This window comes from Centruroides sculpturatus, unplaced genomic scaffold (genome assembly GCF_000671375.1).
Source record: "Centruroides sculpturatus isolate CEXI.00-Female unplaced genomic scaffold, Cexi_2.0 scaffold1428, whole genome shotgun sequence".
NCBI lineage: Eukaryota > Metazoa > Arthropoda > Arachnida > Scorpiones > Buthidae > Centruroides > Centruroides sculpturatus.
In genome coordinates, this window is record NW_019385664.1 from 59338 (window position 1) to 126273 (window position 66936).

General features: G+C 31.7%; 1 protein-coding gene and 1 long non-coding RNA gene across 2 annotated transcripts; both read left to right on the forward strand.

The window, feature by feature from the left end:
* Positions 1-411: 411 nt before the first annotated feature.
* Positions 412-5300, forward strand: LOC111641011 (patched domain-containing protein 3-like). Its single transcript, XM_023387119.1, has 4 exons — positions 412-1093; positions 1166-1480; positions 3833-4089; positions 4293-5300. The coding sequence occupies exons 1-4, from the start codon at positions 412-414 to the stop codon at positions 5298-5300; spliced, it is 2262 nt and encodes a 753-aa protein (XP_023242887.1).
* An 18499-nt stretch (positions 5301-23799) lies between these two features.
* Positions 23800-28940, forward strand: LOC111641012. The gene is made up of 5 exons (XR_002759342.1): positions 23800-23855; positions 27745-27813; positions 27902-27991; positions 28139-28206; positions 28854-28940. It is a non-coding gene; the product is annotated as an uncharacterized LOC111641012 (long non-coding RNA).
* Positions 28941-66936: the final 37996 nt, after the last annotated feature.

A 66936-nucleotide genomic window follows, 5' to 3' on the forward strand; every position in this document is an offset into this window, starting at 1 on the left:
TAGAATTCCAGTTCGATTAAGAATTTTACACCCAAACCAATGGTATACCGACTTTTCCTAAATGAATTACAAATGAAATTTTTAATTACAGATCATTGAATAATGGAGCCAGACATTGGGAGAAAAAAATTATCAACAATTTTTAAACGTTTAGGAACGGCGATTGGGAGACATCCGTATATTTTTATAATCATTCCCGTATTATTATCAATTGTTTCTATAACTGGAATATTTAAACTTAATTACAAGAGAAATCTAATTGACAGTTTCAAAGCCGATAGCGGGAAATTTTTTTCTATACAACGATTTATTGAAAAAACATGGAAATCCGCATCAGCTTCCGACGAAATTAGATTTTCTGATCATCCAGATGGAAATCTATTATTATTTATTAGAAAAAACGAAGGAAATATGTTAGAAATAAAAATTTTTCAAGAATTAAAAGTAGCTGATTCCATAGTTAAAAATACCACCATCCAAATGTTCAATCGAACAATTCGATACGCTGATATTTGCGTTAAAGTGCGTAACAAATGCTTCGAAAACACATTTTTTGAAATAATCTCCGATGCGGAAAACGTGTTAAATAGTAGAAGAAGGTTCAAATATCCCGTAGACATAGACAACTTGACCTATTCTTATCGCTCATACGTCATGAATTTGGGAGGTGTTACAACCGACGAAAACGATTACGTCAAAACTGTCGAAGCCGTCCGATTGTTCTACTTAGTTGACAGAACTGACGAAGAAAAGGCTCCATTCATTGATAATTGGATAGCCGAAGTATATCGACGAATACGAAATTATAAGTTCCAGAATATCAAACCATTAATAAATTCACTTTGGTCCATAGAAGAAGATACTAAATTATTTCTGTACAATTTAAGATATATGATAGGAGCCTTAGTATCGTTTATTTGTATTTTTTCGACGACGACACTCATGAGTCACAATTTGATAAGAAGCAAACCTTGGATGGGAGTAGCCAGTGTTTTGTCTGCAGGAATGGCAATCGTCACTTCGTTCGGATTAATGGGATATTGCGGAGTAGAAAACACTTACTGTAATATTTGTATACCGTTCTTAGTGCTAGGTATGATTTTTTTAAATTAAAATTATATTATAATAAACAAATGTATGATAAGATTGCTTTATTACGTTGCAGTTACCGAAGTGGACGACAGTTTCGTGCTGATTGCGAATTGGAGGATTACCGATCCCGAAAAACCTGTAGAAAATCGAATGGCAGACACATTTGCCGCAGCCGGGGTTTCAATCACCTTAACGTCAGTCACTAATTTGTTTTCGTATTGCATCGGAATGTCTACATCAATTGTTGTTGTGAAGATCTTTTGCATTTACTGTGCAACCTGCATATTCTTCACTTACGTTTTTCAAATAACGTTCTTTGCTGGATGTATGGCGTTAAGCGGGTACAGAGAAGAAAAAGGTCTTCATCCAATCACATTCAAGCCATATGGTAATTTTAAATGGTTTTATTATTTTATCGTACAATTCCGTGTCCCGAAATAAATATTTGTTTATTCGAAATTTGACAAGTAATAACACTAGCAAATGCTAAAGCTAGTGTAATTACTTGTCATTATTATTTCTAACTTGCATTTTGCCTGAATATAATGATTCGGTTTTTGTCCAATTTTTCTATGAAGCGCATTTACTTACATTAATAAATCTGTTAAGACACATTTTTTTCGAATTTATTAAGGTCTTTTTCTAAGAAAAATTGTTCAGGTTTTTGTTTATAAATAAACATAATGCAATTAAAACTAAGTTGTCCTTTGTAATTTATGAGGACAACGAATTTGTAGCTATTGTATTTAATTTTAAAATGTTCTTGTATTAACATTCAATGAATTTAAGTGAAAACTTAAACGCTTTACTTTTAAGTGAAAGTATTTGCATATAACTTTTATGTTACTCAATGTTACGTGAATTTTAGAGACAAGCGAATAATGGTCTTAAATTGAAGTTTAGGACCAGAGCTGAATGAATACAATTAACGTACATTGTACACGGCTGTTTATAAGCTTATTGACGTACGTTCAGTTTTTTAAAGCATGGATGGGCACCCTTTTTCGATGTAACAGCTGCATTTTGAAACTTTTGAAATGGCGCGGGCCGCATTACAGAGAAAAGAGAAGAAAAATGCCAATAAATCACAATTATTTATTTGTATACAATTATAAATTAGTACAGTATAGGTATACTTAATTTAACTTCTGGAACTGTAAACGTAATACAGTGGAACCTCGGTATACGACCTTAATCCGTTCTCGATGTTTGGACTTATACCGAATTGGACGTATACCAAACCAACCTTTCCCATAAGAAGTAATGTAAAAATGATTAATCCGTTCACGTGTAAAAAAAAATGGCTGGCTTTAAACACCTCGCTTTCCTGGCTAGTTCCTGCTTGATTTTTCGTGAGATCAGCGTGTCTTTTTAGCTTTCTCGCAAATAATTGCTTCCGATACGCTGTCGCCAGGAACTGTTTTTCAGTTATTCAAAGCAAAAGCAATTTCTCGACATGACTAATGCAGTGTTTTTCAACCTTCTTGAATATGCGACCCCTTTACAAGTTAAAAAATTCTGGCGTCCCCCCTAGGGCCATATTAAACCTATATCAGTGATTTTAAAAACCATGTATTTAATTTTCTTTCTGTTGAGACAAATTATTGTTGATTAAAATGAAAATTTCAGAAGAATCGACAATAATTTAACACAAAAAGTATGAAACTTCCTTTAATTATAACATTAGGCACAGGGAACTGTTGACTTTTTTTTATATCTGAATTTTCAGCTTTTACTTTTCTACTTTTTATTTCCTTTTGCAAATCAGCTCAACACTTTTTCCGCTATCATTTTCTGGGGTGGGCCGTAATTCTCGCTGAAATTGTAGTTTTTTTAATGTAGTGTAGGACCTACAAACACTTGTCTTTTTCTTNAGATTTAATAATGTCTTTATTTTTCGCGATTGTCCATATCGTCGTTCTCGGAATACGGTAGGCAACAGTTAAAATCTCGAACACGCGTGCCACCTTCGTATTTCTCAACAATCTCTTTTATCAGTTCCATTGTAATTATAGTCATGTTTTTAGTTTTCTGTCGCTTTTCATTTGCCTTGTTGCGATTCGTGATTAATAAAAATAATAAAATTTTATTTACGAATTAAAATCAGAAGAAATTTAACAAAGTTATAAACCATTGCACCACGAACGTCTAGTCTGGTCTAGTACACCGATAGTGCTACTTGTTCATTGATGGCGCGTATAATTGAATTATGTCGTATACCGAACAAAAGTCGTATACCGAGCAAAATTTGTTTCGTCCAAACAGGACGTATTTTGAATTGGACGTATTCTAAAGCAGACGTATACCGAGGTACCACTGTATATCGGAAATTATTTGGTTAAATATTAGTCACCGCTAGTTTCAAATTAGTTTCGAAGTGTCTGTTAGCCCGTTTCTTGTTGTAATTTTTAGTAAATTCATTGCGAGAAAAATTATTCACATACATAAGTTGTAAGAAATAACGTTTGAATTTTTGCTGCATACTTCATTAAGCAGGGGAATCGATATATTTATTCATATTCAATGCGACGAAAGCCGCAAGTTGCCTGTTTTAAAGCTAAGAAATAAATAAAAGAATCATTTCTATTATTAAATTTTTAAAGATTTTTATGAAAATGTCATTATAAAATATTCGAACTTGAAAACAATAGCAAAATATATGTCATAATCTTATTTAGTTAAACTTATGTATAATAATTATAAAATAAATGAAATTTTTAAAAAATTAATTAATTTACAGCACAGAAAAGAGAAGATTGTCAAATCAACCCAGAAAACGAACACGTCTTCATGAGAATAACGAGGGATAAATTCGGTGAATTTATTTACCGTACACCAACAAAAGCAGTTGTATTGATTCTGTATATAATCAACTTAGGGTATGGAAGTTACGGAGTGTATTTTCTGAAGCAAGGATTAGATTTTCAAAATATGTATCCCTCCGATTCACAAATATACGAAAGCGCTTGGGTATATTACAAATACTTTACTGAATATTCATTTCCTATTCATATTATCATTGGCAATCGTCACTTCATTCGGATTAATGGGATATTGCGGAGTAGAAAACACTTACTGTAATATTTGTATACCGTTCTTAGTGCTAGGTATGATTTTTTTTATTATTAAATATTATATTATAATAAACAAATGTATGATAAGATTGCTTTATTACGTTTCAGTTACCGAAGTGGACGACNTCATTTCCTATTCATATTATCATTAACAAGACACTCGATTATTCGGACGAAAAGGTTCAGGAATCGGTGGAAGATCTCCTCAGAAGATTCGAGTCTCATCCTCACGTTGCCGATTCACGTTTGACCGTTTCCTGGCTGAAATATTACAAAGAATTTCAAAAAAATCCAATTGCTAAATATGCCTTAAGAGGATACAACGTGTCGAACAAAAACGATTTCGTTGAAGGACTTCGAGAAGTTTTCCTACGATTTAAAGCAGCCGAGCAATTTTCAAACGATTTGGTATTCAGCCCAAATGGCTCGGAAATTACTTGCAGCCGATTCTTTGTTGTGGCCAAAAGAATATCTAACAGAAAAACTGAGATTGCGACTATGAATGAATTTTTGAAAATTACGGATGAAGCACCTTTCCCTGTTCTTATTCATCACGTATTGGTAAATATGATAGAACAGGGAGTAATCATCGATGGCATCGCTAAACAACTGTTTTGGATCACTGGTTTATTGATCGCGATTGTATTTTTCAGTGTAATACCTAATATATTGTGTTCACTCGTTGTGGCAGTTTGTGTTGTGTCTACCACGATAGAAACATTGGGTTTCATGAGCGTGTGGGGAGTTAACTTAGATATAATATCTTTGATCAGTTTGATTCTGTGCGTCGGATTCTGCGTTAATTATCCGGCTCATATGGTATACGCCTTTGTGACATCAACATGTAAAACGCCGAGAGGAAAGATGAAGGATTCGTTGTATCACGTTGGCTTTCCTATAATTCAAGGAACTTTATCTACTATTTTGGGAATACTTTTTATATATAAAGAAGCGTACGCACTACTTACGTTTCTGAAAGTTGTTTGTTTAATTACAATGGAAACCGCCTTTCACGCTTTGTTTTTTACTCCAATCGTTCTTTCTTTGTTATTTTCCTGCCCGTGTTTGCGAGATAAAACAAGTACTAGAGGCGTAACGATGAAATTAATTGAATTAAAAGTGGATCAACAATAATTGTTAATAGACTTCTACAAATATTATCGCATATGTTATAATTTTAACGTTCGTAATATTCGGATACAACTAATATCGTTATTTTTTAATTGCTAGTGTTTTTGTATTGTTTTGTTTCTTAAGAGGAAACAATTTTATTATGATGTCATGCATTATATACACATTGATCTGTATTTCATAACTGTGGTAGCTCTTGTGACATATTTTCGATAAGTATACTGCATTGAAAATGTTTCAGAGCTGCTTCTTGTCTTATTGTTGAAATTATCTGTATTATGGTATTGGGCAATAAAATATAATTAGAGATGTTCTGCTGTCGCTGACAACTTGCTAAAGTCAATTTCCAGATTTTAATAAATAATGTTCAGAAAAATTCTATTATTAATTAATCGAGAGATCGAGTAATTTAAGTGTTTAAGACTATTAACTTTGATTGAAAATAGTTCTGTTACTGTGAAAACCGATATTTGGCAAATGTCGAGATTATCCGGTGAATGTCAGCATTCACACAGTCGTTTCGTGTATGTACGAAATATTTGCCAAATATCATTATTTCTCACTTACACCGTAAAATGTCCACATTCAGCATGCACTGATGGTGAATGTTAAATAAAAATATTTTTTTTTTACCTTAAGTCAAAAATGCAACTTTTTAATATGTCAAAATAGGAGAAAACTTAAGTAACAGCACATGTATATAAATTGTTGAACTTAAAACGAACAGTAAATTCTTAATCAGAAAAGAAAAATAATAAGCAATAGTAAACTTACACATATATTATGTGATTAACGTTATACAATATTATTTATTGCAACAACTTAAACTGTTATGACTCTGAATTTAACAATAGTCGCTTATTTTTACAACTGTATTTATTCGCAGAACACTTCTTTTTGCAATGACAGCGTGTATAGTCTTGCCCTTCACTTTCCAAATTATCTGCAAACTTTTTTCTCGGCGATATTTCTTGAGAAGAAATCTCATCTATGGAATATAACTTTTCTTTACAAATTACGAACTGATTACGGGTATAAAGCTGCTTGAGGGTATTTTTTTTGTTTGCTAATTTATAAAAGTCGGAGTCTTCTATTCCAACAACAATCGATAATACACTTCGGGCATCTGTACGGCCGCGGTAGACATCGGGCAGTTGTATTCGTGCGGTATCACGAATTTCAGCAGAAGGAAACGGCGAAGAATTTGGAGACAAGGTTTTCTAAAAGATTAATGTTTGTTGCATTAGTAATGAAGGACATAGAGCATAGTATAAAAATATTTAATGTATAAAAGCATTTTATATATACAGTAAAAGCTGGCGGAATCACGTTGAAAAGTCATTCTCGGGAAAAACATCTAAATAAAGGAAACTTTTGAAAGTTCTGGTATAAGTATTCTGTAACCAAATTTGAAAGTAGATTAACGTGTGAATAAAGTGCACATTACACATACTACAACTATTATATAGGAAGTTTTGAATGAAGCAATGTTACCATGATCAGCAAAATAGGCGTCGTCACGGAAAGGTTTATATTTTTATTTATAAGAATTAAAATTGCATATGGCGCCATCTCTTATGCGATTATGTTATAAAAATTTTATATTCTTAATTACTATAAAATGACAAAAAGCTTAATTTTGAGGGTAGTGATGAGTTTTATATAAAAGAATTGTAAATGCTAATAACGAATAAAAACTTCATTAAGTTTAATCACAATCAAGATGTAACATATGACACCCCTTCATCTCCTCATCCTTTGACTAGCTGAAATTTAATAGTGTGCTAACCGAGGAGGCTGAAGCGGCGAGCTTCTCCCCACTTACCGGCTTGGCTGTCAGGAAATGGCTATAGGAGGGCAAAAGGAGTGGGAGGCGTAACAATCAGGTGTCCAAAAGACTACACGGGTTTAAATTAACGAACACATTTAATAAACAACTAAGAAAATTTACATAAAGATATTAAATACAACACACGCGTATAAAGATATAAATAGGTATTCTAAAATCTATTCTAACCTAACGCTAAAATCCGAGAGAGAGCTCACGTTAGAGAGAGATAAATAATAATGGCAAGGGTTTACCTCGTAGGATATGCTCGTATAGAGCGTTGATGAAACGCACTGTGATCGTCGTCTTCTAAATTCGAGGTGTCCTTTTTAAGGCTATGTAGAGCGATGTCCTTATCAGGCCGTGCGGCTATGCCCGGTTACGGTGTATGCTCCGTCGCTCCCAATCTGTAGAGTTCTCCCTTGGCGAAGTTCTTCGGAGGTTTCTTCGGATAACCTCTCCGAGGAGTAATTTCGTCGTATATGGAGAGAATAGAAAATATTCAGTTTTTCTACCTTTCGTGGAGCGGCGATTATGAGCTGCTTAGATCCTGAGAGAGCTGGAAGATCCTGCGTCGATGTTTCTTCCCCGACGATCGCTCCTGAGGTGTCAGATCGTTTCCCTTTTATACCCTTTAGCGTGGGAAAAACCTGGAAATCTGTTGACGTCTTTTGACATCTCTCCCTGATATATTACCGTTTCTCGCAACTTATCTCCTTATATAGTCATTCTTTTCGTCCGGTCGCTCGGACGTATGGGGGTCACGTGACATCGTGGTCCCTCGTCAATGACCTTCGGACAATGAAAGTCACCCTCGCTAATTACGCAGTTAGTGTGAAAATAAAAATAGCTTCCGTATTCTCACAATAGCATCAATGACCCTATACCCAAGCTACCATGCTAAATTTTCTTTCTTACTCTTTACCCCACCATGTATTTTTCCGTACTAGAATGATCCAGCTGTTTTCCAATTTTTCTTTACTAAAGACCCTTACTAAAAATTTCTTGGGTATTTTTAATAAATAAACCTAATACAATTAAAACTACGTTCTACCTTGTAATTTGTAATTACAACTTAATGTATACAGTATAAGGGTCCCTGGAATTTATTTTTGCGACAAGCTTCGTGTTTAATTTTAAAATTGTTCATATATTTACATAGTGACATATTCAAGAAATTATAGCCCCTTTGCTTTACGTTTAAGTAAAAGTATTTGCATATAGGCCCAAGTTTCATGTAAACAACCATGTACGTTTCCTAATTAGAATGTTAGTGTAAATATGACTTTATGGAATACACCTTACAAACGATATTACTAAATATAATTCTTATTTATTGAAATACTTNAGACCAAGAAGTTTTATAGAAAAATCCCGCGAGGAGGTGAGGAAAAAAAGCAGCGGGCACTAGTTGTTTTTTACAAGACGAAGGAGAAAGATGGCTGCCTAATCGTTGTACATGATTAATGTCAACGATTAATGTACATGATAATTATTTGAAACAATTGTGTACTCCATAAGTACGAGTCGTACAAGAATTGGCGCAGTCGACATTAGCTGATGTCCTCTATCACCCAATGGAATACACCTTACAAACGATATTACTAAATATAATTCTTATTTATTGAAATACTTAAGTTTTCTTTGAGCTCAATGTTACTCGAATGTTCGAGATAGGCGAATGATTATTCTAAATTGAGATTTCATTGTATATACTCTCGACACATCTACCTGCAATAGGCCTATAATTTAATCGTAAACATCTATAAAAACATTCCAGTGACGTCCATTGTGTACTCATGCAAGATTCGTCATATCTTCATTTACAAAAAATGAATGTATATATCGGTTAATAATAAATAAAATATTTTAGATTCAAAATTTCCTTATCAAATTTATTTTAATATTTCATCTAAACGTAAAATTTTAATAATTTTGATAATTGTTCCGCATGTGTAAATCCGTCTCTCACATACCACCCGCAAAGACCTCAAAAATTAAAACTATAAAACAATACTGTCTGCGATACACTGTTTTGCAGCTATGTTTAAACCAATGTGATTACATAATGAAATCTTGAACATGGATTCACTTAAAACTTTTAACTTGTAACATTACACTTTTATCCACTGAAGTGTTCAATTAATTTGAACAGTTTCTTAGGATTTTTAGTGTAAATCCCAAGGAATTTCAGTGTAATTTTCCTTAGGAAGATTAGTATGTAAAAACTAGGATTAAAAGATTTAACGTTTTAACCAGAATTAAACTGTAACAGGATTGATGACGAGCCGTCAAATTCTTTTATAAAGTTTTAAAATAAAATATTATAACAGATGGAGCACACCAGTTTTAAATGTTTCCGGGAAAGGTAAGCAACCGCCTGCTTGAATTGTTTAAATACAAATAAGATATGTGTTCAGATAAATAAATCTGAATTTTTTTCTTTGTATAGAACAGCGGTCCCCAACCTTTTTATCGCCGCGGACCAGTCAACGTTTGATAATTATACCTCGGCCCACTGAGGGGGGACGTTGATTGTTTATATTTTAGATTGATTTAATTTAATAATTTTAATTTAATTGTATTTAAAAATGCCTTCAAAATAAAATACAGTTACACGAAAAAATGAATATAATGTGATTTAACATTCTAACTCACTAGAACGCTAAATTAATGAAAACCCCGAGCTTGTTTCTTTGCAACGAGACAGTTTCATCTGAGAATAATAGGAGACAATGACAACCGAAGTGTGTTTCTTATGTCCAGTTTATTCCGTTGTTCCGTCGTCCATTAATTAAAAGTATCACAAACCCCCGAGGAAATACACCATAGTAAATAAAATGGAAATAATTTAATGTTCCTTGGGCGGCCCGGTACCATTTGATCCACGGACCGGTACCGGTCAGCTGCCCAGGGGTTGGGGATCACTGGTATAGAAGACAGAATTATTTGGTAAGTCTTACGGGCGAATGATTTTTTGTACCACTAATTCAAAGTGTTATTATGGTTATTACATAAAAGCCACATGTCACTATAATATTAATTTCTGTGATATTTAATTAAATGGGTTTGAAAAAAATCATAAAATGAGTGTTGCTATAATTCATACGTGTAGACTATCATATTGCATCATATTTAGTTTCCAAAATGAAATACAATAGGCGAAGTCTTTTTAATGTATTTATAACATATAAAATACAAAAGTTACGCTGATGCGCTGTTTAATTTTTGTATCAGTGTAAAACGCGAGAAATTGCTCTAAAAATCGGAGTAAACAGCAACTTAAATTACACTAATTACAACGTGAATAATAAATTGTATTATTTGTACTCAGTTTGGACCGTAGATACGATGCATAAGATATACAAATAATATAATATCTTCTACCAGTATAAAAAAATTCATTTACAATCCACAATTAATACACAAAGCAGTAAGTGCAGCGGTGTACAATGAAGCAACTATTTATCTACCGTACAGCGTGAGCATAGAAATAAACTTACATAAAATAAAATTCAGTAAACTACAGAACACTGTGTGTATTTATGCTCTTTATTACACGAATAGCAAAGAAAGAAAAAAATAGAGAAATTGTGTTGTATTTTCGTACACAGAATTCCCTTTTTGTTTATTCATTAAATGTTACTTTCACAAATTAATTATTACTAATTACACACGTAACTTAAGTGAGCTGTAAGAAGTATTTATGAATTGATTGCGAACGTTTGAATAAATACGCGTTCCATAAATCACAAATTCTCGAATCAAAACCTTGTGAAAAAACAATAAAATAACGCAAGAAATTTGTAAAGATTCGTAGAACAATTAAATGCAATTTGATCAGGAAATTTTGTCAAGCATTCAGTTTTATTATTAACATCGACACGCCGGTGTTACAGAAATACAAAACTCGTTTTTCCTTACAATACAATCGAGGTGACAAATGCTACGTATTTCCCTTGGTATGCATTTTTCTGGTTTTCCCCCTCCGTCGTAACCGATGCAAGTTGTGTAATAAATCCTACCACTTGAGAATGCCCTGCATAATACTGGAAAATAAAGTACACTAGTATTTTTTTCTGTATTTACGTATACAAATAAAACACAAGAAAATAACTTACCGTTGGCACAAAGTAGGAAAATAAAAAGCAGCGCCTTCATTGTTCCAAAATATTTTCCACACTCTTGCGATATTAAGGGTTTATATACAAAACGATGAGGTCAAAGTAAGCGAGATACAGTTTATTATTTAATAAAATTATGTTATTTTTGATTTTAAATATTTATTTCTATTAAATGTAACATTAGAAGTCAAGGATTTTTCCTATGAAATGAATATCATCCCTAAAGGCGATTTATTGGACATTTTTATTATTAAAGTGCACGCTTTTAAAAGATTGTTAATGGCATTCGCTCGTTGTAATAGTAATAGACATCAGCAACGATTTACTGTGACGTAATCACAACGCCGAAATACAATTTATTATGATACTTTTCATTTATTTAATTTAACATATATACTCTCCACTTCAAATTAGTAGTCGCTTGACCCTTACGTCATATTTTTCAACAAAAGAGTCGCGTACGTCATCTATATGACACCTTTCAGTAAAAAAGTTTGAATAGAAATAACGTGACTTCCGGTTTAAACTGTTGTCTTCCTGTCTGTCTATTTGTCTGTCTTTCCTTAATTAATTAATCTCGAGAAAGGGTCAGACAGAAGAAATTCCAGACCAAGAAGTTTTATAGAAAAATCCCGCGAGGAGGTGAGGAAAAAAAGCAGCGGGCACTAGTTGTTTTTTACAAGACGAAGGAGAAAGATGGCTGCCTAATCGTTGTACATGATTAATGTCAACGATTAATGTACATGATAATTATTTGAAACAATTGTGTACTCCATAAGTACGAGTCGTACAAGAATTGGCGCAGTCGACATTAGCTGATGTCCTCTACCAACCAGGTCTACGAGAAACGAGACGAAACAAGTAAAACGCACTGACGAAGGTAGGAAGTTTCGCAGTTTAAGATTGAAGTTAAAAGTGTACAATTTTGGTCGTAACCGAATCGAAGTTTTGTACCCATTGTAGCCATTGTTTTTCCCGTAACATTTTTTTCATGATTATGTTTTAAATTTCTGTTTTCTATAAAAGTGTTTAATTTTCTCTCTTTTAAAACAAATAAACAACTAAACTTTTAGTTAAAGTTTAGTTGTTTATCTGTTTTGATAAAACAATGCAATTTAACTAAATATGTAAAAAGTTAATTAACTTTTATTGATTTTTTAAATTGCGTGCATGTTTCTTTAATCGAATGCTTTTCATGTTATTGAAAACATTTATTTCGATAATTAAAATAGTCTTTCAAATTTTCCGTCGTGTTCTAAAATAATCGATGAAACAAATAATTTTTCGTGTTTCACTGAGCGACTGCTTGATAAACAGCGCCTTACATTTTTAATTAGCAACGTTGGACATTTTTATGGCTATTAATTCACATGCAGAATACTTTCTACATTTTTAAGACTCCGAGATAACGAAAATCTCTACACTATTACATATATAACCGTGACGTTTGCATGTTTACTACATTAAAATGAATGAGATTTGCAAAATTACTGTTAACCCCGTATCGTCTCAAGTGTCTACCGATGAAGGATATCAAGATTCTTGGAAAATGTTACTAATCTCTATGAAATACACTGGTTTAAACTGTAAGTCTAGCAAACCAACTTTATTCGATATAATCATGATTATTGCAACTATTGTCTGTCAGATTTCTATAACTTATTGCGTTTATATATTAATGAGAGAGGCATCGCTTGTAATAATGCTGTTAACAATTGTATTTCTCGAATATCAGATATTAAGCTGTTTGATATCGAAAGTATACTTTCTCGTCAAGAAAAGTAAAGTGGCGCAACTGATCACTTCACTATATTCTATCGAAAACTTTGATCAAGCGTGTCGAGGAAATCGAAAAAGTTTAAAATTTAAAGTGACATTCGCTTGGCTATGCTTAATTATGTACTGCATTTTGTCAGTTATATCAACAACTCCACAACTAACAACGATTTTATGTTTTGGCTATAAAATTGGAAAACCAGCAGAAATATTTATAACCGTTATGGATGCCGGATTTAGATATATTTTGTTTATAATGCCGATGATATTGTCATTTCTGTACTTTGTTACAATTTGTGAGAAATTACAAAGTGCTTTCGACGCTTTGCTAAAAGATATAGAAACTGGGCAACATATTTATTCACGATTATTGTCTATAATCAAACGTTATAATTCGCTCATGGAAATTTCAAATAAACTGGATAATATTTATTCGCCTATGTTATTTCTATGGAGCTTGTATACCGTTGGATTTTCAATAGTTAATCTCCATTCTTCAGTAATCTTTCCCAAGTCTATGATTTTTATAGTGATAAATAATTTCATTATGCTTTCAGTAATTCCTTTTATCTATTTTGCTGATGTATGCGTGTCAACTGCCAGATTAGTAAAAGCTGCAAAAGCGGTAAGTAAAACTGTGTACACAGCTTCTCTGTCTGCCGGAAATAATACGATTCACTCCTCTGAATATTTTCTTCAAGTCAAATGTCTAGAAGAGTTACCTCAATTTACGGCTTGTGAAATGTTTTCCATCAACAATGGTTTGATTCTGACGATTCTAAGTGTATTTCTAACCTACTTTGTTATAGTAAGCCAGATGTAAATATAATCATTTTGATACAGAAACTGTAAACACGTTTCTGGAAGCTTTTTCAAACACATTACTTAATAGAGCAATTATTGCTACTATCTTTTTCAGCCGATGTGTTAAGAATGTGGGTTAATGTGCATGTTATATCACGTATAAGAATTACAAAACTACAACACAAGTAAGCGTTAATTAATAATAAAAACATAATTGCAATTTACGTCCATATATTTGCGATACATAAATATAAGTGTATGTATTTTTCGACGCAACATTTTGAAAACTCATGAGGAATATATCAATTTTCAGCAGTTTTTGACATTTTGTTGTGAGTGCAAATGCAAGAACGTTTATTACAATTGCTGGTTGACTTTCCGCTAATTTTCCATTTCATATTTTCTATGATGGAAAAAATAACTTATGGATATAACGATTGAAATCAGCAAGTACCAACTTAAAAACGGTAAAGTGTTAACATATCTGCGTATGGTTCAATTACGAGGCGATGTGTATAGTAAGAAAACTGCATTATTTATCAACTGAAAAATTTGAAAATTCATTTACCATTCATTCTGTGTTGGTAATACTTAAATGTTATAAGAGGGTGTTGGAGTAGTGGAATGACGGTTGATTAGTTACTAGGTTGGTCCGTGTTGGTTAAATTGAATCAAATAAAAAAGCGATTAAAGGAATAATGGAATGAATAGTGGTAGAGAATAATAACCTGAAGTGTAGTTACAAAGTGTATGATTAATAGAAGAAGACAGTTGTAAAAAAGTTATTTTACGACTGGTCATTTACCTGTTGCGAAGTTTAATAGTTGAATAGACATCGGCTACTATGTGAGAAGTCTGTGGTTGGTGGTGTTTTAACCAAATGTTTAATTGATTACTTAAAAGATAACAAACAGTTCGTGGCTGTAACCCAAGATTTATTATTTACAACATATATGTATATACATATTTTGAACCTTATATTACTCTTCTCTCGCACATGTTTTCACAAAATTTATCACTTTACTTTTTGAAATGCAAAAAAAATATCTCACATGCTGTAAGTACAAAAGATTTCTGCCCAGTCGATTCTGAACGGAGAAGAGGGATGATAGGAACTCGTGGAGGCATTGTTTGTCACGGTGAATCAATCCCAATGATTCCCAAAGTTAAACCATTGATTTATTCAATTATTTTCAGGTAAATCTAGAAAGCGAAATGAAACGAGGGGCGGCAGGCAACACTGGAAGCAGGATCCTGACTGAAAAATGATATAAAAGAGGGTTCGGTTCGCAGAAAATGTTTCCCTTTTTTCCGATAAATCGCCTAAAAAGAAACATTGCATTTAATAGTTGTCGGATATTAAGTACCAGCTATGATAAAGCCACAAAGTGCGGGGCTCGTATTCTTTTATAGTATTTAATTAAATATGCTCAGATTAAAATTGCTTTCAGAAAAAATTGATCAAAAATTTAATATATTCAAGCAATTACGCTGAAAATACATTTAATATAATTTTGCTTTATTCTATAAGTTACAAATTATAAACGGTATACTATTATTAAAATTATTTAATTATAATTTTCGTTATTTTGCTGCAAATGGCACTGTAAGTAGAATATTTAAAAAGTGTTATAAAATGTAATAATGTATATTTATGCAAATAAAACTAGATTTAATACAGGCTAAAATGATTTATTTGATTTAACTTAAGGTGCAATTCACGGGCAAGTACGACTGAGCGAGTTAAAAATTTCTTATTATCCTCGTTTTTCATTATATCAAAATTTTATCGATATACTTTCCAATTTGCTGTAAAAGAAGAGAATATGAAATGTACTAGTTTTTTTTTTCATTTGAAGTACGCACAGAGTCTTCTGTTGAACGTGTAGAATCTTGTCAAATCAGACTGAGAAAGTATAGAAGAGTAAACTCGCCGAACATTTAAGATTATGTATTAAATTAATTGCGTTCACACATCCGTAAAGCTTCGATAGTCAGCAGAAAGTTAATAGATGTTCGTGTCATTTTTGTTTTTTACTCGATAATGCCGGGGTGAATTACGAAGTTACTTCAAAAACGGCAATATCTTACAAATCTCAGTTTCTTGGTCTTTCTTACCGTGGCTGAGAGAACGGTTACATCGTCTTTTACATTTCATAGATGTTTTTGTATGGCATTATCGTACGATGTTGCTTTTATTTAATGTGTATGCATATGTCCGCTCTAAAAATTGTGATTTTCTTTGTACTGCGAAAGTGTTTTGATTAACTAATGTTTTTAGGAAGAGATTTACTATTATTGGTAGCATTCTGAAACTTAATTATCACTTTACATCGAAAGTAATTATTTGTAAGTACATCTGTGTGCTCAAGAGTCTTACTGTACTTCGGGATAACGGTAAAAAGACTTGAATTTGCATAAAAAATTTCTTAGATCTGGTTTCAGTGCGGCACGTAAAACGAAATTCTTCCACCGAAACACGTTTAGTTAAAGAGAAATCAACTGTATAAAAGTAGAAGCCAAAAACAATACATGTGTACAGTATATTTATATTTAAATATGTATTTTTATAATATAAATAATCAGAATTTTTCAATAGCTTTATTAGTTTCAAGTATTGACAAGCATATTCTTTTTAATTTACATCTTCAAGTTACAAAAAAGGATTTTCACATACGTTACTAATAACTTGCATACAGTAAACTTGACAAATTTAATTAATTAACTTGCATGAAATTTATTATTTCCAGGTGTTTTCTTCGAGAAAAAATTGCCCATTAAGTAACAGAAGGGATAAAGCGACGCAACACACGTTAGCCAGCATCAATAATTTCAACGGCGTGTGAGATATTTCGAAAATATAATTAAAAATTACATAAATTCTATATGCCAAAATACTGTATTAATTAATTCTATTTATTCACTTCTGTTTATTCTGTATACTGTTTATTTAGATTTCCTTTTATATCTGTTCAGCAGTTTTACATTTTAAGAGAATAAATGCTATAATGGCGACTCTTATAATAAAAAGCGTACTTTGTTTTCTTAACGTATTGTCTAAGAGTTAGTAAATTAATCGAGAGATCGAGTGATTTGAAAGTGTTTTAAGAGGATTAAACTTGATTGAGAATAGTTACATTCAATATATTATAAACGGAAGTTATGTACTGTATCTTTCCTAGTTTATCTCGGTTAATCGACTTTTGGGTTGCCTTCATTTTAATGTCTGTAACAATGAAATTACTATATGTTTGTTTGCCGGACCGAATGTGAAAACTGAATTCGTTTCTTTGAGAAAAGAACAAAAAGTGTAAAAAATAGAATATATTTTACAATATTTCATTGCAATGGTACTGGAGGTATGTTAAAATTTTAATAGTTAAAAACATGAATGAATGGATATGTTATGTTACAAAATCGAATTTTAAAGTGAATTCATATACAAGATTTTATTACGTTCTTTTGTTGGTTTAAAAATTTTGACAAATATCAATAGCTTAATGTGATCAATCAATTATGGGTTTTCGATTTTCTGAACAACATGGAGACGTTAACGCAACGATTAACACTTAGAATTAACACAACGATTGCTCGTTATAATGGGCTGTCTATAAATTACGTCCGAATTTTTTTCAAATATTTTACTCCTGTGACAATGCCGAAGGGCACCCTTTGCTTCGGCATCGCAGGACCGAACGGTCGACATCGAGTCGGCGAAGATCGCGTTGACGAACTTCTGTCATAATTGCTAACCCACTGCGTCATTGCGGATAGATACAGAAAATGTTTCGTTTTCTTGTGTGAGCCGCCGCGTACAACTTAGCCAACAAACCCTATGGCGGATTTTATGGGAGGATATTATACGTGCAGGGCAGGATACATAGAATGAAAACAGTCTTCACATTACTTATGAATTTATACCTGATATACATCAATTTTATAATGTAAGATATTATTCTCCAAATTACTATGTGACTCAAATGCTCACCGATCACGAAAAATATGCATGCTATCTTGCCACGTTTACTAGTAGGACTTCGAATGAATGTCCTACATGCCATATTATTGATGGATCGAAACATTATTTGTTCGACTGCGTTATGTTTGAAAGAGTGAGGATACAATTAAGATTAACAATAGAGGAGATTGGTGTAGATTGGCCATGCCGATTATCTGACATTATGAGAGACAAGAATGTTTATAATGTATTCTTATGATTTACTAAACAAATTATCATTGTTACAAACCAACTTATTTATAATTAGATTAATTGTATTTATTGCGTCTATTTTGATTATGCGCTGTATCTAAAGGTGTGATTTTGAATTCGAAAGTTGATTCGGAAGGTTAGCAATTATGACTTTGTTTATTTCTTGATATATTTTATTACATTACTATTCACCTCTGATTTATCTTCTTCTTGTCATCACTTTTATCATTTGTTTGTGGTGGCTACCTATATATACGTGGGATGTTAATTGCTTTTCATGCTTGAGCCTGGAACTATTTCTGATTTACTTAACTGCTGGGAAGTGTCTATCACTGATTGATTAGTTGTGATGTACTTATAAAGGATGTGAGTAGCCAAGGACGTAGATCTTAGTCTACGCCGCTTACGGGCACGCGGTCGTGAGATCGGTTTTCTTACTTTTATAGGAGGGCGAGGAAAATGTTTAAAAACGATCTAGAGGGTGAATTCTAGATCTTGTCAGGTCCCGACACCAGTTTGTCAATTATTCGACCCGCGGACAAACACGGGTGTGATTACTTTATAGATCTGATTCAAGGGTTGAATGAGAGACATTCTTTAACAAATAAACAAAAGTAAATTTAATTAAACATAAACCAATAACAATAGTACAAATATATGGTAGTAAGGGACAATGAATACAAATTACAACTTATAAGTCGAGAGAGATATGGACTTATACTTAACTTTTACGAGATCGAGAGAGAGAGCTTACAATATCGTTATTAAACATACAACCTGGTTTAGTTGTCTTTCGTCTTCTTCATCGGTTGGCAAAGGCACTTTCTTTATAAAGTTCTCAAACTTCTTTCCATAGGAGGTCGAAATGTGCACAAAATCAAAGTATCTCTTTTAAGCGATAACTGGATTTATTCTACGTGACTCGTCTAAGGGCGTTGGCCATCAGGAAAAATATGTGTGGAGTCCTGACTCTTCCAGGTCTGTCGATGAACTCCCCGAATTCTGATAAATTTTCGCTATATCTGACGATTGGCGACCAATCATCATGCAAAGATTCTTCCGTGGGAACGGACGAAAGGGGAATATGTGAGGGGTAAACATTTCCCATCAAAGCGAGATTTTTCGCAGATAAAGGGAAAACAGAGGATGTTCTAACTTCCCTAGAAGGAAGTAGCATCTGTTATCTATTTTTTCCACTCTAAAACGTTATTTTTTCTCATCCAAACGAAAGAATATTTTATAACAAAATATTAACATTATTAATAAAATTACTATTTTAGACCCGGGGGCCTTTCAGATCTCACAGGGGCTACAACTGAATGTAGACCGAGTTATCCATTGCCTTTGTGACTGTTTTGAAATCCTATATTTTGTTGACTTGTGCATTATGACATTTAACCCCTATTGAAAATACCAATGCCTGTATTTCAACTTTGGGCATTATGACATTTAATCCATTATGAGAAATAACTATGTTTAAGTTCTGGCAGTGTGTCTTCAACAGTTTGCTTATCAAGGAAGGGCCCAACATTATCAGTGATAATGTTGACCTTCTTCGATGTGAGACCTTGACGGAGTTGAGCTCTACAGTCTCTGCCCACTAAAGCGGATTTATATGGGATATAAGTTTGTAGTGGTGATTCTGCTGTGCTGCTTATAATAATTTCAATATGCCTCTTCAATAGACTTGTTCTCAGCTTTCTTGAACTAAATTCATTGTGCTTTAACTGTCTCTTGTGTCGAGCATACTTCAGAGAATTTCAATGTATAGAATGTAATCAGCATACTTCTATGGGCATTTAAGTGCTTCAAGGTCCTTCGTAGGAGCTTCAATTTGTTTCAATGTTTTTTAATGCTTCAATGTGTTTAAAGTGTTTTGTAGTGCTTAAATGTGCATTGCTAAATGTTAATTGCTAATGCATCAAAGTGCTTTCCGTCAATAGTGTGTCACAATGTTTCAACCACGCAGTGTTTTAAAAGTGTTTCAGCATGCTTTTATGTGCTTCTGGTGCTCTTGTGATGTATGGTGTTATTAGTGTTTTATGGTGCTACAAGTACAACTTGCTTCGTGTGTTTTGGTGCTTTAATATACAACGTGCTTAATGTTTTATTGTTTTATATGTTTTATAGTGCTTCTAGTTTTCTGTGGTGTCTCTTGTGTTTTATGGTGCTTCTAATGCTTTATAGTGATTCAATGTGCAAAGATTTTCAGTGCAACGTGATTAAGTGTGTTATATGCTTTAATATGTTGTGTGGTGCTATTAGTAAAATATGCTACAACGAGTACTACAATGTGTTATATGGTGCTCCAAAGTTCAATGTGCAACGTGTAAGTTTTCATGGTGCTTCAAAGTGCAAACATACAACGTGTAAAGTGCTTTATAACACTTTAAAATGCATTGTGAAATGTGCTTTATGTACAGTACCTAAGAGCTCTAATCCGTTCAATTACCTAAGTTCATGAGAAATAGTTTAATCGCCGATTTAATCAATAATGTTTTTCAAAAATTATCCGGATTTGAACAACAAAATATTATAATAATTTTTTCAAGAATCCTTCTTTTACTGATAAATTTTCATTTAATTTTGGCTTTCACACTCCCCTACACCCATTGTCCCAGATTGTCGAAATTTCGTAACCTCCTTTTTCGAACAGAACTTATCATTCTGAATATCTGTATCACTATGAATAATAAAACTCGCTCCATTGAAGTTTAAATTACAGTAAAAATCTTCTAATAATACTGTATTTTCAAGTCATTCTCACACAAGGAAAAATGTGTTAGGAGGTGTTGAGGTACGAATAGGGAATTGAGTATAACTTTATGAGAACCGAAAGTTTCGAAATCACTGCTAAACACTCATTTAATTCGGTAAAGAATAATAATTACTGTACTCAATTATCTCGTTGATAATTATAAATAATTTCGAGAGAACGTCGTCTATTGAAAATAATTTTCTTGTATTAAATTTCTTAAATTTAAAATCGTCTCGTAATAAAGAAATCGCGAAGATATATTATGAACTAAATTAACAGACATTCTATATCATATGAGAATTTTTATGACTAAATCAACGTTGTTGCGGGATAGACGAGAAGGATAAGAGTGACTTTAACCTAAAGTATGCTGGGAGATCCTGGATTGCAGACACAATTATATTCGTTTTTTGCTGTTTCTGACAAGTAAAAATTCAAAGCTTATTATTCAGTCTATTACCAGTTCGACTGGGCTTAGAATGGGCAACGGATGAGAAGGGATTGGTGTTGATATATTCGCCTGGTCCCCCTAAAAACTTTTTATTTAATATATAACTAAAATTAAATAGTATTTTAATTGACAATAAATGGAAAACAAATGAGATTAATAAAATTCGTAATGCCATATAGCCTACTTTCGGAGTATTTGTTCACTGTACATTATCTCTCATTTCGTTTAGAACTTACTTTAAAACAGACAGATAGCTGATATTATACAAAAAATTTTTAAAAGTACTTTTATCGAAGTATTCCATTAAACACGAGTAAAATTTTGATATATTAATTTTACATGCTTAGTTCCCTATAAAATATTTGCTTTATTACTTTCTGTTAATATTATGGAAAAATTCCACATTAACTTATAAACCATTAGCTTCAAATCGATTGGTATAATGTTGGAATAAGAAATTATAATGACAATAATGCATTAATGGAAGGAGGTTTTGAAATTATTTCTTAATGGATATATATCGATCGTTTTGGAAAGACTAATGCGATATTTCAATACATTTATCGTTGCTGAGTGAAAGTTCTAGAGCATACACGAAGAAAAATAGACGAACGGTCTTGATAACTTTTACAGTATGAATAACAATAGAATAGATCCAGATATTGTATTTTCACAAACTTTTATCCTATTCAAAATACTTGCAATCGATATTTCTAACAGCAACGAAAATTGGCGATCATTTAAGAAATTCTACAGAGTGTGTCTTAAGACATTCTTCTTTCTTCAGACAGTCAAATATGTAATTATATTATTGACAAAAGATGAAGAATTAGCATTGAATCTATGTGACATCTGCAAAGCGTATGGAAAAAACGTGTTTCTTCTGAGAGTAATGATCCTACTATTGACACTATTTATGATAAAAACGTTGATAACTTGGAACTCACAAAAATATATTTTGCTCTACCTGAAAACTCGAAAATTGTGGATAGAAATTATGAACGAATCAACGTTTGTCGTTTTTCATCTAAAAAAGTTCATAAAACTTCAGGATATGTTAACATGTATTTGGATTACTATAAGTGCGTCAATCGGATTGAATATGAATGCGATATATCGTTACGTATTTTTGCCTTACATCAGTTATAAATGGTCTATAACATTTGCCATTTGTATGATATCAAGTACAATATTCCATTCGTTAATGGGATTGTATAACTTGGCTCAGATAATTTTTCTGATTCTCTTATGTGAATTACAAAAGATGCAATTATCTACAATAATTTACTTGATAGAAAAAAAAAATGAAATTTCCTTAAAAATCATTTGGCAATGTTTGCAGAATAGCAAAGACAGTTTCAAATTTTGTAATGATATTCAAAATGACTACTCCATTTCTTTAGCTCTGATAGTAATTTTTGCTGAATTTTCATTGGGAAATCTTGTGATTAATTCTGATGAAGTATTTGTAAAATATACTTTAGGAATATTGTTACTATCAATAACAATCGGAGTTCTACTATATTTGTATTATTTATCCAGCATTTCGACATACGTAAGTATTTAATTTTAATTTAATTTTAATTTACATTAAAGGTAACAATTTCAGAAATTAATTGAATTGTTTATAGAATATTTGTGTTTAATTAACTGTATTAGTGTAATTGTAAAAATAAACGTCAAGTCCAAAATACACATTATATATATAATAGAGATGGGTTGATAATAATAATAATCAAGTACCAAATATAGTACACCAAGAGCTTGCAAAGTAACACAAACTGGTAGACATCCACGAACCATACTACAAGTATATTCCACAGACAGAAAACAACACGCACAAAAGGTACTAAGACAGAGCCTTAATCACAGATAAAACAATTTACTATAACAGACCAGACATCACACTCATTGACAAACACAATAAAATAACATACGTTATAGACATAGCCATTTCAAACACTCACAATGTACGAAACACATGCACTGAAAAAATTAGCAAGTACACAGAACTCGCCCAGGAAATAAGGCATCTGTGGAGGATGGATAAATTGCTTATTGTACCTGTCGTTCTCTCCTGTACAGGTGTGATACCATACGCACTACACAAAAGCCTGGGAACATTAGAATTGAATAGAAATACATACATAACACTACAGAAGGCCAATATATTGAATACATGCCACATTGTTAGGAAATTCCTGAATACAGACACTGACACACTTATTTAATTTTAGTTTTGTTTTTGGTTGCTATGCCTTAACTCTGGTCCGGCATAGTGCACAGCAACCGGTGTGAACCGAGTATAATTCACTAAACATAATAATAATAATAATAATAATCAGCGCAAAGCCCAAAGGGTTAGGAGTTGAAAGTTGAAATTTAATACACTGTTAGGGTACTTCACGAGAACGCAAACTAAGAAAAAATTTTGGAAATTCTCGCCCGGGGGAGAGGGACAGCATGAAGGCTTCGACAATGGAAGTGTTACGTAACAATAAAAATGTTAACAATGAAAGTATCAACAATGGAAGTGTTAAGAATGGAAGTGTTATGAGAAAGGTTATGATTTACAGGTGCAGATGCAGTTTTTTGCGTTTTGATTTGGTAAGTCACGAGAATATACACTAAAAAAATTTTTTTCGAAATTCCACTAGAGGGGGTGATGTTGTTAACACTTTTCCCCGCTGGAAAGTGTTAAGATAAAGTGACGGGCAAGATTTACAGGGCAAATGCAGTTTATTTTCGTTTTTGCAAGAAATTGAACATTTTTAACTCATCTAAAAATTTTCTAATTAGTCTGGAAACAGAAGGCCTAACTCTTGCATTCTTTGAAAACGGGTAAGATTGACTATAACATAATAATCTTAATCTTCGCTATCGTTAGTTTTTGGCCTATCTGCTAGTTCATATATACAATTCACATATAAGTTACAGTCTTATTCTGTCATGTTCATTACTCGAAATATTTCTTGTATTCGAATCACATCCGTTTATATTAGCTCGGTTATGAGAAAGTCTACTGTACTTAATTTTGTTTACAATAATATCTACAAACATTTTATAAGTAAAATTTTTATCTCACTCTACTCAAACTACTACTTTTCATTAACTTCGTTACGTTTAAAATACATTTCCCAATTTTCATTTCTAGTATTTACCATATTACTAGTGAAAATGGATAATATATGCTGTAATAGATTGATAATAACATACTGTACAGTAGAGCGTCGTTTATCCGAATCAATTGAGGACTGGGGTTGTTCAGATAAGTTATTTTTCAGATAACCGATTATGTACGAACAAATATATTAAACTATCCCGTGTTGAAATTTTTCTCCGTTGCGTGTCGATTCGCGTTGAATTTTCGTCGATGTTAACCCTAACGTAAACTTTTTAAAATAATAATCGTTGCTATTGTAACGTTAAACATTATTTATTTATTTTTTACAAACAAAATAAATATATTGAAAAATATAAAAACAAAAAAAATTATACTTTAGAAGTTAATCTAGTATTAAAAACGTTCTATTCAGCATGACACAGAGTCCTGAGAAAAACACCACACAAAAGTGCCAGTGCTGCCAACTAAAACACGCACATCAACAAAAAAATATTAGAGTAGCCCAAGATATAGCCAAAGACTGCAGCGCCACAGCACTAGCGAAAACTTAAATTTGCCGACTGGACTTCTTTCGGATAACCGAAGTTTCGGATAACGAACTTTCGGATAAAGGACGCTCTACTGTATATACATTTTTATATATCTATGTAAAACGTCTCTGTAATCCAAAAAATTATGGTAGACGAACTCACAGCAAATTTTCGGTTAGGAACTATGATTTTATTCTTAAATTAAATTACATATGCATTTCAGGTTGGTACAATATATCTTAACCCCTCCTCAGTGTCTTAAGCATATAAAATTGTGCAAGAGAGAACAACACATCCGTAATACCAACACGTGTTATATATCAATCAGCCTCTAAAGCACTCAGTAAGTACAGTAGACCCCCCTATAACACGTAGATACGTTCCACGTTATACGAATTTCGCGTAGTAGGAATCCTTAAATACATGAGCCAATCACAGCCCGACACGTGTGAAGTTTACGGACTACGGCTGTTTGAAAGGTTTTTTTCCATAAAATTAACAATTCTAGACTAACTCAACTCAACATTTCAAAAACACGTATAATTTTTTGGGAATAATCCGTATAAACTATTCTACAAACAAAAATTTGTAGGATTACTTACCGACTGTGCACCGTTCTACGTCGCCATTGCCTAAGCTTGTTTTCGTCGCGGAGCAGCGCACCGAACGGCGGGCGCGATTTCCGATAAGTTATTTTACTGCGTAAAATTCGTTGAACTTTGGAGACATCATTAATATAAATAATTTTTATGGCCGTTGAATAAGAAATGTTTTTTTCACAACAAATGTAGAAAATTACAGTGCTGTATTAGACTTACGGTACCTAATTTACATACTNTTGCGTGTCGATTCGCGTTGAATTTTCGTCGATGTTAACCCTAACGTAAACTTTTTAAAATAATAATCGTTGCTATTGTAACGTTAAACATTATTTATTTATTTTTTACAAACAAAATAAATATATTGAAAAATATAAAAACAAAAAAAATTATACTTTAGAAGTTAATCTAGTATTAAAAACGTTCTATTCAGCATGACACAGAGTCCTGAGAAAAACACCACACAAAAGTGCCAGTGCTGCCAACTAAAACACGCACATCAACAAAAAAATATTAGAGTAGCCCAAGATATAGCCAAAGACTGCAGCGCCACAGCACTAGCGAAAACTTAAATTTGCCGACTGGACTTCTTTCGGATAACCGAAGTTTCGGATAACGAACTTTCGGATAAAGGACGCTCTACTGTATATACATTTTTATATATCTATGTAAAACGTCTCTGTAATCCAAAAAATTATGGTAGACGAACTCACAGCAAATTTTCGGTTAGGAACTATGATTTTATTCTTAAATTAAATTACATATGCATTTCAGGTTGGTACAATATATCTTAACCCCTCCTCAGTGTCTTAAGCATATAAAATTGTGCAAGAGAGAACAACACATCCGTAATACCAACACGTGTTATATATCAATCAGCCTCTAAAGCACTCAGTAAGTACAGTAGACCCCCCTATAACACGTAGATACGTTCCACGTTATACGAATTTCGCGTAGTAGGAATCCTTAAATACATGAGCCAATCACAGCCCGACACGTGTGAAGTTTACGGACTACGGCTGTTTGAAAGGTTTTTTTCCATAAAATTAACAATTCTAGACTAACTCAACTCAACATTTCAAAAACACGTATAATTTTTTGGGAATAATCCGTATAAACTATTCTACAAACAAAAATTTGTAGGATTACTTACCGACTGTGCACCGTTCTACGTCGCCATTGCCTAAGCTTGTTTTCGTCGCGGAGCAGCGCACCGAACGGCGGGCGCGATTTCTGATAAGTTATTTTACTGCGTAAAATTCGTTGAACTTTGGAGACATCATTAATATAAATAATTTTTATGGCCGTTGAATAAGAAATGTTTTTTTCACAACAAATGTATAAAATTACAGTGCTGTATTAGACTTACGGTACCTAATTTACATACTGTAGAGACGATAGTGAACTCAACTTACTTGCCTAAACTCTCCGTAGTGTGACGCTGGACGGCGGAAATAATATATATATAATTATAATAAAGTTAAAATAAATTAAGTTAATATATAATTATATATACAGTACCTTATTTATATATAATACTGTACAGACGACAGTAAAGTCAACTTACTCGCCTAAACTCTCTGTAGCGTGTAAGTAGTTCGGCTGCTCGTCTACTATTGGTCCAGATTCGACCAATCCTGTCGCGACACAAGTCGGGGACGACGTTTTACGAGTCCCTTTTAGCGTCTTTATACAAATACTGCCGCAATTTTTTCGCTACGTTATTGGAATCTCCATTATAGGAACCTGCGTTATAGGGGAGTCTACTGTATATTGTACATGCTCGAAGAGCTATTAAAGAGTCTAATACCACAGGATTACATTATCATGTTAAAATATATGGTGGCATACATAAATTATAATCTATAATTCACAGAAAAAAACCACGTAAAAAACATCATGTAAACATGTTGACGATAGACAGATTCACAGCAAATTTATGTTGTGAGTCCGTCTACCATAATATTTTGAATTACAGAGAGGTTTTAGGTAAATATCTATTATACAGCAATCCAATTTATATTGTACATTTTTATACATAACACATATTTTCATGAAAGTCGAAGCCACGTCATTAAATTTCTGTTTTCTTTTTAAACCGAAATAAAGAATTGTTGCTACTGACTTCAGTTTCCTTTTTTTTTTTTACAAAATTTATATTATAAAATACTTACCTTATAAATTTTATTTTGACTTGAAAAATTCATACATTTTTATGAAATTTATATATTTTCTATACCTAGATGCATAACCTATATTCGAAAATCTACAGCCATTGCATACATTATAAACGATCAGAAGAAGCGTATCTGGTAATTTAAACAGATTTATCACAATTTAAAAAATTTTAATTAAATATATAATTTTATTCTAATTACTAATACATAATTATGTATTAAGGCGAACAGCGCATTGATTCATTGTAATGAAACCGAACTAACGTTGTCATTTTTTGGATGTTATCCTGTAACAAAACTAAATATCTTAAAGGTGGGTTTGGGGAATTTAATGAAACACGTGTAATATTTTATTTCCATTTATACATTTTCTTAAAATTTTTATGAAACTTTACGATAATTAGTTAAGTCGACTACTGTTAAGAAGAAAAAGTGGTAAAAATTAATTTTTATTTTGTAGATGTGCAGCTTTTTCCTTACTCAATTACTTGTGGTCTTACAACTTTTATTTACAAATCAATTATAAAGGTGAGTTTTGCTATAGTTTCGAGACATTTAATTAATATAACTTGATATATGACGAGTGATGACGATAAATTATATACGAAATAAGTGTGCTAATCACTTTTTTTTATAAAAATAATTGGAAACAGCACAAATTACTGGCATGTTTAATAAGTTGCTGTTACTATTTAATTCGTTGAAAATGCGAATAATTAATTTTTTTTTGAGATGTGACTCACAGTTCATCTGTATTTCATTCTGCGGAGTGTAAAAATTCTCACTGAGTAATATATCGAAAGAGTTTTCTATACAATATAAGAGGAATATTCGAGGAATTACTAATGAATGTCATAAAAATATTCATGGTGTAAAAGCATTTGATATATATTTTAATGAATGTTTTTTTTTTTTTCGATTTATCACATAAACGAAATAAATGAAAATAAAAGCTTAGAAGTACTACAAACAATATAAAATGCAGATGGGAAAATCTACCAATGAGTTGCGTAACTTTCCCGGCTATCGTGAGATTTTATTTAATAAATAACTTTTATATTATTAATCTAAATAAATATATAAAATTATATGATAAGTCCTTTGTTACAAGATTTTGTTATAAAACTTTCTATGTTTTTAATTATTATAAACTGAATAAATTCTTTATTTTTCAGGCTACAGATGAGTTTCATAAACACTGAAAATGCTAACATACAGTAAAATCGTCATTAAGCTTAACCAGGCAAATGTCATTTGAAAACATTCGATATCAAATGGCTTATTATATAATGTTAAAAAAACTGTTAAAAGTATATTATGTAATTATAATTATATTAAATAAAGTACACTTACAGTTTAGTAACAGTTCCCACCAATTTTAATATCATTCTCAATCGGCAGTCACTTGAAATTATGTGAAGTTTTGAGGAATTTTGCAAATCTCATTCTTTTTCATGGAATGAAACATAGAAATGTCATGGTAATAATGTAAATATTTTTGTTGTGTTCGAGCCTTAAACAGAAAGAATTCACTCTGCATTACGCGTGTTGTTTACAATAAAAATTTCATATTAATATTAAAATGCAACATCGTATTTGTCAAGCCGTTACGCAGTAAAACACGCAAAATTATTTATTTCATTGACTGATACAGAACGTGAAATAAAATTTAATAGACTACTGTACTTTTATTATTAGATTAAATTTATTAAAAGAATTGTTTTGAATAATAGAAAAACATTCGTGACCGAAGAAACAGGCGTGAAATTTAGAAAATCAATAAAAGTAGATTAAATTTTTACATATTTAATTAAATTAAATTCGCACATTAAAGCGAATTAAAATAATTCAATTTTATTTCACTGTTTTGTAAATTACAATATTAATAATATCGATTGAAGAGAAATTCAAAATACATTCATAAAAAAATTGATAAACCAGTAACCAATTGCTCAGCTTCCTCGACAAAATTTAAAATTTTAGAGGCTCTATCTGTTATTATATTTTATTTTTAACTATTATTATTGTATATTTTTATATTTTCTTGAATTAGTAGATGAGTTACTGGTCTTCACGCCAATCTAACACGGGTGAAAACGTCAATGATAATACATTTAGTACTATGTACGTTTTGCCTAACTAAGAAGGCCGAACAGCTTTCATTCGTATTTACTTTGATCCGGCTATTGGCGAGGATAAAAGACCGAAAAAATAAGAAGAGAAAAAAAGTTGATATTTACATGGCATATTTTCACAGTGTACAGTTCGTTTTAAGCGTTGTTACAAATGTATTATTCTTACGGAGGAGTAATTGAAACTTTACTATTTTCGTCTAAAGGAACGCAAGAAAGTCACTTAACTAATGCTTTATTTTGTAAATATACTGCTGGAGATATGAATAAAGTCGATCCGATTAAAAATACTAAAAATAATGGATTAGTTACTCGATTTCAGAAGAGCAGTCAAGGCCAGATATTAAATTTATATGTACAGTACGTCTCCATTTATATTTCATAAATTAACCGAAATTATTATTAAACGGAGAAGATGTTAGAGTGAAACTAGAATGGTCAAAAGATATTTTTGCTCTAATATGAACGTTAATGATCATCAAATCATTTTAAAAAATATAACTTTAAAAGTAAACAAATTAAACGTAATTCTAGTATTTTAATTGGAATAGAAAAAGGATTACAAAATGATATAAATAAATGCCTTATGGACAGATAAATGTAAACGTTTTTACTCTAAGTAAAGGCGTTTTAAGCAGTGCTCTATCGAATACGATAATTGGTAGAATTTCTAACAGAATTATAATTGTTTTTGTTGCTAATAGTGTATTGCGTTTAATGAAAGATTGGTTTCAATCCTTTTAGTTTTCAACATTTCGATTTAAATTACATTTGTATTATAAAAATTCCATTTTGATTACTCTAAATTTATTTCATTTAAATTTTGACGCTAAAGTATTTGCAAGAAGTTATGCAAATTTATTCGAAAAGCTAAGAGGCATTCTCTGTGATAGGTATGTAAATGAAATAAAAATGAAATAAAAAAATACATGTTTCACGTATTTTATTTGACTTCAGACAAAGCGCATCGGAATCATGCCGCCCTTATAACTCAAGTGAGCCTCAGTATTAATCTAAAGTTTAAAATACAATTGCAACAGACAATTAGTTAATGTGATCTGCTTTTTAGAATATCTCAATACCACAGAACTCGGCCGATCTTGAACTGTTTACACTGATATTTAATGGATACGATCACCGTTTGAAAATTGGCTGAGGAAATTCCGGAAATTCGGAAGACTTTTCCGGAATTTTGGAATTGTGCATCCAGGAGATTTTTGCTGTTAAAGTTTAATGATTAAAATTCGAGAGAATGGTGAGATAATCGGGGTCGTGTGTATGTCAAGTAGGATCGAATTTAAATTAATGACGATTTTACTGGTTATTAGCATTTACAATTTTTATAACCCTTAAAATTAAGCGTTTTGCCATTTTATAATAGTTAAAAATAAATTTAAAAAATTAAAATATAATAACAGATGGTATCACGAATATTTTAAATGTTGCCGGAAAAGTTGAGCAATTGGTTACTGATTTATCTATGTTTTAATGAATGCATTTTGAATTTTTCTTAAAATCGATATTCATAATATTATAATTAATAAGACAGATAAATAACGCTTAAATTTCATTTATTCTATAAAGAAAAATTTTTCCAACACTTAATAATAAATGGTAGGATGTGATCGCATGTTTCCCCTGATTTAGTTCTTTTTCAAATGTGACACATCTTCTGAATGTATGAGTCACCGAGAACTTTCATCGTAAATTCCTCTATTGGTCCAAAAACTGAACGTTGCCGAAGGCATCAAAATCAATGGGAGGACCCCCGAAATATAAAAACGAATATCGCAACCGACAACATGAGTTCACCGATCGGCTTTTTCTCTTAAGTATAGTGTAACTGTGTTCCACCGCCGATCCTTTCGACTGCCAATTCTTCGAACATTTGAACTTTTTTTATCCAAGAAGCCGAATTAACGAACTTGAATTACCTCCACTGTCGAAGATCCCGCTCCACGAGCGATCTACGATGTACAGTCAACGATCAAGGTATTATATTTAGCATAGTACGTAATAATGTAAACTCTCTCTGTCGATTAGAAACCCGACATCCACTACTATAAAATACAATAGATTATGTTATGTTATAGGCATGTTATCCAGTACGTTACGCTATTAGAGAGCGTCGATTTTATAATGCTATAAAACTGTAACAAAACTCTATTATACTATGTATATGTATAAATAATTTATGTGAATAAACGGGTAATTTTTCTTCCTATAACTGAAATGAAGTGTGTACTTCTTTTGACCGCGTTGTTCCTCGGTCTATCTTCATCTCGGACTCCTAATGTTTACATACGCGACTGTTCGGGCGCAATCGAGATAACAGCCGAAGGTTTCTGTATCAGCCTTACAGGATACGGTGGTGTCAGTCCTAACGCAGGCATCACCAATCTGGTGCCGATCCTCTGGTCAGAATACAGTAGTCTATTATTTTGTTTTTCACTCTGTATTAATTAATGAAATAAATAATTTTGCGTGTTTTACTGTGTGACAGCTTGACAATTTTTAATATCAATATGAAATTTTTATGGTAAACAACAGAGCAGAGTGCATTCTACGTGTTTAAGGCTCGAACACAACGAAAATCTTTACATTATTACGTGTATTACCATGGCATTGTGTGCTTGATCCGATGAAAAAAAAAATGAGATTTGCAAAATTCTTGGTTGCGAAGCAACTTTATTTGATATAATTATAAATATTTAAAGTGATTTTTGTCAAATTTATTCTACTTATTACGTTTTATCATTACGTATAACGTAATAATACTTTTAACAGTTGTAATTTTAAATATCAGACAATATACCGTTTGATATCGAAAGTTTACTTTCTTGCCAATAAAAGTGAAGTAGAGCAAAAAATCTCTACATTATTTTCTATCAAAAAGTTTCATTAAGAGAGTCGTGGATATCAAATATTTTTAAAGATTAAAGTGACATTTGCTTGATTACGCTTACTGTAGATTTTACTTGTTCTTAGCATTTTCAGTGCCCTGAAAATAAAGACTTTTTTCAGTTCATAATAATTAAACACATAGAAAGTTTTATAACAAAATCTTGTAACAAAGGGCTCTACATAAAATTTTATATATTTATTAAGATTAATAATGTAAAAGTTATTTATTAAATGAAATGCTCTATCTGTTATTATATTTTATTTTTAACTATTATTATTGTATATTTTTATATTTTCTTGAATTAGTAGATGAGTTACTGGTCTTCACGCCAATCTAACACGGGTGAAAACGTCAATGATAATACATTTAGTACTATGTACGTTTTGCCTAACTAAGAAGGCCGAACAGCTTTCATTCGTATTTACTTTGATCCGGCTATTGGCGAGGATAAAAGACCGAAAAAATAAGAAGAGAAAAAAAGTTGATATTTACATGGCATATTTTCACAGTGTACAGTTCGTTTTAAGCGTTGTTACAAATGTATTATTCTTACGGAGGAGTAANAAAACATTAATTAAAATATATATCAAATGATTTTTAACCTTGAATACTTTTATGACATTCATTGGTAATTTCTCGAAAATTAAACTTAGATTAATTAAATATCTCGCAACTATAGCAAAAACTCACCTTTATAATTTATTGATAAGAAAAATTGTGCGACGACAAGTAATTGAGTAAGGAAAAAGCTGCACATCTACAAAATATAAATTAACTTTTTAGCAGTGTTTGTTCTTAACAATAGTCGACTTAAAACTAATTTTCGTAAAGTTTCGTAAATGTTTTAACAAAATGTATAAATGGAAATAAAATATTACACGTGTTATATTTAATTCCGTAAACTCACCTTTAAGATATTTAGTTTTGTTACAGGATAACATCCAAAAAATGACAACGTTAGTTCGGTTTCATTACACTGAATCAATATGCTGTTTGCCTGTAATATGTAATTTTGTATTAGTAATTATAATAATATTCAATTGCTAAAAATTTTCAGAAACTTTCATAAATCTGTTTAAATTACCAAATATAATTCGTCTAATCGTTCACAACGTATGCAATGGCTGTAGAGTTTCGAATACAGGTTATTCATCTGGGTATAGAAAATATATAAATTTCATATATACGTATAAATAAAGTGATAATTTATAAAGTAAACATAATATGATGGGTATTTTGTAAGAAAAAGAAACTGAGGTCAGCAACAACAATTCTTTTTTTCGGTTTACGAGAGAACAAATTGAATGACGTGCTTCGACATTCTAAAATGTAATGAACGTGATAAAAATATGTGTTATGGATAAAAGTGTGTATATTTTATTATCAATTTATTACGACATATATTATCTTTTTTCAGTCCTAATATGGTAAATACTAGAAATGAAAATTGGAAAATGCATTTTAAATGAATCGAAATTGATGAAAAGTAGTAGTTTGAGTAGAGTGAGATTGTAACTTATATGTGCATTGTATATAAGAATAATGTGTATTTTGGATTTGACGTTTATTTTTATAATTACACTTACAATTAGTTTAGAAAATATTTTGATAAAGTGGTTTGTTTTGCGTTCTGTTTTCTGACAAGCTGCTATACTAAACCAACGTTTTATCATAATCACCTCAGCAATGATTGATGGATTGTGCTCCTCTATAAACCTCAAAGCAATCTTAATAAGCAAAAACGATTGTTAATGTACATACCGCAGTAAGAAGTTCTATTAGAAGATGCGTAAAATATTTCAAAAAATTTGGTTGCCTTTGATTAGGTCGAATAGGAGTGAGACGGATATGTACATCAAGTGTGATTGTATTATATAAATAATATCGCTATACCCGATATACTATAAAGTCCAACCAAATGCCGAATTCTATCCGCTAGTTTAGAGTAATTGTATTATTTACCGTTTTACAGATATGTATGATACTGCAATTTGTTTTGAGTTTAAAAAATTTCACTTTATTCGAAAGAAGAGAATTATTTGCAAAAATTTTATGTTATTTATTGAGAGTAAAGTTTATATTCACTCTTCACTACTTAAGGTTTGCTGATTTAAAATTCTACGAGTTTATCAAATGTAAACATTTAGGGGAGATCGGAACAAGATCGGCATGTTAAGCTTTACTTAAATTTTGTGTAATAAATACTGCTGTAAACTGAAAAAAAAGCTTTGCATATTGTCTATTGGAATGTTACCTTACTATAGANATATGCTTTTAAGTTTAAGAAATTATTTTTTAAGACAAAGGCAATTATTTTAAAAAAAAACGACGATATCTCGAAATTATTTCTAATAATCAACTTGATAATAATTGAGAATATATTATTTTATTCTAATTAAAATAAGTGTTTAGAAATGATTTTTCAAACGTTTTATTTTACACATTTTATTATTCATAAAGTGATAAAAAAAATTCGGAATGTTCAGTTTTGTTCGACGTCTTTAGAAGGAGGTGAATAAACTCGGACAAACTGGGACAACGGGGGTTAGACGAGTAACAAATTCAAGAAAAATTCGAACGTAATTTATAGACAGCACCTTATTACGATCCATCGTTGTGTTAACTGTACGTGTTAATCGTTGTGTTCATGATTTTCTAAACAACGTCTCCATGTTGTTCAGAAAATCGAAAACGCATAATTGACTGATTAAATTAAGCTATTTGACAAAAGAATTCGACATAACGTAGATAATACCAAATGGAGATAAAATTTAATTAAACATAATTTTTACGTGTTAATTAATATCATTATCGAATTATACAAAGAAATTTTGCAAAGATTCATTTTATCTGTTCGAGTTTGGCAGTTCATGAATATGTTAACAATTAATATCGTTATTTCGCTGTAAGTGCTTCTAATCCCACATAAATTTCGAAGAAATTACGTACAAATAATAAGTAGATATGACTGAATTGTTTTAAATATTTCTTAGAAATTCTCACTACAATTATATCACTCACAACAAAAAAAAATAATAATAATAAATAATTCTTTAGTCAGTTAAAAGACAAATGTTTTATAAAAAATGTAATTAATTTCTGGAATTTATATAGTTACGTTTAATGTAAATTAAAATTTAATTATATACTTACGTATGTCGAAATGCTCGATAAATAATACAAGTATAGTAGACACGCAATTGTAACTAGTGATAACATTATTCCTAAAGTATATTTTACAAATAGTTCATCAGTGTTAATTACAAGACACCCCAATGAAAATTCAAGAAGAATTACTAGAAGAGCTAAAAAGGTAGAGTAGTGATTTTGAATAACATAGCAAAATTTAAAACTGTCTTTGCTCTTCTGCAAATATTTCCAAACAACTTTTAATGAAGAAACTTGATTTCTTTTTTCTGTCAAGTTCATTATTGTAGATAATTGCATCTTTTGTAATTCGCATAAGAGAATCAGAAAAATTATCTGAGCAATGATATACAATGCGATAAACGTATAGCAAATTGTATTTGAAATAATACAAACGGCTAATACTATAGACCATTTGTAATTCAAGTAAGGAAAAAATACGTAACGATATATCGCACCAATATTCAGTCCGATTAACGCAATTATAATAATCCACATACGAGATAACAGATCCTGAAGTTTTATGAACTTTTTCAGATGAAAAGCGACAAACGTTGATTCGTTCATAATTTCAAACCACAATTTTCGAGTTTTCTGGTAGAGCCGAATATATTTCTGCGAGTTCCAAATTCTCAAGGTTATTAACTTAAATAATGTTAACAGTATGAGCATTACTCTCAGAAGAAAGACATTTTTTTCAAATGCTTTGCTGTTGTCACATAGATTCAATGCTAATTCTTCATCTCCTGTCAATAATATGATTACATATTTGACTGTCTGAAGGAAGAATAGTGTCATAAGACACACTCTGTAGAATTTCTTAAATGATCGCCAATTATCATTGCTGTTAGAAATATCGATTGCAAGTATTTTGAATAGGATAAATGTTTGTGAAAATACAATATCTGGGTCTATTTTATAGTTATTCATACTGTAAAAATTATCAAGGCCGTCCGTCTACTTTTTTCGTGTATGCTCAAGAACTTTTACTCAGCAATGATAAAGGTATTGAAATATCGCATTAGTCTTTCCAAAACGATCGATATATTTCCATTAAGTAATTAAGAGTCTCCTTGCATTAATGCATTATTGTGATTATAATCTTATATTCCATTAATATACCAATCGATTTGAAGCTTATGGTTTATAAGTTAATGTAGAAGTTTCCCATAATAATAACAGGAGTTATAAAGCAGAATATTTTTATTGGGGACTAAGCATATACTATCGAAATACTATTCATGTTTAATGGGTACTTAGATAATAAGTAAATTCTAAAGAAAATGAAAAGTATTGTGTAATGATCGAATACTCCAAAAGTAGGCTTTAGGGCAGGGGTGGATAACAGTTTTGCCCCCGGCCGAATTGGAAAGAAAACTTTTTCCACGGGCCGAACCAGAGACTGCTCTAGGACGACTTTGATGTGGTGCGAGATCTCATTGTGGTGTCACCCCGTAGATACTAAATTGTACATAGAGATTACATATACATTTTTCACAATACCGTGCTTTATCAACATTTTATGCAGTATTTCATAGATTTGTAATGAAGGTTTAACTCTAAAGGCTAATATTAATTCTCACGGAGCAGAAACAGCAAATACAATTGTGGTTGCAATCCAGAATCTCCACGGATACTGCAGGTAAAAATCATTCTTATCCTTGTCCATGCAACAGCAGCAGCAACGTTAATGTAGTTATAAAAACTCTGGTAAATAACGGGGGTAGACGAATAAGAAATTCAAGAAAAATTCGAACGTAATTTATAGACAGCACCTTATTTCGATCCATCGTTGTGTTAACTGTACCTGTACATGTTAATCGTTGTGTTCAGGATTTTCTGAACAACGTCTCCATGTTGTTCAGAAAATCGAAAAGTCATAATTGACTGATTAAATTAAGCTATTTGACGAAATAATTCGACATAGTGATATAAAATCTAATAAAACATAATTTTTACGTGATAATTAATGTCGTTCTCAAATTATAGAAAGAAATTTTGCAAAGATTCATTTTATCTGTTCGAGTTTGGCAGTTCATGAATATGTTAACAATTAATAACGTTATTTCGCTGTAAGTGCTTCAAATCCCACAGAAATTTCGAAGTAATTACGTATAAATAATAAGTAGATATGATTGAATTGTTTAAAATATTTCTTAGAAATTCTCACTACAATTATATCAACCACAACAAAAAAAAAAAATTAAAATAAAGTAATTCTTTCTTTACGTGTGATCTGTACTTTCTTTACCACGGAAACATGAATCTATTTGACATTTCGTTGATCAGATTAATTAATTCACCGTAATATAAATTAGCTTTGAACGTCAAATGCGATGTATAGTAATTGATATATTTGCAATACGGTGAAATTACAAAACCTGGAGTGATAGAGTATATTAATTCAAGAAACAGCAATTCTTCGTTTACAAAAATTTCTCAGAGGAAGTGATCTATTCAAATTATGCAAAGAATTATGGACAGGAGGGAATTAAACTGTTATAATCATTGATCATCAAGTCATCAATATGACTAGCTTCATAGCGTTTTTCTGAAAAATAATAAAAATGAATTGTTTAGAGCATGTAATAACTAATTTTAAACATTTTATTCTTATCTCAAACGAACGAATGCAGTTTTCTCATTCGATCCGGCAAATAGGCATATAGTGATGTCATTCTTACAAGCATAGAATTTCTATTAAAGTGAAGGTAGCTCATAACTCGGTTAACCGAGATAAGCTAAGACCGATACATAACTTTTGTTTATAATACATTAAATGTACAGTATCTATTCTCAATTAAATTTATTCGTCTTAAAACACTCTCAAAATACTCGATATCTCTATTATTTAACTAATTTTTAAACCGTTCCTTTTGAGAAGAACAAAGTACGATATTCATTATCAGTCGCCATAATTGAGTTTACTCTGTTAACATATAAAACTACTGAACAGATAACGAAAAAATCTAAAGAACATGTATGTAGAAATAGCAAAAATAAATAAATACAATTAATACAGTACTTTGCCATATTGCAATTATGTAATATTTAATTATATTTTCGAAATATCTCACACGCCGTTGAAATTATTGATGTTGGCTAACGTGTGTCGCGTTGCTTTATCGCTTCTGACATTTAATGTGCAATTTTCTCTCGAAGAACACACCTGGAAAGGAAATTTCATGCACGTTAAATTTGTCAAGTTCACTGTATGCAAATTGTTAGTAACGTATGCAAGAATCCTTTTTCTTGAAACTGGCAATTGTAAATTGAAAAGTATTTCTTTGTCAATGTTCTAATCAAGCTATTTATAAATATTTTGATTATTTAATTAATGTTATAAAGATAAATATATAAATATAATATACTGTGCACATGTAGTGTTTTTGGCTTCTACCTTTATCTGGTTGATTTCTCTTTAACTAAACAAGTTTCGGTGGAAGAATTTCGTTTTATGTGCCGCATTGAAGCCAGACCCAAGAAATTTTCTATACAAAGAATCAGGTCTTTTTACCGTTATCCAGAAGTTCAATAAGAGCTTGAGCACACGAATGGACTTACAAAAACAGTAATTACTTTAGATGTAAAGTAGTAATTAAGTTTCAGAAGATTTCCAATAATAGTAAATTTCTTCCTAAAACATCAGTTAATCAAAAACCTTACGTAGTACAAAAGAAATCACAATTTCTACAACGGACATGTGCATGCACATAAAATGAAAGCACCATTACACGTTAATGCCATACAAGAACATATTTGAAAGACAATATAATCACGACGATGTAACCGTTCTCTCGGCCACGGTAAGGAAGACCAAAAAACTGAGCTTAGTAAGATATTGTTGTTTTCGAAGTGATTTTGTAATTCACCCCGGCATTACCGAATAAAAAACGAAAATTTCACGAACATGTATGACCAAGGTTAAATACACACCTATTAACTTCCTGCTGACTATCGAAGCTCTACGGATGTGTGAACGCAATTAATTTCATATATAATCTTAAAGTTCAGCGAATTTACTCTTCGATACTTTCTTAGTCTTGTTTGACAAGATTCTACACGTTCAACAGAAGACTGTCTGCGTACTTCGAATAAAAAAAAAATACTAATGATTTACACATTCTCCTCCTTTACAGCAGATTGGAAAATGTATCGGAAGTAATCGTTGAAATTTTGATATAATGATAAATTGTACCGGATAGAAAGCGGTAATAAATTTGCCGAAACGTTCGATTTCTGACACTTAACATAAACAACACCCAGACACAAATCGTACTTCGAACGGGTTGCATCATACATAGCATAAGTCAGCATTAGTCAGCTCTTACGAAAACGGGTATAAAGAGGGCCTGAACACAGTCCTCCGAGCGGACATCAACAGTACACATCAGACCCATTCCGCCACCCTTGCCTTCCCGCCATAATCGGCGTTTCTCTGCCAAGATGATCCTGACCTCAATGAAAGAAAACTATAGGTTAACTCCGCCGATCCAGAAGCGTTTCACCGACATCCTATGCAACGAGATCTGGAACCATCGGTCTATGAAATATATTATATGTGGAATTGTAAAGTCTCTTTCTCGGTTCTTTACTTAAGTACTCTTTCTCGGTTCTTTACCTGTAAGTAGCGGTAAAGCGTCCTTTGTATCTAAACTTGAAAAATCTTATGTATTAGGCTTAGTGTAGATTAAATGTGTTGTCCTGTTAACCTATGTCACCCTGTCTAATTATTCGGAACCCTGTCGACTTGCTTACAGCTCCTCACTCGATTTTGCCCTCCTAAAGCCACCCAAAAGACAAAGTGAGCGAGTTTTACCAACTCGACGTGTAAGAGGCGATTAGGGTACTGCCCTTGTGCCCCCGGATTCTCACAATAAGCAAAGAATTCACTGCCAAACGCAAACATTCAGATTTCGGTACGAAAGCCACTCATACAGAATTTCACTAGAACTTGTATTGTATTCACTTACTTGGAAAACAGGAGCGTACATAAAAAGACCTGGTTACGCACGTAACTGCAAGGATACTAACAAACGGAACCCAACCATACACTGACTGTTACGCAAGACAGTGTCTGTCCAAAACTGCCTAAAAAGTAGGAATGAATATGGGCTATACAGTGTAGAGAGGAGCGTGTCTGAATGCTAAAGACACAAAATGGCTTCCAAACACTTTGAATTTCGTATTGACGCATTCCCTGAAACAGCAATCAGCTTAGTACTTTGTAATTAATTCTATAATTTATATTGTATTTATTATTTCACATATTTATTTGTTTTATTTTTGTATTTGTATTCAAAATTCAATTTGTAGTTTTAAGTTCAACTTTTTGTACAATGTTTTGTAATGGTACTGATTTTGTAGTATTAAAAATATCGAGAACTTTCGAAAGTTAAACTAATGTTTTTATTTGGAAGTATTTATCAATTAATACGAGAGTAATTGATCGCTTTCAGAGTTGATTTAACACTTCCTTATGATTGTCATTCGTCAGAAATGTAAGTACTAAAGTGGATAACAATTAAATTTTAACTCCGAATATTGATCGGAAACTACGAATTTATAATTCTACACATTTACCGAAAATAAAGAAATAAAGTATTTTGTTTATATTTATTACACGAATCAATGGTCGAAGTGTTACACTCGATATTATGTGATTCGGGTAAACTACGACAAAACTGTTCGAAACTTTGTATAATCGATGTATTCCTGTAGACCCCCCTATAATTACGGTTCCTATAATTAAGATTCCTATAAAACTGCAAAAAAATTGCGACGGAATCCGTAAGAAAAGGTAAAAAACTTCTATAATTACGTGTAACATCATCGGGCTGTCGAACTATTTTTCGCCGTCAAGTGCCACGCTACGGAGAGTTTGCTATCGTGTGTACAGTATTATATATAAATTAGGTACTGTACATATAATTATATATTAATTATATATAAATTAGGTACTGTATATATAATTAACTTAATTTATTGTAACTTTATTATACTTATATATATTTTTTCCATCACGTAGCGCCACGCTACGGAGATTTTACGCTAACTATTGTCTGTACAGTATGTAAATTAGGTACCGTAAGTCTAAATTACAGTACTGTACGTATTAGTACAGTATAAAGTAAAATTACAGTACTGTATTAGTACAGTACTGTAATATTATACATTTCTTGTGAAAGAAACATTTCTTATTCAACGGCGATTAAAATTATTTATATTAATGATGTCTCCAAAGTTCTACGAAGTTTTCACAGAAAAATAAGTTATTAGAAACCGCCGCTGTTTGCTGAACTAATCCGCGACGAAAACAAGCTTGAACAATGGCGATGTCGAATGGTGCACACTCGGTAAGTAATCCTACAATTTTTTGTTTATAGCGTAGTTTATACGGATTATTTCAAAAAAAAATATACGTATTTTGGAAATGTTGAGTCGGATTAGTCTAGAATCGATTAATTTTATGGAAGAAAACCTTTCAATCAGCCGTAGTCCGTAAACTTGACACGTGTCGGGCTGTGATTGGAAGGACTCGTAAGAAATCGGATTCCTAAAAAATGGAACGTATCTATGATCTTATAGGGGGATCGACTGTATTATGTAATTATAATATTGTGGAATATTTTCGAAAATAAACATCAAGGAATACTGGCACGATTTTAGTAGTTATAAAATAAAGTACTTTCTGTGTTCTTATCATTTCTCGCTTGTAAAAGAGAATTCAAACACTTCTACATTTATTATACAATCGACTTTTCTGTTTACTTGTTCAACTTGAAAAGTAGGTTTATTTAGAAGATAACTCAAGTTTCTATTAGTTACTGAAAAGTTTCCGTTGCTTCATTAACTAAAACAATGTAATGGAACTTAACGTCGCAAACAGTATTTGTATTATCTCGTTTTAGCATTTTAACATATTTTGAAGAAAATAATGTAGTAACGAAGCAAAAAACTACTCGTCATTACGAGAAAGAATTTATTATTATTCGTAAATTATACCAGTAATATAAGCGTCGAGTGTATAATGTGTTTTATAAGAAAGTATTAAAACACCTATGCTGTAACATTTATTGTATAATATATTAAAGTTCATCTACATAAAATAGTTTTGATCTGCTGCAGCCTTTTTTACTTATGTATTTTAATCTGTATTAAATTTAGTTTTATTTCCATAAATATACATTATTACAGTTTAAAACACTTGCTAAATATTTTACTTACAGTGCCATTTGCAGCAAAATAACGAAAATTATAATTAAATAACTTCAATAATATTATACCGTTTATAATTTATAACTTATAGAAGAAAGCAAAATTATATTAAATATGTTTGGAGCATAATTGCTTAAATATATTAAATTTTTTATTAATTTTTCTGAAAGCAATTTTAATCTGAGCATATTTAATTAAAAACTATAAAAGAATACGAATCCCGCACTTTGTGGCTTTATCATACCTGGTACTTAATTTCTAGCAACTATTAAGTGCAATGTTTGTTTTTACCCGATTTATCTCAGAAAAAGAAAACATTGTCTGTGATCCGAACTCTCTTTTATTTTATTTTTCAGTCAGGTTCCTGCTTCCAGTGTTGCCTGCAGCCCCTCGTTTTATTTCGCTTTCTAGATTTACTTGACAATAAATGAATAAATCAATGCTTTAAGTTTGGAAACCATTGGCATTGATTCTCCGTGGCAAACAATGGATTCACGAGTTTCTATCATCCCCCTTCTCCATTCAGAATCGACAGTGCAGAAATCTTCTGTACTTACATCACGTGAGCTATTTTTGTGTATTTCAAAAAGTAAAAGGATAAACTGAAAACATGTGCGAGAGAAGAGTAATATAAGGTTCAAAATATACATATACATATATGTCGTAAATAATAAATATTCGGTTAGAGCCACGAACTGTTATCTTCCAAGTAATGAAGTAAACATTTGATTAAAACACCACCAACCACAGACTTCTCACGTAGTAGCCGATGTCTATTCAACTATTAAACTTCGCAACAGGTAAATGACCAGTCGTAAAATAACTTTTTTACAATTGTCTCTCTTCATTAAACATACACTTTGCAACTACACTTCAGGCTGTTATTCTCTACCACTATTCATTCCTTTATTTCTTTAACCGCCTTTTTAATTGTTTCGATTTAATAAACCAACACAGACAACCTAATAACTAATAAACCGTCATTTTACTACTCTAACGCCTTCTTTTAACATTTAAGTATTATTATCCACTAACACAGACATTTCACTAAATGCATTTGGTATATAAATTTTCAAATTTTAAAAATAATACAGTATTTTTACTACACACAACGTATCGTAATTGGGCCATACACAGATATGTTAACACATTACCGTTTTTAACTTGGTAGTTGCTGATTTCAATCGTTATATCCATAAGCTATTTTTTCCATCATAAAAAATATGTAATGAAAAATTAGCAAAAAGTCAACCAGCAATTGTAATAAATGTTCTTGCATTAGCACTCACGACAAAATATCAAAAACTGCTGAAAATTGATATACTAGAGTTTCAGATTAGTTTTGAAAATGTTGCAGCGAAAAATAAATACATTTGGTTTTATGTATTGCAAATACATGGACGTAAATTGCAATTATGTTTTTATTATTAACGAGTTTCGAGGACCCGCTTCGCTGTGTGTGTTTTATTTGTGGGTAAAAAGTAACGATAGTGAAGATTAAGATAATTACATTATAGCCAATCTTACCCGTTTTCACAGAATTCAAGAATAAGGTCCCTCGTTTCCAGACTAATTAGAGAATTTTTATATGAGTCTAAAAGTATGTTCGATTTCTCGCAAAAACGGAAAAAACCGCCTGTAAATCTTGTATGCCGCTTTATATAACACTTCTTTGTTACTCAACACAACACTTCCACTGTTAACACTTCCATTGTTACACATCTTCGAAGTCAACCACTTTCAGTTCCATATCTCCCATATTCTTATAGCACAGGATGTAAGAATTAGGTCCTCCGTTTCCAGACAAATTAGATAATTTTTACGTCCAGTCAAACGAACTATTTTCAATGTGATCGATTTTCTCGAACGTTTACAATCGTTCTATAATCGAACCAATTCGAATTCGAATTCGAAAATTTTCAATATCGAAATAGAAAATCTTCCACTTTCAACCACTTTCAAGCCCATATCTCCCGCACCCTTATAGCTATCGCGACGCAACCACAATAGTGCACGAATGGAGCTTGGGGCTACTACCACATACAAACACTATTCACGTGTGATGTGTAGTTTTAACTGAAAAGTAAAATATAGGTACACACACGTCCATTTATATATATATATATAGAGATTAAAATTAATAATATGAAAGTTATTTATTAAATAAAATATCATAATAGCCGGGAAAGTTAAGCAACTCATTGGTAGATTTGCCTCTTTGAATTTTATATTGTGTGTATTATTTCTAAGCTTTTATTTTCATAAATCTGTTTACATTACCAAATATAATTCGTCTAATCGTTCACAACGTATGCAATGGCTGTAGATTTTCGAATATAGGTTATGCATCTAGGAATAGAAAATATATAANAAAACATTAATGACGTGGTTATGACTTTCTAAAATGTAATATACGTCATAAAAATATGTGTTATGTATAAAAGTGTGTATATTTTATTATCAATTTATAATGGGTATTTTGCAAGAAAAAGAAACTGAGGTCAGCACCAACACTTCTTTATTTCGGTTTACAAGAAAACATTAATGACGTTGTTATTACTTTCTAAAATATAATATACGTCATAAAAATATGTGTTATGGATAAAAGTGTATATATTTTATTATCAATTTATTACAGCATAAATTATCTATTTTCACTGCTAGTATGGTAAATACTAAAAATGAAAATTGGAAAATGTATTTCACAATTTTCATGTGTATTTTGCATTTGACGTTTACTTTTAACAATGATAGATGGATTGTGCTCCTCTATAAACATCATAGCAATCTTAATAAGAAAAAACGATTTTCAATGTGTACCGCATTAAAAAGTTTTATTAGAACCTGCGTAAAATATTTGAAAAAATTTGGTTGCTTTTGATTAGTTCGAATAGAAGTGAGACGGATATATACGTCTAGTGTAATTATATTATATAAATAACATCGCTAGACACGATATACTATCAAGTTAGACTCCAACCAAATGTCGAATTCTATCTAGCCCCATAGAATTCGACATTTGGTTAAAGTCTAGCGTAATTGTTTTATTTACCGTTTTACAAATATGTGTATTGATACTGCAATTTGTTCTAATTTTTAAAAAATTACATTTCAATTAAAAGAAGACAATTATTTGCCGAAAAATTTTGTTATTTATTGAGAGTAAAGTTAATATTTGCTATTTATAAACCTTTGGAGAAATGTGATTCATTTTAAGAATTTTACTAATTTTATAAAATTCTTTACTCCCATTAAAAATGGGTCTAAAGATCTCAAATATATTTTCAAAGTTATTTAAAGAAACGGATTTTAACATTTTTCGATGTTCGAAGCAGCGTACTACCTTAGCGTCTTGTGTTTAGGTGTGTACTAAGGCATCATTCTTCACTACTTGAAGTTTGCTGATTTAAAATTTTACAAGTTTCTCAAATGTAAACGTTTAAATGATTATGTTATGATCAGTCGTGAATAATAGCCAAGATTGGTATATCAGTGGAAAGAAAATTATACAGTTAAAAGATAAATTATTTATAAAAATTGTGATTAATTATTAGAATATATATAGTTACGTTTAATGTAAATTATAATTTAAATATATGCTTACGTATGTCGAAATGCTCGATAAATAATACAAGTATAGTAGACATGAAATTGTTACTAGTAATAACATTATTCCTAAAGTATATTTTACAAGTAGTTCATCAGTGTTAATCACAAGAGATCCCAATGAAAATTCAATAAGAATTACTAAAACAGCTAAAAAAACAGAGAAGTGATTTTGAATAACATTGCAAAATTTGAAACTGTCTTTGCTTTTCTGCAAACATTTCCGAACAAATTTTAAAGAACAAACTTGATTTCTTTTTTCTGTCAAGTACATTATTGTAAATAATTGCATCTTTTGTAATTCGCATAAGAGAATCAGAAAAATTATCTGACCAATGATATACAATGCCATAAACGTATAGCAAATTGTATTTGAAATAATACAAACGGCTAATGTTACAGACCATTTGTAATTGAAGTAAGGCAAAAATACGTAACGATATATTGCACCCATGTTCAGTCCGATTGACGCACTTATAATAATCCAAACACGAGTTAACAAATCCTGAAGTTTTATGAACTTTTTCAGATGAAAAGCGACAAACGTTGATTCGTTCATAATTTCTATCCACAATTTTCGAGTTTTGTGGTACAGCAGAATATATTTTTGTGAGTTCCAAATTATCAAAGTTATTAACTTGAATAATGTTAACAGTACGAGCGTCACTCTCAGAAGAAAGACATTTTTTTTAAATGCTTTGCTGTTTTCACATAGATTCAATGCTAATTCTTCATCTCCTGTCAATAATATGATTACATATTTGACTGTCTGAAGAAAGAAGAATGTCTTAAGACACACTCTGTAGAATTTCTTTAATGATCGCCAATTTTCGTTGCTGTTAGAAATATCAATTGCAAGTATTTTGAATAGGATAAAAGTTTGTGAAAATACAATATCTGGGTCTATTCTATTTTTATTCATATTTTATAAATTATCAAAACCGTTCGTCTATTTTTCTTCGTGTATGCTCAAGAACTTTTATTGATAAATGTATTGAAATATCGCATTAGTCTTTCCAAAACGATCGATATATATTCATTAAGAAATAATTTCAAAACCTCCTTCCATTAATGCAATTGCAAGTATTTTGAATAGGATAAAAGTTTGTGAAAATACAATATCTGGGTCTATTCTATTTTTATTCATATTTTATAAATTATCAAAACCGTTCGTCTATTTTTCTTCGTGTATGCTCAAGAACTTTTACTCAGCAATGATAAATGCATTGAAATATCGCATTAGTTTTTCCAAAACGATCGATATATGTCCATTAAGATATAATTTTAAAGCCTTTTTTCATTAATGCATTATTGTCATTATAATTTTATACTCTATTAATTAATATACCAATCGATTTGAAGCTAATGGTTTATAGATTAATGTTGAATTTTCCCATAATAATAACAGGAGCTAATAAAGCAAAATATTTTTATTAAAAACTAAGCAGGTAAATTAATATATCGAAATTATATTCGCGATTAATGGAGTACTTTTTAAAAATTTTCTGTATAATAACTGCTATTTGTCGATTTTAAAGAAAATTTTAAAGGAAATAAAAGGTATTGTACAATAATCAAATACTCCGAAAGTAGGCTTTAGGGTAGGAATGGCAAATAGTTTTTGCCCCCGGCCGAATTGTAAAAAAACTTTTTTCACGGGCGGAACGAGATGCTGCCCTAGGAAGATTTTGAGGTGGTGCAAGATCTTATTGTGAGACTAAATTGTACATAGAGATTACAGATTCATTTTAACAATATCATGCTTTATCAACATTTTACGCTGTACTTCAGAAATTTGTAATAAAAGGTTAACTCTAAATGCACAGTTAGTTGTTGACCTTTTTTCTTTTTAGGCATAAAAATTTTTTCATCCAGCTATTCGTACTTGAGTAGCTAATATTGAAAGACTAATCGCGGGCCAGATAAATTCATTAGACGTGCCGTATGTTGGCCATGCCTGCTTTAGGGCATGATGTATTTTATTCATCGCATTCGTTTTCCATTTATTCTTAATTAAAATACTATTTAGTTTTATACTGAATAAAAATGTTTTCAGGCGGGACTAAGCGAATATGTCTAGACTAGGCCTCTCTCATTTGCCACCCATTATAAGCCCAGTCAAAATGATAATAGACCTGAACATTGTATTGTACTATCAATTCTCACGGAGCAGAAACAGCAAATGCAATTGTGGTTGCAGTTCAGAATCTCCACTGCCTACTGCGTGTAAAAATCATTTTTATCTTCTTTGTCCATGCAGCTGCAGCAAAGTTAATTTAGTTATAAAAATTCTGATATGAGAAAGAATGTCTTGAAGTTTCATCAACTTTTTTTCAGATGAATAGCCATAATATTTAAATTCTTTATAATTTAAAATTATAAATATTGATTGCTATTCTAAAGGATAATATATTTTTGCCATTTTAAACTTACGATATGCTTTTAAGTTTAAGAAATTATTTTTTAAGACAAAGGCAATTATTTTCAAAAAAAAAACGACGATATCTCGAAATTATTTCTAATAATCAACTTGATAATAATTGAGAATATATTATTTTATTCTAATTAAAATAAGTGTTTAGAAATGATTTTTCAAACGTTTTATTTTACACATTTTATTATTCATAAAGTGATAAAAAAAATTCGGAATGTTCAGTTTTGTTCGACGTCTTTAGAAGGAGGTGAATAAACTCGGACAAACTGGGACAACGGGGGTTAGACGAGTAACAAATTCAAGAAAAATTCGAACGTAATTTATAGACAGCACCTTATTACGATCCATCGTTGTGTTAACTGTACGTGTTAATCGTTGTGTTCATGATTTTCTAAACAACGTCTCCATGTTGTTCAGAAAATCGAAAACGCATAATTGACTGATTAAATTAAGCTATTTGACAAAAGAATTCGACATAACGTAGATAATACCAAATGGAGATAAAATTTAATTAAACATAATTTTTACGTGTTAATTAATATCATTATCGAATTATACAAAGAAATTTTGCAAAGATTCATTTTATCTGTTCGAGTTTGGCAGTTCATGAATATGTTAACAATTAATATCGTTATTTCGCTGTAAGTGCTTCTAATCCCACATAAATTTCGAAGAAATTACGTACAAATAATAAGTAGATATGACTGAATTCTTTTAAATATTTCTTAGAAATTCTCACTACAATTATATCACTCACAGCAAAAAAAAATAATAATAATAAATAATTCTTTAGTCAGTTAAAAGACAAATGTTTTACCAGAAATGTAATTAATTTCTGGAATTTATATTGTTACGTTTAATGTAAATTGAAAGTTAATTTATATACTTACATATGACGAAATGTTCGATAAATGATACAAATATAGTATAACTGTGATAGTTGCTAGCAATGACATTATTCCTAAAGTATAATATATAAATACTTGCTCAAATTTAATCACACGAGAACTGAATAAAATCTCAAGGAAAAATACTAAAAGTGCTAAAAAAACAGAGTAGTAAACATTCTGAAGAAAGTTACAAAATTTAAGACTGATTTTGCTATTCTTCAAGCATTGTTAAACAAGACTTTATTCCAAAACTTTTTTAAAGCAATAAATTATTTATTAATTAGAATCTCGCATTATTCTTTTTGATACGATCGATATGCATAAATTAAAAAATACTTTTAAAACTTCCTCTTATTAATAAATTATTTTTATTAAAATTTAGTGTTCGAATAACACACAAACTCATCTGAATTTATTGTTATATTAGCGAACGTCTTCCATATGATACATATTAATAGAAGGTAGAATACCATACTAATGGACATGAATATGAATATGTTGCGTGTAAAATTAAGAATATTAAAATTCCATTTATTTTTAATGGAATATTAAAATAAAAAATTTCATTTTTAATAGATGAAATTTTAATATTTTAGCAAACGTGTTGCGTAATGTCTGCAGGCTGTTTTAAAGTAAATTTAAAAAGGATTGAGAGTTATTGAGCAGAGATGAATAATTCGTAATTAGGCTCTTTCTCGTGTATTAATCTTTGCATTTGTTTTCTGTTTAATATTAATTTAAGTACTTGAATAATTTAAGTATATGAAAATCCTGATACGAGTTAGAATATCTTAACGTTCCGTGAACTTTTTTCGGAAAAATGACTACTATTGTTGAATTGTTTTTGAATAATTTGAAACAAAAATTGACTTTTATTATAGAAAAGAAGTATTTCTGAGATTTTTTGATTACCATATTACAATTACACTCAAATATAGTATTTGTTTACACATATAAAGTATTTATTTGTATTAATTAAAACATCGTATACTTCTACGATTAATAACGTTTCAGAATAGTTTTGCACATTTTAGGCAGCGTACACACTAGGCGTTTTTAAACGCGCGTTTGACGAACCTGTTTTGACGAACCTTATAAATTTATAAGGTTCGTCAAAACCTTATAAATTTATAAAATAGCTTTTGGCCAAGCGCGCGTTAAACGCGCGTTTATAGATTTTTCTTAAAACGCGCGTTTTGCGGGCGCTTTACGAGCGCTTTGAGATATATGTGCTGCCATGTTACTGTACATTCGATCGCGCGTTTTCGGGTAGAGTGGACGTACGTTGGCCGAAATGGAGAACGATCATTTCGATACTGATCTATTTATTGATGAAATTTAAAAGAGACCAACCATTGTCAAAGGATATTATAGATATTTTAAAAGAATTAAAAAACTTGGGTTTATTTTCTCTTAGTTTTGGATACAACGTCGCAAACATTCCATGTGTCAGTCTATCTCGTAATATTGGGTGCACCCAAAATTCTATTTGCCTCTGCCATCGTCTTATATAGCGACGATGGAGGAGGGGCACACAAGCAATTACTTTCACGTCCATTTCCAAACTGAGCCAGTGCTAACGCCGAACTACCGCGCGTTTAAAGCAACAGAAAACGCCTAATGTGTACAAACGCGCGTTTAAAAACGCCTAGTGTGTACGCAGCCTTAAGGCGAGAAAAGTAGTGTTTGTAATTTTTGCAACGAAAACTGACTGAAGATGAAATACACACGATTATGCAAAGATGCCAGAATTACCTTCACAAACGAGAATTTAGAATCTGAACGAAGAGTTGCTATTTCGGCAAAAATGGAGAATCGTGTTACGTTCAAGTACTATCAAAAATCATTCTGAGATTTCGTCAAAACAGTTAATCGAAAATTTAATTAGTGCCATCATTAATATCTAGTTAAACACTCGAGAAAAAGACAGGCATCAACTTTTGAGAGAGAAAACAAATGAATGGCAAGTCGTTCTGATAAGCAATTGAAACTCACTTGGTCAACACAAAAGTTTTTGCAATGGTTGTCGAAAACCTTTTTCACCTTTTCTAAGACAAGTCTGAATTTTAGAGAAACAATTAAAGGGAGACTGATGATCGAATTAAAAAATTTAACAGCATTAAAATATTTAAGCCACAAGCTTTCAAATGTTATCTTAAAGCGTGGATTTTTTTCACTTTTAATTGAAATCTTTTGGCCTTGGAATCAACTAGGCCATCTACCTCAACGAGTGTATTGAAACAAAATGACACATTTCCTCAAACATCATCATTTTGATGGCAAATATACACTTGGCCGGATGTTTTGTCATTTCGCTCTCAATATTCCAGAATTAACTTTGTAAAAGAGCTAAATATGAACTTTTTGGATTTAAATAATAATCCTTTCTGCATTGCGGAACTTTAAGCGACATTAACATTTTTGTCAATTTTCCGAAAAGATTAAATTACTGGAAAGACTGGGTAGCAAATAGACAGTCAATTAAAAGTAAGAGCAACATTATGCTAGCAGCATGAACGTCGTACAGAAAATGATCATTCACTTTTCAAAACATCTATATGGTGGGCATCATGAATACATCAAGTGAGTAGACACAATGCTTAAAAATAAAAGCGCAATATATACCTAAATAGTAATGAGCACAAAATTTTATTCGCCCGTTATATATAAATTTAAATCAATTTAACGTTTCTGTGAGGGACGAATAGACTCTTGATAAAGTGTTATTTTAAAGTTTAATTATTGAAACATTCCATCATCTAAATTCGAGCGTTAGGCTAAAAGCCATAAAAATTTATTTCCCACGGAGTTGGTTCCTTGTTGAGGAGGATCCAGCTAGTCAGCGATGTGTCACCCGGAACTTTCGATAGAGTGCTCATATTGGACGCCAGACCATTAACAACAACCACCTGACCTCATGGAAAAAACTCAAGAGGAATAACAAGAGAAAACAGAAAAAACACCCGTGGTCAGTTGTCTTCCAACGTCTGTCCACAAAAAGTCGTCCTCAAGGATTAACACCGTGACCAAGAGTCCAGAATTCAACCCGTGACAAAGATCGTGCCTTTTTAAAGATATCAACCCCAATTCCGTGCCGTCACATCGTAGTGCTCCTATTAACGGACAAGACCCGGAATCATTCTATCGAACATTCCATCGGTGTCAACAGTGTCATCATACTACAGACCTGCGACCTAGAAGAAAGGAATTTATCAACCCGCGATTCGGTTGTAAACTCTCTCTTTCAACGGTCTAGTATAATTAAGCCCGATAATATGNATTTTGTAAATTTGGGAGTGCTTCAAATATAACATTAAAAGGGTTTTATGTTATTACAAGTGGGTTTTTTTAACATTTTTTAATATAGGAAAATTGTAGGACTGATAAAAATTTGACGTTATATTTGGGTTGTCGTTTCATTCAATGACGTTATAATCAGGTTAAACTGTATATTGTTTGTGCATTCAAAATGTACATTCGAGAAATTTCAAATTAGATAGGTTAATTTCATCGAAAATGCCTCGTGGCCGTGGCGGCGAAAATCGAACGATCGCGCTTAAAAGCAGGATACCAAAGAAGTTAGGAGAATGAGAACGAGACATGCTTTGAGCGTCAAAGTGATTCCACTTAGTAGTGAGTCTTCGAGACATAGGCTAAGACTCCACTACCGTAAAAACGGCGTAAAAACCCCTCGCCGTAAAAGCTTTTATTCACGTGACCCCGATATCTTACGCTTGAGCAGGCCTAAAACCAACGTAAAAGCGAGTTGAGCTATGTTCAACTTTCGACGCGAATACGGCCGTAAAGGGGTACAGTACCTTCCACCAATCAGAAGTCAGTGAAATCTAGGTCATCGCGACACGAAGCTAAAATGGCGGAAAACGAGCTTTCGTGTACGTTCCCTCGTGGTTCGCTAGAATAGACCCGGAAAGATTTATCGAAAACATCCGAAAGTATTCGTGTATCTACGACAAGAGGTAACCCGATTATAATAATGGATACCAAAGGAAATCCTTCAATTTAGAGGAGTATATAATAAAAAAGCTAAGCTTATAAGTGCTGTATATTATCNAATAAAGGATTAGAATTGGCAAAAAATCTAGAAGAAGTTTTTATGAATAATGATCCATCAACAAAGCGCTTCGAGGAATTTAGGAAAAAATTGAAAGATTGTTTAACACCATATTTTGAAATAAAAGAAGATTTAGAAAGTAACAATAATAAATTGTCGAGAACATAAGAAAATACCCTTTCAGACTACGAAAATAATAGGGATGAAACAACTGAATCTTTAAGCACTTTAATAGAAGAAATAGCACTACCAATATTTAAAAGAGGATGCTGTTGGGTCCTAATTATGGATAGCTCCGACAATGAATAAATGTAAAAAGAAAAATGTGTATCTGCTTTTTTTATTTAAAAATGTTTTGTTATTCTATTTTGCGTTAATTTCAATATTTGTTTCTTTTGAAGAAAAATAAAATATATTTTAACTCTCACATATTAAACATTTATTTTACATCTGTGTTAAGTATCTGTATAAGTATATGTTTATGCATAAGTAAACTGTATGTGAGCCGCTCATTTGCCAAAACCATAAGTTCATAAAAGAAAATGTAGAAAATATCTATTGATAAATTTTTATACATTTCTTGTGAAATAAACATTTCTTATTCAACGGCCATAAAAATTTTTTCTATTAATGATGTCTCCAAAGTTCGGCGAATTTTTCGTAAAAAAATAACTTTTCAGAAAACGTTCGTCATTACTTAATCTTGTTTTCGTCGCGGAGCGCCACTCCGAGACGAAAACAAGCTTAAGCAATGGCGTCGTCGAACGGTGCACACTCGGTAAGTAATCCTACAATTTCTTGTCTATAGCATAGTTTATACGGATTATTCCCAAAAAAATTATACGGTGTTTTAGAAATGTTAAGTCAAATTAGTCTAGAATCGATTAATTTTATGGAAGAAAACCTTTCAAACAGCCGTAGTCCGTAAACTTCACACGTGTCGGGCTGCGATTGGCTCATGTATTTAAGTGACTCGTACAACACGGAAATCACATAACACGGAACGTATCAACCGTGTTATAGGGTGGTCGACTGTATTAATTTTACGTGCTTAGACCCCAATAGTAATATCTGCTTTATTAACTGTTGTTGATATATGGAAAAATTCCACATTAACTTTAAAACCATTAGCTTCAAATCGATTGATGTATTGTTGGAATATAAAATTATAATGACAATAATGCATTAATGGAAGGAGATTTTGAAATTATTTCTTAATGGATATATATCGATCGTTTTGAAAAGAATAATGCGATATTTCAATACATTTATCATTGCTGAGTAAAAGTTCTAGAGCATACACGAAGAAAAATAGACGAATAGACGAATTTATACAGTATGAATAACAATAGAATAGACCCAGATATTGTATTTTCACAAACATTTATCCTATTCAAAATACTTGCAATCGATATTTCTAACAGCAAGAAAAACTGGCGATCATTTAGGAAATTCTACAGAGTGTGTCTTAAGACATTCTTCTTTCTTCAGGCAGTCAAATATGTAATCATATTATTGACAGAAAATGAAGAATTAGCATTGAATCTATGTGATATCTGCAAAGCATTTGGAAAAAATGTCTTTCTTTTGAGAGTAATGATCGAACTATTGGCATTATTTACGTTGAAAACGTTGATAATTTGGAACTCACAAAAATATATTCGGCTCTACCAGAAAACTCGAAAATTGTGGTTCGAAATTATGAACGAATCAACGTTTGTCGCTTTTCATCTGAAAAAGTTCATAAAACTTCAGGATACGTTAACTCTTATTTGGATTATTATAAGTACGTCAATCGGACTGAATATGAATGCGATATATCATTACGCATTTTTGCCTTACATCAATTATGAATGGTCTGTAACGTTTGCCGTTTGTATTATTTCAAATACAATTTTCTATACGATTATCGCATTGTATAACTTTGCTTACATAATTTTTCTGATTCTCTTATGCGAATTACAAAAGATGCAATTATCTACAATAATTTACTTGATACAAAAAAGGAATCAAGATTCTTCTTTAAAAGTTATTTGGCAATATTTTCAGAAGAGCACAGACAGTTTTAAATTTTGTTACGTTATTCAAAATGACTACTCTATTTTTTTAGCTCTTTTAGTAATTCTTATTGAATTTTCATTGGGATCTCTTGTGATTAACACTGATAAACTATTTGTAAAATATACTTTAGTAATAATGTTATTATTAGTAACAATTTCATGTCTACTATACTTGTATTATTTATCGAGCATTTCGACATATGTAAGTATATAATTAAATTTTAATTTCCTTTAAAGTAACTGTATATATTCTAGAAATTAATTGCATTTTTTATAAATAATTTATCCTTTAACTGTATAATTTTCCTTCAACTAATATACTTACTAATCTTCGTTATTATTGATGACTGGTCATAACACAATCATTTAAATGTTTACATTTGAAAATTTTCAATCAGCAACCTTCAAATAGTGGTGCGCAGACTAATGTTGTAGACAATAGTGGTGCCTTAGTACAAATCTAAACACAAGAGACTAAGGTAATATGCTGCTTCTAACATCGAAAAAAGTATTATTAACTCCCTGCGTAGCTTTTCCCCTATGGATTCCAATTGGGAAATACAATTGGTTAGGGTCAGAATGTCATCTGTCTGTCCAATAGTAGAAAGAGTTAGCTGTTTTTCACAACGAGGGGACCTCTCGGGCAGTTTTGGGGAGGAAGTTGAGGCCACTCTTGCATATGATTTTGGGGAGTTGCTTTGCGAGCGCTTGGCTTCTAGGTAAAAACAGCGCTGGATGACGCTGAATTTTAACAGGCGTGCCTCTTGCTGATAGGCTGAGCAGCGGGGGAGTCCGCGGAATGTTTTCCTCCGCAAAGTACACAGCCAACCGCAACAGCGGTACATGTAGTCGGGTCATGGTCCATTGCGCAAGTAATACATTTGCGGCGGCCGCGGCATGTCGTAGGCGAGTGGCCAAAATTGAGGCATCGCCTGCATTGGCGTGGGCGAGGAATATACCGCTCACAGTGATAACGTTGGTATTAGATAGTAACGGATTCCAGTGGGGAGGCACTGGCCACAGAGAAGGAAACAGTGGAGCTAGGCACGATGTTATCCCCGTCCCGTCGTGTGAAACGACGTATCTCTAGGATTGGAAGGTGGGAGTCCGAGAGGATATCGTAAATTTCTTGGGCTGTGATCGACGGATCCACCCCACGAAGGAGGTAAGCGAAGTGGGCGAAGTCCGGGGCCAGACGGCCACAGACTGGTATCCCAGCAATATCAGGAATACGATGAGCCGCCTCTGCGGCCTCGTGATCCCAAGTTTTGATTATTAGAAGACCACTATAGGAGTAGCGGACATCTTGCAGCAATTCCGGTTGGGGGAAATGTGGTTTGAGAGCCGCGTGGAGCTCAGCTGGACGAAGACGTCGGAGAGGTCTCTCCCTTCCAGAAAAATCGTATAGATTTGGTCCGAAGGAAGAGAAGAACGGATGGAGAAGAGTTTATCCAATTCCGACAGAGGACAAATAAATCTTAATTTGTCGGAAGTTATGAGTGTTTCCGATCCCGACGGTGGCTTCTGAAGGCGTTCGCACGACGGCGACTCCATGACCGAGTCCGGAAGAGAAGCCACTCCGGCTAAAAGAAAAAGGAAAACTCCTACCTGGGCAGAGGAAAGACCAAAGAGGAAGACCAGAAGCTAAAGAATAAGAAACAGCAGTAAAGTAGACGAAAGTCGCACGAAAATGTTACTTAAAATCACTGAAATCCAGGAACGAAATGAGCACACCAAGATAGCAATTGAATTTCGCCGAATTTTGTATTTGGTTGGAGTGTTACTTTATATATAGTATATCTGGTGTAGCGATGATATTAGACGTTAGAAGTATATATCCACCTCACTTCTATTCGAACTAATTATGACAATGTGGAAGGGCCTCTGTATACTTCGGCACCACGTGACCGAACGGTCGACATAGCGTCGGCGAAGATCGCAATGACAAGTTTCGTCAGGACTGATACCACTGTGTCTTTACGGACAAACACAGAAACCGTTGTGTACTCGCGCGAACGATAAGCGAACAGATTCGGGATGGAGAGAGAGACAACGCACCAGAAGTGACTTACTCAGAGACGGGTTAACGTAACAACTATTTAGTGGGTAATTATAGGCCATACAATATTTCGATTTTAAAGATGCTAGCTTTTAGATACATTTCTACGATTGATAGATATTATATATATATAGGAAATTATCGGCTTTGCGATTTCCGAGGGAGTTTACAGAAGTTGCGCGTGGCGATAAATATCTTGTATGAAATCTTGATCTGCTGCAAGTCAGTCGGACACAAAAGAAGACAGTTCGGGACAACAGTTCTTATTTCCACAGTTCTTAGTTAACTAGATATTGTGAGTATCCAAAGGCTGGGATATATCCAAAGGAGAAAAGGTTATCCGAATTTGAGTGCATAGCACAGGAAAAATTTGAGTGGTCCGATCGAGGAACTGGTGACGAATCTCCTCCTTTCTTGTTCTGATCCAATGTTGTAATGTTGAAATCATGATATTAGGTCGAAAGGTGATGAGAAAGCATAGTTATCAGGCCTGAGAACTTAACAGATGTTTTTCTCCGAGGTGTGAAAGTTGACAGTTATTTATCAAGTTTATAGTTACGATGTGATGTTATGAACAAATAATGTAAACACAGGAAAAGTCTAGATTGGGATCCTCACATAATCAAAGGCAACCAAATCTTTCCAAAATATTCTACGCAGCTTCTAATAGAATTCTTACTGCGGCATGCACAGTACATTAACAATCGATTTTGCTTATTAAGATTGCTTTGAAGTTTATAGAGGAGCACAATTCATCAGTCATTGGTAAAGAGATTATATTAAAACATTGGTTTAGTATAGCAGCATGTCAGAAAACAGAACGACAAAACAAACCACTTTATCACAATATTTTTTAAACTAATTGTAAGTGTAATAGTAAAAATAAACGTCAAATCCAAAAATCTCACTGTTCTCAAACTACTATTTTTCATTAATTTCGTTTCATTTAAAATACATTTTCCAATTTTCATTTCTAGTATTCACAATACTAGCAATGAAAATAGATGATTTATGCCGTAATGAATTGATAATAAAATATACAGACTTTTATACATAACATATATTTTTATGACGGATATTACATTTTAGAAAGTCATAACCATGTCATTAATGTTTTCTTTTAAACCGAAATAAAGAATTGTTGTTACTGACATGTTTCTTTTTCTTACAAAATACCCATTATATTATGTTACTTTTTAAATTTTACTTTGTCTTGTAAATTTTATACATATATAAGAAATTTTCGTATTTCTATACCTAGATGCATAACCTATATTCGAAAATCTACAGCTATTGCATACGTTGTGAACGATTAGACGAAATATATTTGGTAATTTAAACAGATTTATGTTTCTGAAAATTTTTAATTAGCAATTGAATATTATTATAATTACTAATACTAAATTGCATATTATAGGCAAACAGCGCATTGATTCAGTGTAATCAAACCGAACTAACGTTGTCATTTTTTGGATGTTATCCTGTAACAAAACTAAATATTTTAAAGGTGGGTTTATGGAATTTAATATAACACGTGTAATATTTTATTTCCATTTATACATTTTCCTAAAAGACTTATGAATCTTTACGAAAATTAGTGTTAAGTCGACTACTGTTAAGAATAAAAACTGATAAGAAGTTAATTATATTTTCAGATGTGCAGCTTTTTCCTTACTCAATTACTTGTCGTCGCACAATTTTTTATCAATAAATTATAAAGGTAAGTTTTTGCTATAGTTGCGAGATATTTAATTAATTTAACTTTAATATTTGAGAAATTACCGATGAATGTCATGAAAATATTCAAGGTGAAAAGTCATTTGATATATATTTTAACTAATGCTTTTCGCTTTAGCACATAAACGAAATAAATGAAAATAAAAGCTTAGAAATAATATACGCAGTGTAAAATGGAAAGGGAAAAATCTAACAAAGAGTTGCTTAACTTTCTTGGCTATTATGAGATTTCATTTTATAGATAACTTTTATATTGTTAATCTTAATAAATATATAAAATTTTACGAAAAGCCCTTTGTTACAAGATTTTGTTATAAAACTTTTTATGTTTTTAATTATTATGAACTGAAAACTCTTGATTTCAGGGCACAGACGAGTTTCATAAACACTGAAAATGCTAAGAACAAATAAAATCTTCAGTAAGCGGAATTAAGCAAATGTCTTAATCTTAAAAAGTTTTCGATTTTTACGATTTTTTTGATGAAAGTTTTCGATAGAAAATAATGTAGAAATTTTGTTGTTTTACTTCACCTTTCTTGGCAAGAAAGTAAACTTTTTATACCAAACGGTTTATTGTCTGATATAATATGCACATTAACAAACATTCTTATCACATCGCCTCAAAGGGATAGTGGCAATAATTGCACTATTAATTAAGTAAAGTGGTTGAAAAAGCTTTCAGAAACGTGTATACAGTTTCTGTGTAAAAATAATTATATTTACATCTGGCTTACTATAACAAAGTAGGTTAAAAGTAGGCCTACACTTAGAATCGTCAGAATCAAACTTTTGTTGATGGAAAACATTTCACGAGCCGTAAATTGAGGCAACTCTTTTAGAAATTTGACTTGAAGAAAATATTCTGAAGAGTCAATCGTATTATTCTCCGCTGACAGAGAAACTGAGTACACAGTTTTACTTACCGCTTTTGCAGCTTTTACTAATCTGGAAGTTGACACGCATACATCAGCAAAATAGATAAAAGGAATTACTGAAAGCGTAATGAAATTATTTATTACTATAAAAATCATGGACTTAGGAAAGATTACTGAAGAATGGAGATTAACTATTGAAAATCCAACGGTATACAAGCTCCATAGAAATAACATAGGCGAATAAATATTATCCAGTTTATTTGAAATTTCCATGATCGAATTATAACGTTTGATTATAGATAATAATCGTGAATAAATATGTTGCCCAGTTTCTATATCTTTTAGCAAAGCGTCGAAAGCACTTTGTAATTTCTCACAAATTGTAACAAAGTACAGAAATGACAATATCATCGGCATTATAAACAAAATATATCTAAATCCGGCATCCATAACGGTTTGAGAATTTCTGCTGGTTTTCCAATTTTATAGCCAAAACATAAAACCGTTGTTAGTTGTGGAGTTGTTGATATAACTGACAAAATGCAGTACATAATTAAGCATAACCAAGCGAATGTCACTTTAAATTTTAGACTTTTTCGATTTCCTCGACACTCTTGATGAAAGTTTTCGATAGAATATAGTGAAGTGATCAGTTGCGCCACTTTACTTTTCTTGGCGAGAAAGTATACTTTCGATATCAAACAGTTTAATATCTGATATTCGAGAAATACAATTGTTAATAGCATTATTACAAGCGATGCCTCTCTTATTAATATATAGACGTGATAAGTTATAGAAATCTGACAGACAATAGTTGCAATAATCATGATTACATCGAATAAAGTTGGTTTGCTAGACTTACAGTTTAAACCAGTGTATTTCATAGAGTTTAGTAACGGTTTCCAGGAATCTTGATATCCTTCATCGGTAGACACTTGAGACGATTCGGGGTTAACAGTAATTTTGCAAATCTTATTTATTTTAATGTAGTAAACAGGTAAACGTCACGGTTATATGCGTAATAGTGTAAAGATTTTCGTTATGTCCGTGTCTTAAAAATGTAGAAAGTACTCTGCATGTGCATTAATAGCCATAAAAATGTCCAACGTTGCTAATTAAAAATGTAAGGCACTGTTTTCAAATCAACACGAAATATTATTTGTTTCATCGATCGTTTTAGAACACGTAAGAAAATTTGAAAGACTATTTTAATTATTGAAATAAATATTTTCAATAACATGAAAAGTATTTGATTAGAAAAACATGCATGCAATTTAAAAAATCAATATAAGTTAATTAACTTTTAACATATTTAGTTAAACTACATTGTCTTATTAAAACTGATAAACAACTAAACTTTTAAAGTTTAGTTGTTTATCTGTTTTAAAAAAGAGAAAATTAAACACTTCGATACAAAACAGAAATTTAAAATATATTCATGAAAAAATGTTATGCACAATCAGCTAAAATTACAAAAGCAAGACATCTGTAAATATTAAAGGCACAAACCTCATTATGTCTTATGTATAAACGTGAAAATCCATCGCAATTTGAGTCGTGTAAAGCGAAAAGTTTATAAGTGGAGATTGTGTTAAATTTCGAACTTCTCCGAACAAACAAACCAAGCCATAAGGTACTGTACTTGTCGAACATGAAGATTATGGCTACATTCTTGTTGGACCTTAAAGGAGTGTTACTGATAGAGTTTATAGAGCAATATTCAAGCATTCCTACGGATGCCTTTTGCGAAACCCTCAAAATGCTTCGACAGGTGATTCAGAATAAGAAACGAAGCGAGTTGACCTCTCGCTTTGTTTGGTTTACAACAATGCACGTCCTGACACAGCCTCACGCAGAAAATAATTGCTCAAACTGTTACGATGGGAGCTGTTCTACCACTCACGCTACAGCTGAATCTTGCACCAAGCGATCATTACTTGTTTACAAAAATAAAAATTTGATTGGGGTTGCAGCGATTTGACGACAATGAAAAGCTGTTGGACAGTGTTCGGGAGTGGCTGATGTTCTTGGTTGAAACCTTTGACGAAGATATAGAGAAGTTAGTGTTATGCGATGACAAATGTGTGATTTTATAAGTTTATTGAAACATTACCCTATACTGATATTCAACGGATACGGATTATTTAAAACTAATTACAGATAATCATCAAACTATAAATGAAAACAAAATATAGTACAGTCCTTAACTAAAAAAAAAATCCAACAACGAATTGCTTAAATTTCCTGGAAACATTTAAACTACGTGTGTGGTGCATATGTTATGGTATTTTATTTAAAAACCATTTTATATATTTTTAATTATTATAAAATAACAAATGCCTTAATTTTGAGGTTAGGTATGGGTTATATTTGAAAAATTGTAAATGATAGTAACGCGTAAAATCGTCATTAAATTAAATCCGACCTTGAGATAGAATAGACGACCCGACCTTATCTCCCAATCCCATTGTCCTATAACCACCATTGTATAATACCACTAATCCCCTAACACAAAGCTTTCTGCGAAATCAATCTCCGAATGACATGAAATAAAACAAGAAAAGCAAAGTTATTCGTAGTAAATACAAAAGTTGTATAAACAATTTATCCAGTTAATTAATTAATTAATTTAACATGTTCATTCGAAATAAACATTACAGTCGACCCTCCTATGACACTGTTATTTATTCCGTTGTATATGAATTACATGTTGTACTAGTCACTTAGATTTTACAAAAACGTCAGCCGTTCACAAGAGGGGTCGACTGTACAATTAATAGACAATACGAACGCAGAGAACTTTTTGTACTTGGATAAAACATTGTGAAAACCCAACCTAACTGTACTAAATGTTCTTCAATGGTAAATAAAATAAAGCAGCGTACAGTAAATAGCATTATATCAGGCAATGATATAAAGTGTTAGTGCCGACTTTTTAGGAATGTTTTTTTTTAGAAAATCGATTTTATTCATAACGTAAAATCTTCTCAATTATCGCAATTGTACATTTTCCTTTCAAGAGTTTACATAAAGTTAAATTTTTTTAAAGAAAGTGAATTTACAAAATGCTTATTAGTTTGTGTTTACGTTTTTATGATACTACAGTAATTTTAATGTACTTCTACGGCATATTTTAGCTCAGTTAACTATAATAATCTGGTTACGTTTCAATATCTTTTATCAAATGTTGAAACTGAGAAATATAAATTCATATACTTTTCACTATTCTGTATCAAAGTCTGTTCCTGTTTGGTGTCTAATGACATAAGGAAGTCATTATTAGCATTATTCTGTCTCAGATAACTGAAAAGCAATAAACTTTTCAGTGCATAGCCGTCGGTACTAGCTAAAAGAAAAATACACAAAATTTAGATGTCGTCACAATGTTCTCCAAGTTTTAGTAGTGTCTTTGCCTCTATATAGTACACGTTTTCTATTAGCGAATAAATCAGATCATCTATCTAACTCTGTTTTGGGAGTTAGATGAAATAAAATTTTGAATTGAAATAAGTTGTTTTCGGTCTAAGCCGGAAATACGTATAGTTAGTTAATGGAGTCTTCCTGTCCCTATGATTTTCACACCTGGTCTCAACTTTAATCTATCTGACCCGTTCTCGAGATTAAGGAAAGACAGACATACAGACAAACAGGAAGACGACAGTTCAATCCGGAAGTAACGTTATTTAAATTCAAATTTTTTTTTACTGAAAGGTGTTATATAAATGACCGACACGACTCTATTGTTAATGAAAAAGTATGATGTGTGCAAGCGACTACTAATTTGAGGTGGACAGTATATATGTTAAATTAAATAAATGAAAAATATCATAATAATTTGTATTTCGGCATTGTGACTATACGTCACAGTAAATAATTGCTCGTTTTTATTACTATTACAATAAACGAATGCCATTAACAATCTTTTAAAAGCGTGCATTTTAATAATAAAAATTTTCAATAAATCGCCTTTAGGGATGATATTCATTTCATAAGAAAAAACCTTGACTTCTAATGTTACATTTAATAGACATAAATATTTAAAATCGAAAATAACATACTTTAATTAAATAATAAACTGTATCTCGCTTACTTTGACCTCATCGTTTTGTATATAAACCCTTAATATTGCGAGAGTGTGGAAAATATTTTGGAACGATGAAGGTGCTGCTTTTGATTTTCCTACTTTCTGTCGGCGGTAAGTTATTTCTTTGTGTTTTATTTGTATACGTAAATACAGAAAGGAAATACTAGTGTACTTTATGTTTCAGTATTATGCACGGCATTCTCAAGTGGTAGGATTCATTACTCACCTTGCATAATTTATGGCGAATTGGATAAACCAGAAAAATGCAAACCAAGGGAAATACGTAGCATTTGTCACCGCGATTGTATTGTAAGGAAAAAAGAACTTTGTATTTCTGTAACACCCCCGTGTCAGTGTTAATAATAAAACTGAGTGCTTGACAAAATTTCCTGATCAAATTATATTTAATTGCGAATCTTTACAAATTTCTTGCGTTATTCTATTCTGTTTTCACAATGTCTTGATCCGAGAATTTGTGATTTATGGAACGCGTATTTATTCAAACGTTCGCAATTAATTTATAAATACTTCTTACAGCTCACTGAAGTTACTTGTGTAATTAGTAATAATTAATTTGTGAAAGTAACATTTAATGAATAAACAAAAACGGTATTCTCTGTACACTGCTCAATCGCTTTACTAAAAATTTCTAAAATATTTAAATCTTTGGACTCGGGGAACGTTGAAACTTCTAAAAATACAAAAAAAAAAAAATTCGAAGGTTTCTATGTGTGTTTAAGGGGCAAGGCTTTGTTCGCTTAATTTGTAGCTTAATAACTGTTGTGCATTTTCTCGAAATTTTCTGAAATTTTGCAGACAAGTTTGAATGTTAGAAGGATTAATAATATTAAATTTTAGTAGTTAGCGGTCGAGGAACTGAAGATATAGACGAGCTTACAAGTGAGATCGCAGCGTCGGCACCTCTTTAGCGCCTTGTCAGGATGACACCTCTGTGTCTTGTGGACAGACACAGAAACCGAATTAACCGTTTAATTTCGTTACGCGAGCGGTCGCGGTTGCGATCTTTCCAATCCGGGATGCAGGCGGAAAAAGAGAACCAGGGGACATGCACCCCCCAAACTTTCATATAAATAAAAATACATGTTTATTATTCGATATAGACTATTTACAGATTATATTTGATAGATACTTACCCGAAGCTAATCTGAAGCTGACATATCGCGTAACTACTACGACCCTAACAACGACTGATAACGAGAGAGTTAACATTAATTTTGTGCGAGGATAAATATCTGTAGGATTCGGAAAATTATAGTCGGAGTTTTACACACGTAGGAAATTTTGAAGTGGCGACGAATTTCTTGGAGTGGCGGCGATCAGGAACAGTTACAGCGGCGACGGATAGCAAGCGACGGCCAACACACGCACAGTTCAAAGTTAACTCCGGGACTCTGTCTGACTCATCGGCCCCTTCCTTTTATTAGGGGGTCGCCATTGGTTTTTTCCCATGTTTTTTTGGTTATTTTTCTTTTACCGTGCAATAGTAGAATTTTCTGTTGCCAATTCCGGGTGACACAATCGATGTATCAACTTCAACCAGGAGATAAGTACGTAGGAAAACTTTTTAATTATCTTTAAAGATGACGATTTTTGTTCTATCTTTTTAATTTTTTTCTCTCAACAAAAATACATTTAAACAAAATAATTCCACTAAGTTCGGCCTTCACGCAATGATATTTGTTCAGTGTTGCCGTTCCTAGTACAGTACATTTGTACTTTTCTGGTACATTTTGCCCTTTCCAGTAAATTGAAAGTGCATTTAGATTTTTAGTACATTTTCAGTACATTATAATATTTCAAGTACCATTTACGATACAAAATAATATTTCACGCCTTAACGAAAAAATGAGAGAAATTAGTTTAATAAAGTCTCACTAGTGTCACTGCTTGCTAATTTAAATTATCCAATCACAACATACAAATGGTGTGTGTCTGTCGACGTCAGCAACATAGATAGTTGCACGTAACGCCTTAGTTGCACGTGTAAACGGTCTTGACTCAGTGGTCTTCTTTCACAC

Coding starts and splice junctions, on each gene's coding strand:
- LOC111641011 (XM_023387119.1), top strand. CDS start 412: ATGTTAGAAATAAAAATTTTTCAAGAATTAAAAGTAGCTGATTCCATA. Junction 1,094..1,165: donor TATACCGTTCTTAGTGCTAG/GTATGATTTTTT, acceptor ATTACGTTGCAG/TTACCGAAGTGGACGACAGT. Junction 1,481..3,832: donor AATCACATTCAAGCCATATG/GTAATTTTAAAT, acceptor ATTAATTTACAG/CACAGAAAAGAGAAGATTGT.